The following is a 72,089-nucleotide window of genomic DNA, read 5'->3' on the forward strand; positions in this document are numbered from 1 at the left end:
GAGGCTGGTGCCCTCCAGAAGCGCAGTGCCCTGCTGAAGGCTCCTCGTCTCCAGCCTTCCCGTCCTTTGCTCCAGGGCAGGTATTTTAGTTGTTGGCCTTTTAGCAGCAGGGTCAGTGCATCTGACCAAAATTTCAGTGGTCCGTTGCCAGTGCTGGCAGTTGAGCATCCAGAATCTATCGTGTTCCTGCCATAGGTTGTTTTTTTTTTTTTAATTGCTTTGCACAAATAGCTAGATCTTTTTGTGCTTTTAGAGGTACCAATCCCACCCTACATCAGAGAGGGATTATGAGAATAGATGCAAGAAAGGCTACGAATACATTAAGGGTGAACATCATAAATGCCAACATTTTGTGGGACAAAATAAGAAAGAAGAAACAGCAGAATTAAACAGAAGGATGGGACGGGCTGGGACAGGACATGAATGGAATGGAATTGGGACATGAATGGAATAGAATAGACTAGAAAAGGAATAACTAGAAAAGGAATAGAATAATGAAAATGGTTTTTAAAGCTAGAAAAGGAATAGACTAGAAAAGGAATAGACTAGAAAAGGAATAGACTAGAAAAGGAATAGAATAATGAAAATGTTTTTTAAAGCGATAAAATCCTGTGTTTGGGAGAGGTTACTTTTTAATTTGGTCATCATTGCTTTTCTGGAATTTTGATTCCAAGATAAGAACCGAATTTCAGCTTTTTGCTTGGATTCTGATTATTCAGCAGCAAACTGGGGCTGGCCACAGCCTCTGCAGTTGCCCAAGAGCGGTTAGAGACACGCAGAAGTTACTCCCCCAGGACAACCCAAGCTATAAACTTTATTGCCCTATAAAGAGTAACCTGCAACAGCAGAGGCTTTTCGGGGATCAATAAAATCAGCGTTAACTAAATTGTCAGCAGTCACTATCCCCTTCCCCCAACCCACTCTGCCATTCAGTTCCAATTACGCTAAATTGGGACTCTGAATTTTGGGAGAAAGCCAAACTGTCAATCCCGTAATCAGTTATGAACAATGTAAGCAACGTCTATCTAATCTGTAAATGACCAGCTAGTCTGAGAGGCTCCTATAATGATGCTAAGATAACCATTGGGTTGGTAATTATTCACATCTGGAAAGAGGGGGTGGGAAAAAAAAAAAATCCCATTTGGGAACTGTTGGCCCCAGTGCTTTGGAGGGCTTCAAAACCCAGGGCAACACGGTCCCTGGAGGGTTAGGAAAAAGTGTAAAAAAACCCGGGAAAATAGGGAAAAATTTCAAGGGGGGGGGGGGGGATTCAGATCTTTTTAGGGACACACTTAGGTACCTGGCGCTCTGCAAATGGCCATGTAGGGTGGGGGCAACGCTGGGGCACCCAGGGGCTTCTTGGCATCAGGTGAGCTGATGCGAGCGGTTTGAGCTCGGCAGAGAAGTATTGCCCGAGCTAAATCATTTTTCATGAGGGCATCTTCCTGTCAGCCAGTCCAAACACCTGAATGTTCAAGTGTAGGCAGCGAACAACCCCCTGCAGCGAAGCAACTGCCAGCACGATCACAGATTTCGGTTTAACCAGGGCATCGCTTAATAGGTGTGAAAAAGAGGCTGCATGCAAAATGCAAACATCTATCGAGGAGCGCCGAGCTTCGTTTAGCGGAGAGGCAATGGCAAATTGTGCAGAAAAAACACGTAAATAACATTTACTCGGAGATGGTCGCGATGGCAAGGCGGTGTTGTTTGTAAACTGAGCAGCGAGACAAGCCTGGGTGGGAAACGCTGCAGAGGATGCTCACCGTCACGGGAGCTGCCTGGCATGGTTTTTGGGCCAGGAGCACAACTTTTTGGGTTAACTTAGAGGAAACCCCACAGGGTGAGCCCAGGGGTGAGTGCTGGGGTTTTTCCTGGGGAGAGCGCAGGGTCTGAGCGTCCTCCGCAGACCTTGCACAGCTCAGCAGACTCAGTAGGAAGGGGAGGGCAAGGTTCTGGGAGGAAACACCCCACTTTTTCCCCGCTATCAGAGCAGGCTCTGCCACAGCGTACACCCTGGGTAAGCATTCAGGAAGAATTTCCTAAATTCATCATTTACCCTTGAATACATATCAAAGCCTCTGTCTGCTGTAATGCCTTTTCTCATCTCCAGCCAGCCGTCATCAGCACAGGTAAGAATACCAACGATAAAAAATTAAAAGCTACAATAAACATTATTGATGCCATTCTTAACAAGACAGAGAAAGAGAAGGAGAGGATGCTGTGGTGATAAATATCGTCTGTCAGCAATAAATTACAGCCATCATTAGGTTTCTACAGTGGGGCCTGACAAATTATTTTGTGGAAGTACATGCTTAGCTGCGCCTTACACAGTCTCAGCTATTCCGAGACTGCACCTTAAAAAAAGATCAATGAAATTGATTCTGTATCAATCAGAGATGCACCACGTAGTGCTGGAATAGTGCTCAGCACGAGGTACCGCTCCCACCCCGGCTGGATTTCTTGGGCAGGATAAGGAGCATCAATGGGACTTTTTGCAATGGCAACGGATTGGATTTAATGGGGTAAGGAAAGGGAAAGGCTGGGCTCCGCACAGCAGTGTAGGGCTTGCCTACAGGTCCGCAGCCGGGTTTGCAGGCTGCCGTGACCCTTCTAGCTTCATAATTTGAGAAATTGTGCTCTTTTTTCTTAAAGGATGGGCTCTTCCTTGGTCACAGGGAGACGATACCCAGCAAGCACATGCCGTGCTCTCCCAGGAGACTTGCAGCGCTGCTGCAGCATCACACAGGCCCCAATCTGTGGGTGCAGGAGCTGTCTCGGGCTGTACCATGGCGATGAAATGGGCAGCACCCTGGCCCTAGCAGACGGGAGGTCCCAACTGCCGAAGGCTGTCTGTCCGTCTGTGACCCTCTGGTCCCCTGGCCATGGTGGCACGGGGCGTGTACCTACTTCTTCCACGGCTTTTTTTTTTTCTTCCAGGGGATGCCAGCCCGTTCGCCACAACCTGACCCTTCTCCCTGATCTTTAGGTGATCTTGCGGTTCAAAAAGGTGGGTTTGATGCGTTCAGAGGGAGCACGCTGCAGGAAGAGTCCACCTCTCCCTCGTCCCTGTGCACACACGTACCGCTGCAGCTTTAGCTTAGCTTCCAACTCTTCCCCTTGCTCTTGTATCCCATGCTCTGAGTTTCATCCAGCCTCAATCCAAAACACCTCGTCCCACGCCCGCAGGTGCCAGGTCTCTTGCACGGAGCAGCGACTCCCGCGCTCACCACCAAAAACGGCCCCGGGATTGCCTCCGCCGCACACCTTACAAACCTCAATTTGCAGGACAGCAGAGAAAAGGGGAAAAAAAACCCCATGTTGCGGTGCGGTCTTTACAAAAACCATTCATCCCGGTGCTCTTACTAACAGGCATCAAATGAGATTCCTGCAGTAGATGATTTGTTTTGTCCTTCTCCTGCCGGCTCAGATTAATCTCTGCTCCTGAAGTAGTGGTGTCATTTCTCGGAGACATACGGCGGCAGGAATCACGGAGCCCCATAAATTAGAAACAATCCAGGATCCATCCGTCTTCTGTCCCGCTCTCTGTCCCCGCACCTTTCTGCAGGGCAAGGGCAGGCCCCGCAGGTACTGGCACAGCCACCTCTTTGTAGACTAATAAATTTAAAAAAACCCCAAACCTCAGGATGGGAGAGGCTCAAACAAAAGAGGGATGCTTGTGGCCGAAAGCGATTTGCCTTCTGCTCTTTTCCTTCCTTTCGATTCATCGGAGGAGCGGATCGTGGCCATCGGCGGTGAAACGCCACGTCCCCGAGAGCGTGCCTGCTCTCCTGGCTCAGCCTGCACTCAGCGGCGACGCCAGCCTCAAGAAATAACACCAATATTTTAAAGGTTTGCAGAACCCCATACAAAAATCATTCCCCCCCCCCGCCCCAGTATGCTCATCACTACATTTCTCTGCATTTTATCCAAATAAGAGCTGGGTTTGATTTTTTTTTTCCCCCACTGGTGACCTTTTTTGTGAAAAACAGTTTGAGCAAGAAGAATGTTTTTGCATGTTTCAAAACTCCATTGCAACAGCGGGACTAAAAGGGCCGGGGCTTCAAAGGAGGGAGCAAGCGCAGGGCAACGGGATGTGTGCATGGGTGTAGGAATGGTATGGAAGCGGAGGAGCTCGGTGGGCACCTGATACATCACCATCCCACAGGCAGTGGTCTCAGACCTGTCCCATGGGTGCATATAATGGTAATATATACACTAAATATATAGATATGTGTCTGGTTTTATACACAACATACATATATATACACACATATATAGAGATCGATATATTATACCTGGGTAACAAAATGAAAGCTTGGAAAAGACAGAAACACCACTATTTATTATTTATGGAGCCCACACTGTGACAAGCAGCGTACAGGCGTAAAAGCAAGCGCAGTCTCTCCCCTAAGGAGTTTACAAGCTTGCTCAGACATAGACAAACTGGTTCAAGAGCCTGGAGGGCTGGAGGGAGCCCGCCAAGGCTGGAGGAAGGTGATGAGGCTCCAACCCTCCCGAAAATCCAGCCCCCTTGGCGGTCCTCAGCGTAACGCAGCATCAACCGTCGTGTTGCTCCGTCGTTCCCGGAGCTGCCAGATGCTGCAAGGACGGAGGTGGTGTGGGACACCATGTTGGTGGCAGGGACCTGGAGGAGGACACGTCCCTACCTGGGGTCACGCTCCCATGGAGAGCCATCACATGTCCATCCCCTTGCCCAAACCAGGCAAGGAAACAGCAACCCTGGAAACGGAGCGAAAGGCTAGCTGTTTATTTTGTATTAATTTTTAAAGATGACTTGTTTCGGATGAGTGCCTGTCTGTCTCTGTCTATTTGCCACTGCTGAGAAGATTCATTACTTTGATGGATTTGTGTAATTTTTTCAAGTGCTTCAGGTGACAAACAATAAAGCACACTTCACGCTCGGCTCCAGAGCCGCAGCGAGGCGAGGGGCTGGGGGGAGAGCAGGGGACGCTACGGAGGGGATTTCTCCCAGGGAAAAATTATTCATCCCACAGTTTGGGCTGAGCCCCTCTCTGGGTGTCAGCACCAGGCAAAGCCCTGCAGGGCAGGGGGGATTCGGGGTACGTAGCGATGGAGCTGCTGGGAAGGGCAAGGCCATGGGTGTGAGCAGGCTGCGAGGCTCCAAAATTCAATCCTCCCTGGGGCTGGTCCATCCCTCTACTGGGACCCAGCCAGGGTCCCAGTAGAAAGGGTCAGGAGGGGGATGAGGGCATCGCAGAGAAGGGGCCAGGAGAGGATATAGCATATATACCGATGCTGGTGTTTTACAGACGCTACTTTTTTTCCATAGGAGCTCTTGAGAGGGAGAGATTTCATCCCAAGCATTGCTCCTTGAGCGGGTGATCATCTCTGCTGTAACTGCATGGGCTCCCAAGGAATAAATTATGCCAGACAGGCTCAATCACTGATCGTGACAGAGGCACAGGATTTACGGCTGTGAGGATCACAGACGCAGGAGCTCAGCATGGCTTCAGAAACCCCTTGTCTGCAATGACACTGGACCCAGACAGCAGAAATGGCCCAGCCCCATGGCACCCATGCCAGGTGAGTGGAGCGGGGACAGGGATGGCAGCCAAGGCTGTCCATGATGGTGAAACCAGGACAGGGTTGATACACAGGGTCAAATCCATGGGGCTCTGGCTGAGGTGACTTGAATGGCATTTTCTATATCTTAAATGTTTTGTGGTGCTATGGAGAGGTGGAGGGGAAGGGGCTGGGAAGTAGCTTCCCTATAGCAGAGCCAAGAGCAAGCACATTCCTCGTGCTCAGGTCATGCCTTCAGCTTTAGCTGAGATCTTTGGCTGCACTTTCGAGGTAATGGGATTCATATGATGAAAACAGGCTGCTCCAACAGGCAGAATACTCATCCAGCTTTGGCTTATACCTTCCCAGTTCCCCACCCCTGTAACAAGACTTTCTGTGCAAAGTTGGAAAGTCCCTAAGGGCAGGAGGACTTGCAGTGGGATGGCTGCCAAGGCAATCTCCTCACAGTGCTGAGCCTGAACAACGGAGATTTACCCAGGTCTCTTTGGTACCCAAACACAACCCAAGAGCTCTGCCTGGCTGCCCACAAGCGCTTGGCCATTTGGATGGCCACTGGGGAGCTGGGGTCTTAGCTTTCCATGCGGCCAAGACAAGACGAAGATTGAGAGGTCACTATCTCCCCAAAACCAGCCCACAGGGAGCAGAAGACAAGTGATTTGTGGCGGGAGGATGCACTGGCTGGAGGACAAGACACCTCTAAAGGCTCTGAAGAAGCAAAACGCACCCCACCTGATGGGCAAGGTACTGGGCCACCACCTTCATGATAGAGAAGTCTGCATTTCTACCCTGGCTGTGTTTTCTGCTCTGAAAATAGCCTTTCCTGGGCCATCTGCCAGGGTTAAGCAGACCTGAGCATCTGCATCCAGATCATGGCATGCAAAGAGGAACATCACAGGCACCAAAGCTGCCTGGGTCCAGAGCATCAGCAGGAAGATGTTTGGCCAATTCATACAAACAGGCAAGGGCAAAGTCGGGAAGCAGAGGTATTTGCTTTTTACTCACCCTTCATGTAATAAAAAGCAATAACTAAGGAGAGTGGGAAGGAGAGGCAATAACAGCCTGGATTTATCCAGCTTTTGGAGAAAAATCTCTACTGCTGACCTCTAGATGAAAGTGTAGATAACTGTTTTAGTTTTCACAGAGGATAGCCTCAATTCTTGCATGAAAAAGCTGTTTCCAGTCTTTGGGGGAATGAGTAGGGCCTTGATCTATAGCTCCAGCTTCCAAAGAGCAAATGAAAAGCATTCTCTTTTCATCCACATCCCAAAAGGACTGGCCGTCATGAAAAATGGGAGTGCCGCCCTCACAGGGAGATTACCGGTGCAATTTCCCATCTGAAACCCTGGCTTCTTGTCGATGCTGCTGGCACAGATGCATGGTGCCCTAAACCTTCTCTTGCCTTTGAGAGCCTTCTCCATCAAGTATGCAATGGGTGATGGGGAGAAGGAAAGGGAGGAAAGACCAAGGGGAGACAGAGATTGAGGGGGATGCGGGGAAGGAGAAGGAGAAAAGAAGGAGGAGGACAAGGAGGAGAAAGGAGAAGGAGAAGGAGGAGAGGAGAAGGAGAAGGAGAAGAAGGAGAAGGAGAAAGAGAAGGAGAAGGAGAAGGAGAAGCGAAGGAGAAGGAGGTCTCCTCTGAGAGCAAGAAGCAGAGCAAGAGCTTTCTCTGCTTCTTACTCTGTTACACGTAACGAAGGTAACATGTTTAGCTACTTGCAAAACTATCCTTGCTGCTCCCCAGAGGACTCCTGGCTCTTCCAGCAGTAACTGAGAAACTGAGAAAAATGTGTTTCACCAAGTAGCTTCAGGGTTTTGTTTTTTCGGAGCTGCGGATGAAGAGTTTCACTTTCCTCTACGGCAAAAGGAGCCATGGTCTAGGCTGGCCAAAACAAGTAATTTTTTGAGTTTTCTTCTTTGGAAGTGGAAGTGAAGCTAACAGTTTGAAAGAAATCTCAAAATTAGCAACACCAAGCAGTTCAGTCGTTTTTCTCTTATCCCACTCTCTTTTGACCCCAGAATCCTTAAGCAGCATTGGTACAAAGACCCGATTTTTTTTCCTCTGCCCTGCATACACACTTGCTGGGCTGAAACCCACCAGTGGAAGGTTGATTCACACCACTTTATTCCCAGGAGTCAAGAAAAGTAATGGCTGCGTCATGCACAGCCCCCTTGTTTTAAGTGGGCTGGTGAAGACTCAACTCCTAAAATTCCTGGTTTATCAGTGCAGTTACAGGGTACCGACTTTGCAGGACTTGAGCACACGCATGTGGGGGTTGGTCAGGAAAGGGATGTTTTCCTGAGTTGGGGCCAGCACGTTTTGCACTTGAAGAGTTCTGGGAAAGGAATAATGGATTTGCTAAGTATTGTTATTATTTAAGCGACAAGAGTGAAAATTGAAAAGAAAATCTGTTTACCAAAAATAACAATAGCAGATATTTGTCATCTCTGTCAGATATTCAGACCCATGCAATTTCATAGGTTTTATAAGCTCTCGTTAATTTTCTTGTTTGGGAGGATTTGCTATTTTAATGAAACCTATTTACACTAGCAACTGCTGGAAAATCATTCATTAGTGGACAAGAACTATTGATTATTTTCATCCAACTACAGGGCCGTGTTCTAGCCAATTACCGTAACCAATAAATAAAGAAATATCAACCTTGCATTCCTGCCACTATCCACAGTAGAACTTTATTCCCCTGGATAACACGTGTTGTGCCAGCCTCGGGGAAACACTGTGCCGGAGAAACCTCCTTTAACATTTATGACACATTGCCATCATCTGCAAGCTTCTGGAGAGCAGACTAGCCCCGAGAAAGCAAAGACTGCTAGTTAGTGCTTTAATGTATTTACTAAAGAAAGTATTTACTGGGCACACGGCAAGAATTGTCGAAGAAATAGTGTGAGGTTTACAGAAATGCTTGGCTAATGGCCGGATCTTAAACTCTTATTTTATTATGCAGTTATTTGGCCTGATTTGCAGAAGTCCTAAACTCCAGAGGAGGAATTCATCTCACCTGACTCCCCTAAGCTAAGAAAGACATTTGGGTTGTTCATGGAGATTGTGGTCCCCAAAAAGAGACTGGCACCACAGGCAACCACAGCCAGGGAAGGCTCAAGTTTAGGCTCAGCACTTCACTTTAAAAGAGCAAACCTTAAGCAACTTGAATTTGTCCATGCATTTCGACTTGTGGCTTAGCTGGTACTCAGTCTGCTTAATAGGGAAATGTTTTATTTAAATATTATATTATGATAGGAGCCATGGCTTTAAAACCTTGGTCATTCACATGCATTTTAATGGGCTTGGGGGAAAAAAAGAAAAATCTGTCTCCAGTTTTTTTGACAGAGTTGTAATTAAAGAAGATTTTTCATAGAGAACATCTGTTTCTCTTGACAGATATATTCTTGTTGGGAGAAAAAGAAGTGCCTAAAAAAAATAGTTTGTCAGTCTGAGCTTTTTATAGGTTTTCATCCAAGAATATGTAACTTGAGGCTTTTTTTGACAATAAAAAAAAAAAAAAGAAGTTGATATTTCCTGAAAGGAGAGTTATTCTGATCAAGGCTGAGTTTCAGCAAATGTTGCCAGGGCGGCAGCCCCGGGCTTTTGCTGAGCTGCCTCTGCCTCCTCCGCAGCCCCTAAAGTGGGAGAAAGGCAGTTCTCACCTTTCCCAGCTGCCGTGCCAACAAATCAAATAATTAATACATCATTACAAAAAATCAGAAAGACAATGACGAATGGCTGGCTGAAGGTGTCATACTCTCACATACAAGTGCATGCAAGTGTGTGTGTGTGTGTGCGCGCGCACATGTGTGTATATATATCTATATAAAAAGGGTTTTTTCTATTTCTTTCGAAGCTGAGAGCACTGAAGTTCCTCCTGAGTAATTTCCCAGTAGTCCTCGTTAATTCCTTAAGATTTTCCCCACCTCTTTTCAAAGCCTAAAGTTCAAAGACACAGAAAGGAGCTGCCTCAGCACTTTCTTTTCCCTTTTTTTTTTTTTAGTTTTTCAGCAAAGTCCAATCAAGCCTATTAACTCCTTTCTTTCATTTTTTTCCCCCATCCTTGAAGGGAAAAGAGCTGTGGGACTCGGCCAAGGCTGCCAGATACAACCGTCTGGAGAATTTCCCTCTGCCTGCTGTTGCGGGAGATGCCTGGTTTCTTGGCAGCCGTGTCCACATGGATCTGCTGAACACCCATAAACCCTGTCCCTGCTCCTGGAGACCTCCAAGATGTGGCCGGCCACCCTGCCCTGTCTAGGAGGAGCAGGGCAAGCCGGGGCACAGGTCCCTCTGCAGCGGGGTGTGCTCCCCGTGCCCCCCAGCATCTCTCAGTACACGCTCCTGGTTCCTGGGTCAGGCAAGACAAGGAGACTTTGGGAGAAGTCCTGCAAGTAAACAAGAATCATGTTTTAAGATGCCTCAACCAGTTATACACATGTTCTCCTCCTTACGCCTGCTGTTAGCCTCGATTTTTTCCTTTTGGTATTACAAGAATAAAATTGAAGACCCTTGCTTGATTATAAAGCAGTGCCCTTCTTGCAGGCTATGCACAGCAGCATCGTTCCCATGTAGGCATTTCAATCAACTGTGGGTGCAAAGTGCTTTGGAAAGTCTCAGCCTCTCCACGCAAGGCACAATAATTAATCGCAAGATCGTAAGCAATGATTTTCCGTTGCCCCTCAGGATGCAGATCTCTTGGTGTCTGAACGGCTTGCTTCACTATATCACCCTGAGCATTAATGCAAACTGCAGACAGTAATTATACCGGGCATTAAAGTTCTGTAATTGTATGTACTGTGCGCGTATTTATAATGGAACAGCAATCTTGGAGCCGTTGCAGTACTTCTTGCTCCGCAGCACCGTGTGCCTGTGAAAAGGCAAAGGCAAGCCACATAAAACATAAAATAAAATCCCAATATATAAAGGTCAGGGTAGTAAATATAAAGATAAGCATTGCATCCCTTTAAATATTTATCATTAGTGACATTTTCATCATAGGAGGGCTGGGACTTACCGACTGCATAGCAAACATGGGCACGGTGGGCCCCAAGTCTCAGCTCAAGGCCACGAGGGCAGCAAAAAAAGGCTTTGAAATGGGATGAAAATATGTTGAAAATGGGTATGGACTCTAGGCATTGTTATGCCCCCTTTCAAGCAGCTTTAGCTTAGTGGGTAGTTCACTGAAGGTGCACCCCGCTCCCCAGGGTAACTCCTGGGGTGGCCCAGGGCACGCCACTATCCCGAAGGAAATAGGGATTTGGTTTTGGGGATTGGGAACAACCCGTCCCCTGCCCCCTCGCCTGCTCACCACTCCCTTCACGCAGTGGGGACCTGACCTAAAAAATGGAATAAAAACCTGAAGGGCTTTTCTAATTGACAGAACAAAGCCACAGCGCTAACGAAGACGTGCTGAAAGGAGAGAAATGGAATTGAAAAGCAAGAATAAAAGCGGATGATGTCCAATTCCATGTAAAATACCCTACGCACACCAAAAAAACCCCCACCTTAGATGTGAAGGGAAAAGATTCACCATGGAGAAAGCCCTGTCCCGGGAGTGTATGACCACCCCATTAGAGCACCAGCAGATGTGCCTGAGCAAACCCCGCTCCTATGGCAAACACCGCTGTGCGATATACCCTTAGCACCAGTGATGGAGAACCACCGGTCCACCCTCCAATAAGAAACGTTTCCTTTTGGGATGGCCTTTGAGAAGGGTTTAATATTTTTAAACCCCTTGACTAAGTGCCGATTCATCAATGCATTAGAAACAGAACATTAATCTGTTCCTCCCGTCCGTGCCTTAATTGTAACATTTTCCTTTTAATGAGGTGAAGCAGGAAAATGGGAAGGTAATTGTGGCAGTGCTGATGGAGGGTTTCCTTTATAATTTTAAAACTAACGATGACATGAGGCGTGTATTATTTCTCTTCAGCAAAGGGCTTCCCCCCCCAGAGGAGGTAGATTAGCGGGAGAGGAAGCACTAACCCCATAGACGGGGTGGGTCTCCATAACATCTGCCCTGTTGGGGTGGAGGGGGTCATCACTGCCGTGCTGGAGAGAGCGGGGTACGGGGCAGACAGCTTCCACTGCTGCAGTGCCAAAGCAGGTGAGTGTATATAAATGTATACATAGATATATATTCACCAGGCTTTCCTCTGACACCACTCGTGGCTTCCCTAGAATAAAACCAGGCTCCACAGGCAAGGGACATGTATTTTGTGGCTCTGTTTCTGGACAAACCCCAAGTATTGATCGTCATAAACGGCGATGCATGCTCCTGGGTCTCTCTCTGGTCTCCTGTAAGCAGGAGGAGTGATGGAGACAGTAAAGCGCTCACACAGGGCTTGTTTCCAAACCAGCTTTGACGCTGCCAGGTTATTCTCTTCTGCAGTGACTCTTCTCAGCACTTTCTTCACCCACAGGTTCATGCTGTCCTGCAGCATTGCCTTGACCTCTCCTACTCATGTCCCATGCATCAAGTGGCTTCTCTCCTTGCTTTGGGGTCCAGGAACCAGTGGTCCACCAAACCCTGCAAGACTCTTCAGGGGAAAATCGTGGGGACAGGTTTGGGCAACGTTGCTCTACACAGTGGTGCTGGAAGCTGTCAGCATTGCTTTGGTCTCCCGCCTGCATGGCCTGAGCACCAGGACAGCTGGCTGGCAGCTTTCCCTCGGTGCTGCCTTCTCAAATGTCATCTTCTTAATTTCTACCTGTGCCATGGTGTCCTGGCCATAGATCCAGCCTTTCCTACAGTCCATTACAAGGCAGGAACCACAGTGAACTGCTTCCAGGGCCAATTTTTTTTCTTCCTCCGAAGCTCTGCCAGCAGCAAGCAAGCCAGCAAGGGGCTCGCTCGGCTGCATTTTCATTCCCTTCTCTTCCTCTGTGCCTTTCTGCCCCACTCTGACACCTCCAACTTTTTGTCCTACCTGGGAGGTCTCTGTGGAGGAGTCACAGACTAATTGGTCTGCTGAGCGTTCAGACCCGTCCCTTTGAGCAGAAGCTATGAATGTTAGTTACTGCCATTGTCCATGGCCCAGGAGGGAGTCCTGACCTTGTACAGCCTATTCTGCACCTACAGAGACATTCATGAGCACAACCATTTCATCACTAGGATGCACAAATTGCATTAAGATTGTCTCCCCAAACCGTCATCCCACAGGGAAAAGGGGACTTTGCTGTGTTGGCAAAGTTGAGGACATCTCAAGCACACATCTGTGTGACAGGAGAGGTTGGAATTGCTGGGAAGGGGGACCTGATGGGCCACCCCCTGCCCACAACAGGCAGAGCTGGATGGTGCCGAGGCTGAGAGGAAGGAGGATGAGTCCGAGATGTGCCCTACGACATACGTGTTGCAGCCACATCCTTGATCCTTTGGCTAAAGGTGTAGAGGGAAGGAACGAACAAGGGGACATCTGAACAGGAGAGACCCACAGGCCTGGATGTCATCAGAGTTCCCTCACTTCATCTTCTGCAGGAGTTTCTCTCTGACATGACTGTGGCAGGGATTAACTCAGGCCAGAGTGGGGTACAGCAGGCAGCAGACCTGACCTCATCACATGCTGGCCAGCCCACGCTTGCAGAATACCACTGGTAAAAGGGTTTTGTGCCGTCTCCTGGCTCCGAGGGTCACAGTGCATTTGGGACTGATTGGTAGCAGGAACTGTTCGTGATCCAAAGACCTGAGAAATGACTGGAGCCTTCAGGGATGTTGCTGAGATGTTCTCATGTTCCTGGGACTCTGTGTTGGCAGTGATAAGGGAACAGTTAACCCTGCCTTGCAGTGGGGTGGCATACATAACTCTTGGGTCCCTTTCACCCCGTCTAATCACTGCTACACCATCACTATGGGATGGTCTAGCCTTCACCTACTGCAAGGCTGCCTCCTTCTCTACCCATTTCCAGGTAAGCCAAGGTAATCAGGCCTGGAAATTTGCCTCACACTTTTTGGGAACTTTATTCCGCAAAAATAAAAGTAAAAAATTTTGGCCTAAAAACTTCAAATGTGATTTAGTACCTTGCCCGTAGCGAAGAGTGTTGCTCCCGGAGAGACTGGGGCATCTTCCGTTATTAACAACAGGATCTGCGCATGCAATGAAGTCTGTGTGGCAGATGTGTGCGTCAGAAAGCACAGCTCAGGGCCTGACTCTCTAATTCTTATAATTATGCTGGGGCCCTGAGAACTGTTTCAAGCACTGTTGGTCTCCCTGTGTTGACTGCGCTGGTGTGACATCTGTAGCGGTGACCTTGGGGAGTCAATGCAAGCGGAATTGCTGAAGGCACGGGGGAAGTGTGCTGGGAAACCTGCTACGGGCACATCTGGGGAAGTTTTGTCTTGAAAAGGGATGAGAAGTCAAAATAGCAGAACGCTGTGACAAATTACGAGGTCAGAAACTCATGGATTCAGAAAATTTCTTCCCGGTCTCTGCATATTTACAGGTCTGCTGGAGCAGTGGCCAGAGGACAAACCGAAGCCTTCAGCCCTCAGGCATTCCCTGGGAGAGGAGGTGTCCCAGATTCAGCTGGGCTCTCGGGCAAGCACTGAGTTAATCACAAAGCCATAGAAAAGGCTGCAGGAAGGCAGGCCACCAGGATGTTTCTGCAAGGCATGCATGGCCCTTCCTTCATCACACTTCATCCAACCTCCCTGTAAAGCCGGCTGGTGGTAGAGACACCATGTCCTCCTCAGGCAGTCTTAGAGCATGAGGGGTAGGGACATTTCCCAAAGGCCCAGCCTACAGGATGACCCCCTCATCTCCTTCCTGTGGTGTCTTTCCTGGTGAAATGCTCTTCCTCGGCGGTGTTTTCATGCCCCCAACAGCCCCAAGCATTGGAGACTGGTGGGCCAGCCCACCTGCTCTCTCCTGATTCATCCCTGCTTTCATGTCTTCCTCCTCGTGCACCCCCTGTTCCCATTGTCTCCTCCAGTTGCTTTTCCTTCCCCTCCTGGGGAAATGTCGAGACTTGGCGTACATCAGTGGCTCTGCCTTCCCCATCTCCCCACCTCGTTCCGTGGTCGTGGTCCCTCTACCCTCTTCTCTCCACAGCTTCATTCCTGGCTTTGTTTTCAGCTCCACCTTCTCCTTCCTCCCCCTCAGTAAAATGTCTTAACAAGCTCAAACCTTATTTTGTATTAAATCAAAGTCTGAACAGTATGCAAGGGCTCAGGAAAACATGATTTAAATGGTGCCGTGCCCATTCACATCAGATTAAGTCTATAGAGGTAATTTACTGCATATAGAAACTGGAAAGCAGAGGGCAGCTCATTAATGTCTAGGATTATTATTATTATTGTACTAAACCAGAAGATCTTTTTCATTTTATTTCTATTCCCAGTGAATGCAAATTTGTGATACAAATAAGAAAGCCCGCCCCTACCAGTCCTTATGGGTCACTATTGATTTCAGGAAAGGAAAAAAAAAAAAAGAAGAAAAACAGCAGAACAGGAATACGCCAGGAGTCTAAAAACCTCACAGAGGCAACAATTTAAAGGATTTCAAAGGCTGTTTTCATAAGCCTTTTGGGACTCAAATGTAGCATATTGATTAAACTTCGGAAGCAGCTAAAAGCAGCTTCAACATGGCTAATTAATACAGTGATGCCCTGATGCCCCTTCTACTTGTTTTACCAAGCTTCAGCCTGTCAAATCAATTAATATTCACAACCCTGATGAAAGCAGAAACTCTGTTTATCATTTGATAAATTGATCAATGTATTGACTCACTCAACATAATTAACTGACCTGTTCTGTGGGGTTGAATTTGGTGTCCTGTAGATGCTTTTGGGGTGACACAAGACAAGAAACTCATAAAGACACTTGTTTTGACTCTATAATCAGAACAACAGGGTTTCTGATTTCAGGCAGCGTGTGATGTTCAGCCTGTGTAGCTGCTTCTCTGTAGACCCTTGGACAATGACATTTCAAGGAGAAATTATTCCCTGTTTGAATGGAGCTGCCTGTGCTTGTAGGACACCCTGAGAGCATTGAGAATGTGGTCTGCTGGGATTCAAGGACAGCACCCCCTTCTCTGGGGAAAATCCCTTTACTTCTGACATAAAAGGCAAAATTTCACATGGGGATGCGATACCGTCTGTTGCATTTGTCGGCTTCCACCCACCCTTTGTTGTAGACCACTACGCATATTCTCCATACCTGCCTCATTTCCTCCTCTACACAAGGAGAATCATTTTTCCGCTTTTCTACCCGTTCAGCGGAGCTTGTAGCAGGTTCTGTCTCTCACTGCACGTCTGTTCAGAACTAGCTTAGTGCTGCCACAGCCGACACAGCTGGGACTGCAATATAATATTGCACAATGAGGCAAAATATTCTAAAATGGGGCTTTTGGTCTCCCAAGTCTCCTTGAACTGAAGATCACACCGGCCTTCAGGTTCCTGTCTTGCAAAGTTCCTCACCTGAACCTACTCTGAAGAAGTCAGATGCCTCCACGAGACCGTCTGGAAGGTCTTTAAGGCAGTCCTGTATTTATGGATCCTTTCTTTTGGGACTAAGGAACCAGATTTGCAGCCTTCTGGCTCATCGGAGAAGGTGAATTACTGGGCAAAGGAGTGATACAAGGCAGGACCATGCAGAGTGCATGTCATCTGGATGCTGTGCTGACCAGGGTGACACCAGACGCGATATGTTTTGGGGAGTCCAGGGTCAGCGGGAGGTTCTGGATAACTTGCGGCTTTCAAAAAGTAACGGCAGAGGGATGTTGGTGCATGTGCCTGTATTTTGCTTCAGATGAGGCATCAGCTTTGATTTAAAGCAAGTTTTTGGCACTCCCCAATAAACCGCCATGAGCTGTTTATCGAATTTTAATTCAACATGCCTCATAAAAAAAACAAGGGAAGAAAAATGGGGAAAACAGTTGAATGAAATAATTTCAGCAACATCTGCTGCCTTTCTAAGATATTTCACCAAAAGCCTATGGAGATCAAATATTTTCCTCTAATTAGAGCACTTTCCTCGCGAGCAGCTCCCCTGTATGCAAAAATATATCGACACCTCCCTCGCTACCCAGAGAGTCTCCTGGGACCTGCAGCATTGCCAACACAGATAGAGAAACACACATCTCTCTTCTAAGTTATCCTTGGTGCAAATACATAGCTTTCCTGGGAAGGAAAAAGTTGCCTCTCTTCCTCCCTTCATCAGCCCACGCTCTCCGATCCTCCGCTTGGTTTTGCTCAGCTGGAACAGTTGCTCTCTTGGCCAAAGAAGCCAGCACTCCCCAAATGCCCAGTGAGCGCTCAAATTAGTTGGTTTATTATAAAGGCTTTATGGAATAAAAAGAGGAAGGTGAGAGCTTCAGGCCAAAGGTTACATCGTTATGCTAAGGCATGCTCCTAGGTAGAGCAAGCAGGGGGTAATGTCTCATGGACTATTTGAGTTGCTGGAAAATCAGTGTGAAAAGTTATTTGGGTATCTATCTGCTGGTTCTCCTAGCATCGTCCCCGCTGACCCTGCAAGCATCCTTCAGAGAGCTGGAGTGCTTCAAAACCCAGCCCTTGGCTGCTGCTGAAGAGGATTTCTACCCAATGCTGTGTTTCCAGGGGTTGGTGATATGGCAATGTCACCTTTGAGTGGCTAAATCCTGCCTCAAAACCCTGAGGAGCTCCTCGGTCTGCCGGCAAGATCCGTAGGGCGGGCAGATTGCTCCTAGAGCAATTGCAAGGAAATCACCCCAGTCTCTGTACCCCAGTACGTGGATGCTTTTGGGGGCAGCAAGCTTTACCCAGGAAGGGACTGGCTTCTCCCTTTCTGCTTCCCTCCCTTGTTTTTCTCCTAATGAACCTTATGGCAAAAAAAACCCCCAAAAAGTATATTGTGCTGTATCAGAGAAGAAAAAAAACCGCACAGTTTTTAGCCTTTGTGAAATAAATGTGCTGTAGGAGAGAGGAGGATCACTGTTTCGTTAGCCTCTGGGTTAAGACAACCAGTTCAGATCTGATCCACATGGAAATTTGCAGCCCATTCCCATGGACAGGGATGGCAGGGAAGAGCTCTGAAATGATCCCAGTAGTCTGCAGATGATTTATGAGGCAGGCTGTAAAGAGCAAAGGAAACCTGGGTTGTTAACTCTGATATTTAGAGATGATAAACAACATGAAAGGGAGTTTTTTTTTTTTTAATGCCTCTACACAGATGCAAAACAAGTAGCATGGGCTTAAATTAAGAATAGGAAAATACTGGCTAATAGGGGAAAAATTCCTGGCAGAGATGCCTGTTATGAACAGATCTATGCTACAAGCTGACTTCCCAAAGGAAGACCTGCAGACCCCATTCCCTCATCCACTGAAAGCCGGACCAGTGCACATCGTGCAGCGGAGGACTGCTCTGCTCCCCCAGCAGCAGGTGGGTCAGCTGAGCAAAATGCCTATCGATTCCCCACATTTTCCAAGCTCTCCCATGTAGTAGCAGCTACCAGGGACCTACCTGCTGCCTTGCAAGAGCTGGGAGGGTATAAATCCATCATCCTCCCTTTTCCATAGGGAAAGAGAACACTTTCCTCTCTGATTTTTCTTGCCTGTCCTCACATGGACAGTGTTTTACCAATACCTTTGTGGGCTGCAGCAGCAACGGGCTTGCACGAATCATTACCATTTTGCTTGTGTTTTGTCCTTCGCCTGCAATCACTACAATTAATTCCTAAAACACGGCAATTATTTAAAAAGCACGGCATAGACAGCACAAGCAGCAGCTTGGCACAGCAGGATCCCAAACCCCAGGCGTGCAAGGGGACCCTGAATCCAAGCAGCATGCAAACAGGAGTGACAGCCCCAAACCCGGGCAAACACAAAGCTGCCTTAATTACTGCTCCCACTGCAGCCTGCTAATTTGCTGATACCAATGTCTTCCAACATAGCCTCTGTGATCTGCTTCGTAATTGGGATACTTCCAACAAGCTGGGAGGATGAAGCCAAAAGGAGATTTTTTTTTCTTCCCCCACATTCTCCAGTAATCTTTAATCACAGCATCTGCAAAAGTCGAGTATATTCCTCATTAGCCTCCAGACCAGTGTCTTCATGAGAGTTTGGAGTCCTTGAGATCAAAGGGAAGAGGGGAGATATAGCTTGAAGGGGGTGGAAGACACATTAACAACCCAAAAGCCATAGGATCTTCCCCCAGGAGGTTGCTGGACAGATTTATTGGCAGCACGGGTCCTTCACAGGGTGCAGGGACCAACTTGCTGGGAAATGTCAGGCAAAACATGCCAATGGCCAGCAGGACAACCGGGGAGGTTTACCGGGGGCCCAGATAGTGCTTGGGGAAGCCAGTGGGTATCCTGACATTGAGGTGACATTTCAGATGAAAAACTGTTTTTGGCGGTGAGAAATAGCCTTTCCCAGAAGATTTGGTAAAAAAATGTTGCTTCTCCTTGTGCACTTTAAAAATGACCATCAACATCAGCATTGCTTAGAGAAAAACTAGCTGGTTAAAAAAAAGTGTGTGTCGGTAAGTGAGATATTTCAAAATGCATTTGAGAATTATTCATAACAAAGATGGATTAATACTTTTGCAGAAAAATTTAACAAAACCCAGAAAATAGTTTCTCATTTGCATTTGAAACTGTGTTTTCATGGAAGCAGTTTCCCTTTGCAATATCCTTTCTGAACAGAGAAGTCTACAGCAATTCCTTGAAACTGCCATTTGCTGAACCTCTCCTGGTGCTATCACCGCTGCAGTTTCTCTCCATCCTTTGAGGAAAGCAATGTTTGAAGGGAGAAGGACACACTTTCCAGCAGCTCAGCACAGCAGAGGGTAGGGGCAGGATGCTACACGGTCTGGATAACCCCACACTGAGGCTGTGGGATGCAGAAGATGAAGTTTAAGGTCCTTTCTACCCTATTTTTTTCCCACGATCCTCTAAATATTCAAGTATCCAGCCCCCTTTCCAGGAGGCCACAGATGTCTCAACTTACCGATGCCCTATTTGATGAGCAGAAGTAGGAATACCGCTCCTCGTCCACCCCAAAATGTTGCAAAGGCAGTAGGGCCATGCCGTAGGGTTGTGCAGTAGACACAGTCAGGTCTCCTTTGAGTGTCCGGGAGGCTGCACTGGCTACATTTGAAAGACCAGCAGTAAAACCACACGTATAACCTGTGAATATACAACCTTATCCTCATCGACACCAAGCAAAGAAAGATGCCCGGGCTGCAGCGGCGTTATTCGGGTCTGCCCACCCGGAGGAAGGGCCGCCACGCTGGTACCCCACGCCGGGTGGGCAGGGTTTCTCCCTGCAGCAGGGTGGTATTTGGGGCCCCGTTTCTAATTAACATGGACAGGTTTTGATTCTTCACTTGCCTGCTGTGACTTGCAAATCCCATCCAGAAAAAATTCCCCAAATTTTCAAATAAATCCAGGGCCCACTTTTGAGCTTGAAGGCTTGCATTAGTCAGACTCATTTGCCTAGGAACATGTAAGTCCCTTCCTATTTATCTCCTCATTTGAACTACATAAATAGCCCACAGCAAAAACTCCTCATCTTTCCACTATTCCAACAAATAGCAGCCTTTGAAAAAGAAAAATTAGTGGTGGGTAATTATTTTTGAGGCAGATACCAAAATGATAATTTCTTAAACAATTACTTTGAAATATTAACAATTGTTCTCTAAATTCCAATTTAATTCCTGATATGAATTATAGTTTGTCAGATCTGTGCTTCTGAAACATTTGTTCCTTGAAAAGAACATAAAAAATGCCAGCGTAACCTTTTGCCTCCTCGCCCTCCAAGCGGAGTAAAATGCCTTCGCTCTTGTTTTATCAACACAAATAATTAAAACACAAGAGAATGTTTGGGATTTATACAGTTGTTTTTGGCATCTTATTCATATTTATTTGATCTGTAAGATATCATTTTAATTAAAAGCTCACTCTCTCTTCCTTCTCCCTCCCCTGCCCGGAGAATAAATTATTTATAATACCCGTGCTGCTGCATGGTAGTGGAGAGAGACCGCTTGGGATGCTGGATGCTGGCAGCGAGCAACCCACCAGGAGGGGACCCGGGGTGCCAGGCACTGCCGTGGGCAGAGGTCCGCCTGCCCCAGCCGCTCGCTGCCCTTGGGACGGGTAGAAGCCCCGGGGAGATGGCTGGGTCCGTCGGGCTGCCTTTTGCAGGGGAACCCCTTGGCAGGGTTTTGCCCTTGAAAGAAAAAGGTAGTTTCTTCTGTGTCAGGGTTTTCTTTGTTTAAAAACGTCTCTCCATTGCCGCAGTTTGGGGCAGGGGTTGGGATTATTCACACGCACTCCCATAAGCAGAAGGCAGCCCGGGAGGACTCGGCTTTGCCCCGGCGCGGTGTTTCATGCGATGCACACAGGACCCCAGCCAGCAGCCGGGAAGTCTCTCGCTGAAGCACAGTTACTACAAAGACCTTTTCATTTCATTTTCTCTTCTCTCTCCCTTTGCTCCCCATTGTACAACCTTTACTCGCTCCTCTTCTCTTCAGTGGGCTTCAAATGCAGCTCAGTGCAGTGGGTTAAAAAAAATAATCGGATTTTCTTTATTCCCTTTGAAGTTCGAGGGCTAAATCTAGAGAAGGAGCCTTCCCACCGAATTCATTGCTTATCAGAGCCAGCCTGAAACCCCTTAGTTTATCCAGAGTTTTCCCATGCACAGCTAGCTTGCATTTGCACTGCATAAAGGCTAGTGCGCTCTTTGCAAGCACATCATTTACAGGTAATAGGGTCCTCCAGTTTTCAGAACAGAGTCTTCAGCACATACCAGGTGCCAGGTACCTCAACATTACTGGGACATATTGCCCTACTCCTCTGGGACTCCTGATGGTTAAAATGCGGCTCCCAATAGTAGGCATAAATGTTGTATTTAAGTTAAATTATCCTTGCTTAGTGCTGGCAGTGATAGGAAGCTGCAGGTAAGCATTTGGGCTGGGTCCCTACCCCTTTATTCTCTATGGCTGCTCTGACAGCAACTCAATGGCCACTTAATACCCTGGTCTCCATTCGGAAGGACTCTGATCTCCATAAATGAGGTAAAAATTCCTCCACAATATAGGTCATGTAATTAAATACTAGTACCTAGAATTATTTATGAGACTTTATAGCTATGCAAATTGAGCACTTGAAGCATTTTCATAAGTATTTATGAGTAACCACGAGAAGATCAACCCGAGCCGCCAGTTGAAAGCAAGGGTTGGGTTTTATCTAAAATTAGCCACCCTGCCTGTTGGTGAGAGGGCTTTTTTCCAGGTTAACAGCTGTCCTTGCACCTTTGGGAGACCTGCTTTTTAGGTTTTATTTTTTAACATGAGGCGTTAGAGGTTCAATGCCACTGATTTAATGCAAAAGAAGAGGCTGTTAACATGACTACAGGGACAGCGTGGAAGAACGTGCCATTGTGTCTTTGCAGTTCAAGGGCAAAGCCCATCTGCAGACCTGGTGGCAAAGGTGGCCATGCCACATGCACCTTCCTGGCCCGGGGGCTATGGAGGTTTTGGGGACCACGGAGGGTTATCAGGGTCATGGGGCACCTGTCAGGGGTTTGGGGAGCTCTTCTCAGCCTGCAAAGGCAGTATTAGTTGGGGCAGAGCTGGCCCTTGGGTTTGGGTCACTCACAAGATCTACTGGTGGTCCCCTGCACCATGCCTTGCGGCTCCAGGATGGTCACCTCCATGATGCGGCTACCTTTTTCCAGAGTCCATGTCCTCCCAGTACAGAGGCTAATTGGAGAACAGGGTGCTTAAGGAAAAAAAAATAGAAAAAAACCCCACCAGGGTTAAATTAATGGGGTGCTGCAAGGCAAACTTCAAATCCTGAGCAACGTGAATCCCCAGTGGCAACCTCCCCCTTTCAAGCTGCCCACGTAGTCTGAGAAGGGAAGCGTACGTGTGTTAGTGAGCTTTCATTGCTTCCCGGTCTGAATCAAAGCCCACAGAATTAAAAAGGGTGGAAAAACAAAAGAAATCTCCCTCATAATGCCTCTGAAGCAATTCCTTTAGGAGATGCACGGATGCGATTAGGGTGAGGACCAAGGTGGGGGGTCACACAGAAGATGCCTCTGCTCCCCACATGGTCTGGTTTTACATATAATAAATACAGCCAGGCTGAGAAACGCCCTGTAAGGCACCGTGGGCATCCACTTCCCTCTGCATAGCAGCTCGCTCATGTGCAGCAACAGCCGCGGGATCAGCAACACTGCCTCACATGCGCTCAGACCCATGTGCGCACATGCACATGCGTGTGCGCAATCTGGAGCTCTCAATGCAGGCAGAAGGCAGCCCCAGAGCAGCCATCCTCCCAATGGGCGTCAGCCCATCTCCCCCAGGTACGGTACATCATCGCAGTGCCAAGCCCGGGTGGGTGTTTCTCCTTGGAGAGACATCAGCGAGCAGAAGGAGAACTTTTTCCAGCTCGGTTTACATTTATTCTGTTTATTTTCCATGTTCCTTCTCTTCACCCAGGTCCTTTTTTTCCTTTTTTTTCCCTTTCTCACTGGCCTCAGTCTCCAGATATTTCCAAACATTCACAAGGAAAGAAACTGCTTTCAAGTAGAAATAAAACAAACAAGGTCACTGGAAAAGATAAAAAGTAATGAGTTCCTTTCTGTAGGACTCCTTGCTCATCTCCTCCCCCCCCCCCCCCCTTTCATCTAACTCCAGAAAAAGAAAAATAAATCTTTACTAATCCCTTTGGAGCCCTGCCTCCAGATCCGCCTGCGATGCATGTTGTAGCCATGCTGAAAATGGCAGTGTGGCCTCAGACTCCATGAAAATCAGTTTATTGCCCATTCCCTAAAATCTCCCTCTCCCTCCTGTCCCAGACCCAGCTCCCCGTGCAGGAGCATCGCAGCCCACCTCTCTGGGTCAGGCTCAGACCAGCCAATGGCCACCAGTGTGGTGTCTTCTCCTGGTTTATTTCATTTTTTTTGAAAGTCCTAGGGATTTGGGAAGCGATGAAAGTCTCTGAGCTGGGTTTTAAATAGTTGATTAAAGAGCAGTCAGCAGAAAAGCAGGAGGAAGCTCCTGGGGAATGAAGATGATTTTGGCCAACCTGTGCTGCACCGCTCCAGCGAGGTCAGCCCCCCCCGGGGCTCGGTCGCACCCCTTTCTCCCAGGGCTTACACTGCCATGGGGCACTCACCAAAAAAGATTCACAAAAAACATATTTTTTCCGTGAGAAAATGTTGTTCTTACATCCATGCATGGAGAAAAAAAGTTTTAAAAGTTGAACGTATTTGCTCTGCCACTTTTTAAAAAGGAATATTATTCCAGTTAATGTTCTGAAATGACATGTCAGTCTGAAATTGAATAAAACATTTCATTTGATCTAAAATTAATTGGGGTGGGGAGGAGAAGGGTTTATGTAGGTAGGGAAAAAAAAATAAATCAAAGGGTCTGTACTTTGCATTGATCCAAACCATTTCTTATTTGAATATTTTGTGGAGGATTGGGCAGCGAGCTGATAAGTCTTTCATTTGTCCAGCTCTAATTGGAAGCCCTGAACCGGCGAGTACTTTACATTTGCAAAATGCAAAGCATGAACAGTCCCAGTGGGAAGAGTTTGGCCCTGCTCTTGCATTCACTGTATTGGCTTGCCTGCTGATTTTAAGCCTGAGATGCTGGACACGCAGGGTGGGGAGGAGGCGATCAGATAAAAGAAAGGCCACAGCATCATCTTACCCTCTTCAAGGTGCTGTAGGGGCTCCTCCTTCTCATCGGATTTCCTAAAAAAATCAGTATGTCCACTTTAATTGCTAATGCCACATCATGTTTTACCTCAAATTGTGTGTTAGTATTAGCAACGGAGTTTGGAAACACCTTTGGCTGAAACGCCCGGTCCAGTCTAGCTCAGTGGTCCTGGGGGTATCTTCAGGGGTGCTGATACCCTGGAAAGACGAGATGGTTGGACATCCCCAGCTCTGGATTGACGCTGTGAGTGCTGGTCTCATGAAATACTTTTTAAGTAAAGTAGTGTAAAAAAAGTCACTCACTGCAGATTTCAGCCTTCAGCAGCTCAGCCTTGATGATGGCGCGGTCATGGTGTCACCTGTGCCAACGCAGTGCATTTCTGTACCAAGGCAGGCAGATCTACGGCAGCTTCTGTGGTTCAGTCGCTGTTTTGCCAACACTGCCAGGCAAGTGGACTGCCAGGTCGGGGAGCCGTCCAGCTAACAGCAAAACCAGGCTTAGATACACCAGAAACTGGCCCAAGGTTGGATGGAGCAGCCAAGCTAGGACCATCTTGGGTTCAGTTTTGATGGCTGGCCATCTCCAAAGGAGACCCCCTGCCCTGCGGGACCAGCAGCACATCACATCTCCAGCTGGACACCAAGACACCCCTCTATGACACCAACTGCCCAAGTCCTTGCACTGGTCTGGGCTGTAGCCCCAAACTCATCTGAGCCAGTCCAGACAGCAAAGGACCTTCAGACCCTCCTCTTCCTCTTCCAACCTCAACATGCAGCATCAGCCTGCTCTGGGGCTGGGGAAGACAGGTTGTCACCTTGTGCATCCAGCCCCTGGCAGGCTTGCCTGCACCCCTGCCCGCACCCCTGCCTGCACCCCTGCCCACAGCCCTGCCCGCACCCCTGCCCAGTGGAGACCTTGCTCAGCCCAGGGTCCGCCTATCCCCCCCGAGCTGCCAGGCTGGCACCGAGGGCTGTTTGCTGCTCCGAGCCAAACAACGTCCCTGCCAGGCTGCCGACATGGCCTGCGCTGAAAACCGCTGGTGGAGTCCAGAGCTGATGAAATCAAAAAAGCTTTAAATGAAAATTGCTCTGAAGAGCACTGCAGAGAGGGGGGAGGCAAGGGGGTGTGTGCAGAGAGGAGCTCCACAGCTGTTTTCTTTCATGTCCTTTAAAGCTCCCGTTATGTCGTTTTTTTAATTAAAATGTTTTTAGGAGGCTGCTGGGATTTACTGCTCCTTGTCCTTGATGGAGGTGAGGTGCGCGGAGAGCATCTGAAGGCTGGACGGGGGAGGCAGCACTGCCGTGCCGAGCCCCCCCAGCCACGTGCGGACGGCGCGGGGTGAGAGCGGCGGCATGGCAGGATCCAACCTGCCCCAGCCCTACAGGCACAGGTGAAGGGGAGATGCAGGAAGAAGCATCCGATCAAGACCCTTAGATAGGGCAGAAATTGCTCCCAGCCCCCCTGCTCGTGCCTTGCTTATCTAAATGTGCTGCTATCTACCAGCCCCATGGCTTAAGGTTGTGGCTGGTGGGTGAGCAGCCCAGCCGCATCTGCTTGTGGAAGCACAGATCTGCGTAAAACTAATTCTTTCTCATGGTAAAACGTGCCCTGAAACCCTTACCTACAAAGAAACCCTGTGCTTTAATCCCAGCCAGCCTGAATTTTCTGCGTATTTGTAAAATAAATGATCTTTCTGTGCTTAGCCAAAGCAGTTATTAATGTTTTCACACCAGAAGAGACACGCATTGCAATTTTAGTACCTGCTAGTCATGAATAATGAACACTTAAAAAAAAATAAGTATCAGCATTTGTTTATAGGACATCGGTAACAAGAAGGCAGGGTTACGATCAACGGTTAAAACCACTCTTTGGCCCGTGCTTGGATTCAAATCCCAAAAAAAAGATTCTCAGTGAGATGGAAACGTTATCACAGCCCCGCACCGGCCCCCTTCCTTCCTCCAGCCGTAGCGCCCAACGGAGGCGAGGGGATCTGATGGTGATAAGTGGGTAAATGATAGCGAGATAAGCAGCGCTCCGCTCCACGCCGGGGCTTTGCACAGTATCATGGTTCATTATAAAGGAACGCAAATACCCTGGCAGAATCCTAACCTAATGAAAGTCTTATTTTCCAGAGTAACAGTTCATTACTGGACTTGCTGTGCAGTCTAAACCCCTAAGGTGGAAAAAAAAAAAACCTATGCACGGCTGCTGAATGCGTAGTGTAATCCTAGTGGGCTTGGACATTTGCAATTCTGCTACATCTCTCTTTGCGGGAGGGAGGATGCTGCTTGCTCTGAATCAAAGGGTTTTTTTAGGTCCAAAGGGGTTTTTTAGGACTCTGTGGGTGTTTTAAGATACAGATGCTCTCCCTGTGCAGTGAAGCTGAAACACAAGCACCACTGCCCAGGCTGGTACTCACCTGGGGATAGGTAACCTCTCCCTGATGGTGCAAACAAGAGTGTCCTTGTGCAGATATCTGTGTGTCCTGGCACCAGAGATCTGACTGGCAGCTTGGATGCCAAACTAAAACACATTTAAGAACACGGCAAGCTGAGCTGGGACAGCTACGGAGCCCCAGGCACCTGAGTTCACTACACCTTCAGCTCCTCGCAGGAATCTCGGCTTTGCAGGCTGCCCTCGAGGCAATGCCTGGGAGCAGGATGAGGGCTATGATTACAGGGAAGACTTCCCAAAGACGTATATGAAATAAAAGGGGAGGACGAGCCTTCCTCCCGCAGCACGTAGAGTCACAGCCCCCCTGCTTCCCAGGACAGCCATCACAGACTGCAGTCTGTGGACGACCTGCCAGGAGCCTGCAGAGACATGTCTGGTAAAACAAAGCTGCTCATCCTTGCTTCCAGTAGTAAAAGAAGGCAAAATATTGTCATCTGTGCCTTTTTTTCCCCCTCATCTGTTCACAAATAGAGAGAAAAAAATAGCAAGAGAGCCAACGGAGCGCCTCTCCTCTGCAAGGGCATGCTGGGATCCCCAACCTGGAAGAAGATGTACCTCCCAACGAAGCGATGCTTTCATCCTAGTCCAGCTGAGCATGAGCAATGCGGTGAGAGCAGAGCATGAGTCCAGCCTGAAACAACGGCTGCTTCTGCTTCCCGCCCACCTCCAGGCTCTTCAAGCTGGTGTTAATCCAGGTGCCTCAAGAGCAGATGTAAAACACATTCACACTCTCCTCCAGAAAAGAAGAAAGAAAAAAAAAAACAACCAGGCAGTGGCGCAAAGCAGCAGTAACTGATCAGGCAAAGGGACAGAGAAAATACTTTCCTATTTGCTACTCCAACCTTATGCAGGAGAATCTGCCCCCCGCTTCGGTGGTGCGATAGCTATGTTTTTCAGCCCACCCATACATGGCCCATGAATCTATTTGCCTACATTATTTGGGGATGTAGGAGACAAAGTCCCTGTGGCTTTCGGTAAGACTACAGCTCTTCCTTAAAAAATGTAAGGAAGGCTTCTCACTCGCCCAGGTCTGCAGCACCGGGCAGGGCAAGTCCAAGGTCTGGACGTTGACTCTGAAGCCAAGGAGGGACATCAGAAAATGCAATCACTCTGTCAGCCAGAAAGCAGCAGTTACAAGCTGCTTCTTCACTCCACTTTACATCCACCACCCATCTTCTTCAAATGCATCAGCTATTCTTGACAGCTAGGGCTGTTTAAAAAATGAAGACTCACTATCAGAAATTCTGTGAAATTACAGTTATTTGTGCTTTCTCCAGGAGGGAAGAGGGCTTGTCTCTGCTAACAGCACCAACTAAAAGTCACGTATTTAGTCTAAAAGTTGTCTATACTCTCTCTATTGTCAACAGGATGAAAAAGCCTTGTGAGAACTACTGAACCCCCTGCGTCATGGATACCCCTTTGGGACAAGACAAATCGCCTTCTGGAAGAAACTTGCTTCTGCACGGACTACAGAGAGAACTAAAATGAGCATGCACCTAATTTTTACATGATTGGTGACGTGAGAGGAATCCCAGCCCATATGGTTAAACAGGTTAGTTCTTCCTTCTTGACATCCTTTGCAATTATTAGTAGCACCTCCACCCAGCTTTTTTATCCAGAATATTATTGAACATGTCCATCACTGCAACGGGAAGCTCTGCTGTAAATAATAACAAGGAAGGAGTGCTCCTGTGTGAACCGGCGTAGCCTCCGAGCCCTGCTCGCCCTTCCCCAGCACTCTGACATTTTGTCTCTTTTACACCTTCCTCCCCAAAGTCAGTCTCTGTAGGCTAAGCCCAAATGAAATGCAGTAATCCCCTTCTCCACAGCAACAGTCTGAGGTGACAAAGACATCCATGAACACATATTTACTGATATTACCATTAAACCAGCCCATCTTTCCTAGTCCTATCCAGCTATAAGTGGGATCCTTCTCAATCATGGATGTCAGCACCAGCTCCCAGCAGAGCTCAAAAGAGCAGGAAAACAAAAATTAAATCACTCCTGGCTTTCACTGAACAGGCTGAGGATGACACAGTGATGGAGGAGGGAGATGGTTTACTATCTCTTAAAAGAGGGATCAAGAAACCATAGGCACCGCAGGAAACATGGCTCTGGTCTCCTATCCGAGGGTGCCCGGCTGGTGGGACCGCTTGCTGGCATGCATCCATCAGCCGCGCAGAGAGACATGCTCTTTTGTGGGCAACGCCTTGGCACTTGCCGCCTGCCAAGAGCCCCGAGGACACATCCCCATCACCCATGTGGGATATTTCCTGCAGCAGACCCAGGTGGCAAGGTCCAGAGAGGAACAAAACACTCGGGATCCAGGTCGGGAGGTACTTGCTGGAGCTGTGAGCTTCTCAACGCTATCTCTAGGCAGATGGAAGAGCTGCTCCACACACAGAGGTTAGGATGGTGCCTGGTGGTTTTTGAATGCCCAAAGGCCAAAGCATACCATATAAAATTAAAACCCCAATGTTCTCATCTCCACTGTAGGCTTGAGGGGTGAATGCAAGTGATGCACTTCTGCTTCAGTTTCCCCTTGCCCAAAATAGGACTAACCGCATCAAGCCAACTTCAGAAATCACGTAAGGTTCTTTGGAGAAAAGGGCACTTAAAACTGGTTGGTCTATTTATAATATTTGCAGGTAATGGCATGCTAATATGATTCATTAACACTCAGACACTGCTCATTAGTGTCTTTTCACTCTTCCTTCGCAAGGCCCATATTTCTATTTTACACATAATCTGTTTTATTAAGCAGTTTCTTAATAGAAAAAAAGTATTATCTTCCATGCAGGTTTTTAATAAATCCCCTCGAATTTAATTAGGCGCCAAAAGGTTCACGGAAGTTTGGGTATGTATCTAAACTTCAGAAAACTCACTTGTAACTCCACCCCCAAAACATTTAAGTTTTACTGATCACCACTACGTGCTCCACATTCTTCCTCCACGTGACATCAGACAGTATAATTATGCTGGTTCTCAGGATCACAGCTATCCTAGGAAAGTAAAGAGCTTTTGTAATATCTCCCAATGGGTAAAACCCTGGCCCCAGCCCCTGCCAGGGGCTCTGCCCATCCTTGGAATATGAGAACATCTGAGCAGGACTTTTACAGTTCTTCCCAGCTGACTTTCCGCACTGAAACATGAAACAACCTGGGCGATGGATTCTCCTCCCAGACTCAGTTCTCCTTGCCATTGGGATGCTGAGGCTGAACCCCAGGACTGCAGTAGCTGTTGAGGTCAACTTCAGCCAGGCTTGATTCAGCCCTGGAGAAGGGAATGAACTAAAGCTCAATATTTAGCGCGTCTTGCCTGGTACTCCCGGCAGGAGCCAGGGCATCTCAAAGGCATCAGCGGAAAACTCAGCCTGGGACCTGCCTCATACCAGACCCCACATCCTCATCCCATCCCAGCTCACATCTAAGTCTGAGACTTTGTGTGGCAACACAACCACTGGATCACATTTCTGCTAGCAGGGTTTGCCAGAAAAAACATCCCAACCATGAGCAGTGTGTGAACCTGCAAGGCCTCCAGATGTGTCCCTGCAAGGCCTCCAGATGTGTCCCCACCAGCCGGGATACACACCCAGCCCAGGACCTGGACCTTCACCAGTGGTCCCAGCAGTTATCCTTCCCAGGGGCAAACAGCCTCAAGCTCTCCGATGCTACAGAGATACAACCCTACGCAAGAGGAGCAACACACATGTTGAAGCCAAACGGTTGCCACATGTAGAGCACTCACTGTCCCTGGGCTTTGCACTATTGCCTTGCAGCCCGCAGCCTCTTTTCCAGCTGTCAAGCTTTCCTCCAGCGAGCAGGATCTGCATTCCTCCACAGCCCTTGCCATCCGCTCCCTTTCCCGCTGCTAAAACATCCCGTCCCTGCCAGGTAGAGGATTTTTGAGCTGCCATTCCTCCTCATTACCATAAAACAGTTAGCTATGTATTGTTCTACTTTATGCAGAAATTACAATTTCGTCTGTAGCTTTAAACAAATGGGAAAATGTTCTAAAACATGGTCTTTTATTGAATTAAATATTAACATAAATACAGAGCTGAATGCGGCACTGGATTATTAATTTTAATATTTAATCCAACAAGAAACCTTATGGTTGTTTTAGGGTGGTTTATTTTCTTTAATTCAATTCATTTCCCGTCAGCACTAAAATTAAGTTTTCTTAATGAAGGAAGGTGATCAGGAAAGTGTACTCTTGTGGTACAGAATATTAGGGGCTGGTGACTGAGAGCATACAAATAATAAAAAGAGAAAGCAATAGCAGTAACGATACCCCTGTGTTGGCATGGACAAGAATAAAAGGAACATAATTAATACAATGCACAGCTCAGATGAATACAAGCCAGAGGAGATTAAAGCAAGCAGGTGACCCTTAAGTGTTTATCATTGTGAAACCAGCACAGATGACTAACTTGGAGGAAGATGTCTTTAACCACAAGCTCACCTACAGGGCAGTAACAGAAATGTTGAAGGAGACCCCCCCTTCAGCCCAAGTCCATGCCCTCCAGCTGGTGTGGCCGTCCCCACATCAGCGCTGCACCATGACACCGACGGCATCGGGCTTACCGGGGACGTCAGCAGAGCTGCGTGCACCAGCTGTAGAGCCGTCCTTTGAGGTGATGCTCCTCCTTCCAGCTCGGTCTGGCACATCCGCCAGCTGTCGGGTCCAAGAGCCCCGTGCCTTTGAGGGATGCTTGTTACATGCTCTTGAAGAGGGGTACTGGGAGTGCTGGCAAAGAGAAGGGGTTGGCCTTATTCATGGGATGGCTAGCACATTTCTGCCTCTGAATTCACCCCGGGTCTGACGTTCCTCAGCCATCCTGATGGCGGCTGCTCCCTGATCGGTCTGCAAGGGACAAGGTGGGGCAGGCTACATGTCTGGATTTTAGCGATGACAGAGGTTGGCATCGGGAGAGAGGGAGAAGCCATGCAAAGGGCTGCTGGGCAGATTGGGTCAGCGGGTGTAAGATGACATGACCTCATTAGGATTAACCCTGGTTGATTAGCTGAAGGTCTGCCCCTGTGTCTCACCTGCCCAGCAACCCAGCGAACAGCCCAGAAAAGCTGATCAGCTTGTGATGGTGAGGCACAGGTATTTTTCTCCCTGGGTTGATGCCAAGCAGAGCTGCACACAGGCTCAGCACGCAGGGAGAGAAAAGATGGCCCATCCATGCCAACACATCCTTATGTTTCATTGTCTAAGCTCTTAAGCTCCTATTTGAATTTGAGCTGTAAAACATTGAACTGATGTTAATAAAAAAAAAAAAAAAAAAAGCCCTTCTTAATCCAGAGAGGAGGGCTGGACGAATGTTTCAGCCAGCTGTGTCTTTGCTGCAGGGAGGCGGCTTTCTCTATCAATGCTGCTGTTTCCCAGGATGATGGGAAGGGGACCTGCCCCTTTTCCACATCAGGAAAGCCAAAGCTGGGTTCTGCCAGGTCCCATGAGTCCCCTGCCCAGTGCTGGTGGCTAAAGGGGCAGAAAAGGCTGCAAGAAATGTGTCTGTGCTACCAGCTTCTTGCTAGAGAGGGGCCTGGAGTGCAATCCTTCAGTGATATTGTAGCATTCAGATTATTACCTGTCAGTACAGAGCCAGGAAAACACACCGACCTCCAGCATCTGCCTGTTGGGGGGGCTGGAGATGAAAGAGTGCCAATACAAAGACAGCAAAGCCTGCCTTGGAAACAGTGACATGATGATTATTGCTATTGCTTATAATCACACATAATGATGGCGCAGGAGATCACTGTGGCCATAGGGAATCGATTTCTCGCCACCCCCTCCTGGTCCGACAGAAAGCAACAAAGACAAAAGTCCCTAAACACCGAGGCAAGTCAACAATGAGCGTGTTCACGCCTTGGTCACAAACTGGACGCCTACATTAATGACGGTGTCTCTTGGCCCACTATTGGATCTCGCATTGCGGAGCAAAATAACATAGTTATGGGCTGTTGTGGCTGTCCTTATTTATAAAGTTTCAGTTTTTCATTTTCATGCATACACTGTTGCTTACTATGGTGCACAACTAAGACCTGGGGTGATGAGTGTGTGAGCAGCTTGTGCCCATGCTCATCCACCTGGCCCAACCAGCCTTGCGGTTCTGCGCTCTCCTGGCATAGAAAGGTGTGAAAAATATGGCAATCATAGGTGGAAAAACAGGTCTGTGGAAGGGTGCGACTGCTTGGAGGACAGCTGGAGCGAACAGTGGCTGGTACTGCAGCCGCTTAAAGCTGGAGCAAGCTTGGGAAGCAAAGGGGATCCAGTTTTACATGGCAGAGTGGGCTGGCCCTGGACTGAGCATCATTAACTGCTTAGCACTATGGAAGGAGCTCTCGAATAAAGGTAGGAGCATCTTCCCCACAAAGCCAGGAAGAGCCAGGGCTCTTGAGCTTGGGTCTGGTATGGGACCAGGGTCAATGACTGGGAAAGAGTAGAGCTGGGACAATAAAACCTCCTGAGTTTTTAACCAGGTTAGCCCAGATGTGAGCTCCATCCAAATACAGCTGCACTGCTCCTGTGCTGGCACAGCCGCACGGGGCTGAGCTGAATCCCAGCGACCTACCTGAAGGCGTCTGCTAGCTCTCTGCCACTCCACCTTGTTCAGCACAGGCAAGCCAGAAGGATGAATTTGTGACTAACTGTGCCTGGCACCTTGGCAGACCCCAGGCAACCTTGTGGAGCAGAGGGAATCTGCAATACAACAAGAAGTATGAGCAGATGAGGGACGGTCAAAGGTTTTTTTGTTTTACAATGATGATTTATTTGTTTTGCACCTGGTTACAAATGCTAATAAAACATGACTTTCAGCAGCATTTTTCAGTCTCGTATTTTTTCCCAGGCAGAAGAAAAAATATTGTGACAAAAATTCTCCACTTCAGGAGAGATTTTCCTATCCCTGTCATTGCAAAAAGCCACTTATGAGACCTTTTTTGTTGAGACCTAGAAGTGACTTCACATAGTGGAGCAGGACTGCTAGTTGGGAGGGGAAGGTAACATCGCCACGATCACTCTTCCTACAGTAACAGGGAGAGTAAAGAGGTAACAGGGGACAGAAAATATTGGTAACCCGATGATGCAACAGAGATTTCTCGCAGGGCGATGTGTACAAGCAATCATTAACTGTGCTCACAGGAGCAAGCGAGCTCTGGCACAGATTTACCGCAGAGCATCCCTCGAGAGGGGCTTGCATCGGCTGCTGGGACACGGCAGAGGAATGAATCCCACTGAACACGCCATCTCCCAATAAAAGCTGTAGCTGCTTTAGCACCCACTGCCCCCCCCTCACCCTGTGCTATGCACACACGCCACCGCTGAGGCCACGTCACACGCGATTTGCAGGAGTCGTGGTGTGGCAGAGGGCTAACACTGCAGAGGTGTGGGAGGGAATGGGGAATGGATGCTCAGGCCAGGATGGATGGACAAGAGCTAAATGCTACCCTCCTCATATATATATTTACATCCTATTTACCCTCCTCATATATATTTTATTTACACTCAGACAATCCTTAAGGCAGGAAATTCCTGCTGGGTATGTCTTTACCCTTCTCTTATTTTCTTATGGACTCTCTACTTGTCATCCCTGTCTGTAGCTATTTCTTGTCCTCCTTTCAGCTTTTACCTTTCCCAGTTTGCAGAGACAGAGAGGAACTCTACCGATGAGGCACTGGGAAATGCGTACCTGGGTGGGAGTGATCCCACAGGCCACGCATGCTTGGAAAACGGTGTGTGGGTATGAGAGGGTTAAGCCCTGTGTATGCTGCAGTATGGCTGGCTTAAGCCTTGAAAGTCTCTCCGGAGCGATCAGACATGCCTAAGCTGCAGGTCTCCTTCTTTAGCAGGGCTGGGAAGAATTTGCGGAGGCAGCTGAGCTCCGGCAGGGATGGACGCTGCCTGCCTCAGGGCACTGCCAAGGCCAAGCCTCAGATTGCAAATGCACAGCGCTAGGGAACCCTCAGGAACCCCGTCTTCCTCGCACCCCTTCGCTGATAATAAACGGGAGTTGCTGTTGTGCAGGGGCAGAGCAGCAGGCGTGGGGGGCGCGGGGAGGGGGTGAAGTGGTGCCTCCCTCCACGCCGCTCGAGGAGCGGGATGCTGCTTCTGCGCGGTCCCGGGGCGACAGGTTAGGTGTTTCTGAAGGCCACCTTAAACCCGCTCTTCTGCATCCTCACCCCTTCCCTCCCCTCCAGCTGGTGGAAGTCAGCGTTGTTGCCCACCCTTACAGGCGCTGCTCTCTAGCAAAACAGCCCTCTCTCTGCATGCACTTTCCTAGGACGAGCTTCCTCTGCTCTAGAAAGCTGGTACCAATCATTTCCTTCCCCACGCCTCATTTTCTTCCTCCTTCAACTTACTTAAATCAGCGATGGGCTTGGAAAACTGAGTGCGACCAGTGGCCTCCAGCCTGCTGCGTCGGACGGCGTGCAAAGCAAGCGTAGGGCTGTATTTCTCTCTTCGCACGTATCAGGGGGATGGGGGCTGCCGAGCTGGCTTTGCAGGCGGTCGCAGAGGTAGGAAGCTCCAGCCAAAGAGGCTTGCCCCTAAAATACCCATGCAGTCCTAGGACACCCCTTTTTCCCTTCCCTTTTCACGGGTGCTATTAGCACGGCTGCTCTGAGGCTGCAAAGATGCCATTTACCACGAGAGGACACCATCCTACCTCCGACTTTCTCGGCGCTCAACGGCTGGGTAAAAATATCCGTAATAATATTACAGGGACCAACTGGAACACACACGTCGGAGAGGAGGGCAAGAAAGAAACAATATGTTTATCATCCTGCTATATCCAGCGAGAACGCTGCCCTGCCATTTATTTATGCAGCAAGTACCCCTTTAAATACACAAATCGCAGGAACATTAGGCTGTAATAGGCAGACCAGGGATTAGTCTGAATATACTTCATTTGGTGATTTGCGAGTGCCTGCGTGTGAGAGGGTACGCCTGTGTGTGCGCGCGTGTGTGTGTTGGTTGACTTTAAAATGGAATAAACCACATTTAGCAGCTAGGTAGCTATGGAAACATAACCAAAATTGTTCTACCACCTTTCTGCCGCACTGCTTTCTGCAGCCCTGCAAATACTGTCAAGGGAGGACTGAATATTGTGTCTTATAAATAATAGAAAGTAAAGAGCTACAGGAAGAATCACTAAATCAGGATCTTGAAGTGGGGATAGTTCAGGAAAAAAATGCCCAGTAGCTGTAATATTAGTTTCTGATGACTTAGCAATGATAAGGGACTTAATTTTATTCTTTTGTCTGTATTTTTGCAATTTACAGAAAGATGCAGGCTGAGGAAATATATGTATTTTGGTGCATGTACTTGTGGGGAGGTAAGTATGTGTGTATAGGCATATAAATATATATGCACAAACACACCCCAAACGGCATATGCACCAACACAAATATATCAACAGCATTTTGGTGTTTGAGAAGCAAAGGACTTCACCTGCTACCCACAGCCACAACCAGAAGCAACTCCAGCTCTGCAGCTCTGCTCTGCCCCGGCCGGGCTCCCCAGTTCCTCTCCCGGCCTACGGATTTGCCAGTAATCCTGCCCATGGTCCTCCCAAAGCGCTGCCAATCCTGCTGAAATATTTAGAAGCTGAGAAGACTGGTTATATATCACAGCTGATTTTAAACAGCCCTTAAAACTGGGAATTAAATTCTGTCCCACTGGACTCAACCAGAAAACGCTCAGCTGTTTTCACTGGGGCCAGGATTTAATCCTCGGATGTGTGGAGGTTTTCCAGGGCTGAGTGGTCAGGGTGAGTCCATTTAAGTCTTTTAGGGCTGAAGGTTGTCACCCGCTGCAGCCCAGGTGACAGCATGGAGCACAGATGGCACCTTCCTGCTACTTGGCTTGCAACCCTCCCGAGCAGGAGGGGCTGGCTGGGAACAGCCGGGACAAGGACAGGGGACAACGTGGGGCTTGCTGTCCTAGAGGCGAACAGCAGCAGGGGTCTAGTCAGGTGTGCCACTTCTTACTGATGTCTCCCCCATTGATCTATTTTTTGGGTGCTGGCCCAGTTCAGCGTTCCCAGCTGCCAAATACAGAGAGCCAAGGCTGGGGTCTCCATACAGCACCAGCTCCGGCCAGAACAGAGGTCCCTCCAGCTCCACGTCCACCTCCTCCAAGCCACCCATAACTTTCTCCCTCTTGGTTGCCCCTTCGATTCTGTTCTTTTCAGATCAAGGTCTCCTGGTCGCTCGAGGTCCTGCTGCTATCACAGGTACTCTATAGCTTCCTTTCACATCTTTCCTTGCGCCTGACCCCCCTGAGACACAGACACCAGAACTACACGCAACATCCGAGCACCACGGGGTGCACCGTGGATGTATCCAGTCGCATAATGACAGGCCCTGTTTTATCCTCCATGTCTTCCTCTGTAACTCCTCACATTGCCCTTGCCTTTGTGATCACTGCTGACATTTCCAGAAATGGCCTGCAATGCCTCCACAATCTCCTTCCAGAGAGGTAATAGATCATTCAGACCATGCCGCTGTATAGGTGTAGCTACTGTTGACTTTTCTCCAAGTGCAGTTGCCGACAACGAATCTCCTCTGTCATATCATCATGTAGCCATCAGAACACTGCAATCCTTCTGCACTTCTTCGCTTTCAGCTTTGGTTGGCGTTGTCCTGAATAACGCTGTATCCTTGCAAATTTTGTGTTCTGTCTGCTCCCCTTTCCAGATCGTTTGTGGACAGGACAGCACAAGCCCTACCGCACATCCCTGGAGGACTCCACATGCAATCCCTGCTCACAGTGCAAAGGGATTGCTTTTTCTCAGACACCACTGGAGAAGGCTGTTGGTTCACAACAGCACCTCCACTCCTATCCCACGGCAACTATGTTTTTGAAAGCCTTTTTTGGAGGACTTGGAAAAGCAGCTCGGTGCCCAAAACGTACAGAGCTTATACAAATACTGCTTTATGCCAGGACCATGAGCAATCAAACCTCTCCTTTGCATCTTGGTGCACATGCACACTTGCTTTCTGTTCCTCTTCCCCCTTCAAGCCTAGCAAAGGAATATCTTACCCTGCTCTCACATTTGGGGTCTGGTCCGTTGCATAAAGATCCCTAACAATCCAGCTCCTCACCCACCAGGCTGGCCTCCAGCAGCACTTGGATATCACACCCCACTGTAGCAAGAGAGGAGGGCAGAAGCTTCTCCTACATCTGAACCCACCTATGTGATCCACCAGACACCCGCTGGATGGTAACCTTTATCAGGACTGAGACTTGAGCTAGAAGGTAACTTGCTTTGGGCTTGCTCAGGACTTAAAGAGCTTAGTAAGGTCCAGGGAGCCCACCACCCATCAGCAGGGCTGCGGTGCTTGTAGTCAGGGTTCTCCCAGGGAGCCCAAGGAGGTGGATACCGAAGGACACATTTACTGTGTTTTAGGGTCTGAAGCAAGCTTTGCCTCTGCAGGCATTAGCCTGTCTACATGTCAGATGTCAAAAAATTCATCCAGAGTCCCACTAAAATCTGTGGAGAGAGGTCAGCCCCTCTGGAGGTTCACCTTAGACAGGATGAGTGATCCCAGGAAGTCACAGAATCACAGAATCATTAAGGTTGGAAAAGACCTGTAAGATCATCAAGTCCATCCAACAACCCAACCCCACCATGCCCACTAAACCATGTCCCGCAGTGCCACGTCCACACATTCCTTGAGCACCTCCAGTGATGGTGACCCCACCACCTCCCTGGGCAGCCTCTTCCAGTGCTTCACCACTCTCTCAGTAAAGAAATTTTTCCTAATATCCAGCCTGAACCTCCCCTGGCGCAACTTGAGGCCATTTCCTCTTGTCCTGTCACTCGTCACTCGGGAGAAGAGACCAACACCCACCTCTCTGCAACCCCCTTTCAGGTAATTGTGGAGAGCGATGAGGTCTCCCCTCAGCCTCCTCTTCCTGTCTTTCTCCACTTACCCCAGGAGAAGCCAGGCCAACCAGCTCAGCACAGGAACCAGGCTGAAGAGGAGAGAACCCCATGGCCCATAGAAATTACGAAAATCCCCCAACCCTAAGGAGCCACTTTCACAGTTCAGAACTAGGTGTCAACCTGCACTGGTGGACGCCTCAACATATTTTTGCACCCAGCTATCACATGAGCTCTGGGCCTGAAGCATCTTAGGCTGCTACGAGGACAGAAAAGCTGGCAGAGACTGCCCATCCTTCAGACCCATGCAACACGCTGGAGAATTGGGCTCCCACCAGGGCCTCTTAGCAGAGATGCCTTCTGCCAGGGAGGAAGGAGAACGGGTGATGAAGTAAATACCTTTGGCAAGCTTCGCAGAGTTATTGCTGCTGATTAGCAACAACAGAGGGCTTCAGAGACAGCTGTGCTGCTCCATCCCCTCTGCCATCAGCAAGCCAGCCTTGTGAGACAGCCCAATTAGGGAGGAGGCCTTGCCCTTCTTCAGATATCGGATTTGCCACGCACGGAAGCGGCAATGCCAACTTCTTCATCATGCCTGATGGAGGGAGCACTGCCCAGCCACATCACAACCCCACACCATCATTCTGGATTCGGAAGTTGGGAGCAGGTCCCTCTCCAGCTCAACGTGTTGTTGCTTTGACAATCAGAAGGATGGAAAAACAAAGCCCTTTATTGTCTATTGTTAAAGTTTACTGTCTAATGTTTTAATAAACAGTCAAGTTCTTCCTCCGATCATTAAATCAGCAGTAAAGCAGAATGGAGACCGGTTTATGAGATTCTATCTGCATCGCTAACATACAAATGTGAGGTCTTGGCAGCTGCAGATAGCTACTCCCAGTCGCATGGCTACCTGCCCACATCGAGAGCTTGATCTGCTGCTGGTTTGGAAGAGGTACAGCTCATCCCACCTCATGGGAGATGGGCAGAGAGTGAGACCTCTGAAGGGCCCTCCTCACCTAATCCTCCACTGAACTCCACGTCAGTGGAAAGAAGATGGTGCAGATATGATATTCTGCCCCCAAGACGGATTAGGAAATCCTCCTGGAGATGGCGAATGGGCCACATCTTCTCAGAATGGTTTAGGACAGGCAAGCTGAGCAGTGCTGTTACCTCCTAAGCCTTTAGCAATTGAACAGAAGCATTCACACAGCAGCAGTTGACCACGTTGGGTGGTCGGAGGCACACTTTACAGTTGGCCTATAGCTCCTGTTGTACCCCCAGCACCACAGAGGCCAGGGGTTCATCAGGAGTCTGAAAGGAGTGGGATGATTTACTGGATGGGAACTAAACCAGCTACAGATATGGGTTTAAAAATAGTAATATTTAAACCCACAAGTTTTGGGGTGAGCGGGATGGGACATGTTATCACACAGCTGGGTGCAACCCCACGGTCACCCTGCAGCAGCAGAGTCTGTCTCCATGCTCTGCAGCACCGAAGCTGGGACACTGCTTGGTGGGCTTGAGTGCCACACAATTAGACGACATCTAAAGAAACTTAAACCCTTTGTTATATCTGGGATGATTCATGTTTGCTTGAAAGCATTAACACCCTTTAATCTTTGTTTTTCCAGGAATCCCCAGCCTCCAGCCCAGCAGCTGTGGGCTGTGTGGACCCGAGCGTGAGCAGACATGGTGGTCTGTTGCATTCGCTCCGTGTAGGACTAACTTCTAAACACCTTCCAGAAAGCTTATCTGCTACTTTTGCTCCAAAAGTAATAATGAGCATCCTACCACCCATCCCCAAAGTAATTTTTAATAGCTCACAGTTGTTGCATCAACTTTGATTACTAGCAGTGAGGTTTTATCTCCTCAGGGGTGGCTCTGTCGGCAATAGATACCAGGTTTCCTGCTTACCACCATTTGTGGGCTGTTCCAACCGTTTGTCCAGTCATCAAATTATTAGCACATTATCCCTGGGCAATGGCTCGTAATTTTCTCTTTTTATTACTCAATAAACAGTTTGGAAGCCAACCCCCCAGAGTGAGAATTGAAACTAACTTACTACTTACACATACATAACCAGTGCCGCAAAGAGAGATGGTGTAAGAACACTGAAAAGCTACCAAGAAAAGAAAGGAGAGAAAAGTATTTTTTAAGATTTTTTTTTTTTTGTAGTGAAAGGAAAATGTGGTATAGGACATTTGCAAGGGAATGAGGGGAAAGAGACAAAGCCTTGAGAAGTCCTGCAGGAGAGGGTTGCTGGTTTAAATTTCCTTGATAACAGTTCCAGCAGCACACGCCCTGGTTTTCCATACCTCAGTCCCAAATGCTGATACTCCCAAGTAACACGCCTAGATGTCTGGAGAGCCTTGGGAAAGAAAAATACAGCAGTTAGCTGACACAGTATAGCTATAGTCATTCCAACTATATTATAGCTATATACTTCCAGCTATAGCTAGGAAAAGGGGCTTTGATGAAGGAAGGAAATAGTTCTAAATGAAAAAGAAATGCAGTTTACAGAGAGTGAAAACTAGTCCTAAATCTAAGCCTAATTGAATTATTAATAGCCTGGATGCTTTCCTTCCATTCACAAGCTTGTTAAACTTCCAAATATATGTATATATAATCTTACATTTTCTAAACATTTCTATTCAACTTTCTGTTTCAACGTGACATTTTCTATTTCAGAGTTGACCTATTTTGAGGAGTAAGAAAATTAGCTGAATTCCCCCAAATCAAAATGCTTCACTCCGGGTTAAATAAAATATTGGGAGGGTGGTTTGTGTTTTTTTTTTCTTTCTCCAAAGAAGTATAGTCCTCACTGGGAGGTACCAGAATGAATTTTATTTATTCTTTTGAAGTCCAGTTCAGCCATGGAACAGAAAAAAACCCAACCCTCTACACAATTTGCACAGCAATGATTTCCAGCCTACTTTCACATTTCAAATTAATCTATCTAATCTATCCCATGGATTTGGGATATAGGAATTTGAAGTGTAACTAGGGATTGATAAATTGAGTAAGGGGTTTTGTCTATAACAAAGGCTTCTTGGGGCAATATCTCCTGCAAAAGAACTGACTATAGCCTACTCTGTCCTATTGGACACAGATTTCTCTTGATACCCATCACTGCAGTTTGCTGGCAGCTTTGGAAATAAAGGTGAGCGGAGATTTTGTATTGCACGCCAATCTGGCAGACAAGTCTCTGGATGAATTCACTCACAGTCAAGTGGCAGCTTTTAGGAGTCATTCTTCAAATGTTTTGAATGCTTCCCCTGCCAGTATTTGATTAAAGAGGTTTTTAATCGACACAAAGATACCTTACAATACAGCTGCCATTGGTGTATGAGGAAATAAAAATCTCACAATGGTCCTGAAAGCCAAAGATATATATTGGAGCATCCGTGCAAGACTGCATGTCTCAGTTTGTTGTTCCTGGAGAGGCTTGTTAATAAGGATGACTTACTCTTTGTAAACAGCCGCAATGCTTTTGGTGCACAAGGGATGGTCCTCGATGGAGTTGGGAAAGGCTGTCTCACTGGAAGGTCTGGGCAAGATGACACGGCAGGAGGTTTTCTTTCTGATGCGGTTCTTTTTCTTTTTTGGAGCTATTCCAGTGCCATTCTCCTACTCCGCAAAAATGTTGAGCTGGAGAAAAAAAGAAATAAAATCCATTTGGATTACTATTTGCACATCTCAGAGGCTTTGCTCCAGGCTGCCTGGAGGCTATTGGACAACTCTGCGCCATCACCATGTTTCCTTGACAATGCTTACAAGATTTTCTTTCTAAAGCTGGACTCTGAAGCACAGATCTCCTCTGCACACCAGCCCCTGCAAACCAGTCCTCATTTGAAGACTCAGTCACCAGAATATGTGATGGAGTGAGATCTGTGTAGCTTTCTGATAGCATAGCATGGAGCTCAACTTTCCAAAACTTTTCACAAAAGGTTGTGTTGGGACTGCTCAGTGCAATCAGTGCATGAGCTGTTAATGTGGAACTCATGATTGCTTGCAGCAATCACGGGGTCTGAAAACACAGCAGGATTCAAAGGAAGATCAGCCACTCACACAAGGTAACAAGGACATCTTAAAATGAGCAGCTATTGAATTGGGATTGGGAGCTAATTTATCCCAAGGGAAGGTTATTTGTTAACTGCCTCTTGAAGAGTTTCTGATAGAGCTGAAGGAAAGGTGACAACTCCTCTTCACAACAACCCCCAAGGATTATTCATCCTCCTCTGGAATGAAAACTAAAGCTTCTTGAAGGAGGTGGACAGGGACTACAGACAGCAGCACGGATGCTTCAGGTTCAAATGCCTGTTGCCTGAGCGAGACAGAAGTTCTCGAGCCCCAGAGACCATGGCTGACACCTCCCTGTTTGGAATGTCCAGGGTATTCCCCCCTAGCTTGCTCCCAGTACAGATGGGCACCAGCCCCTCAGGGATACTACGTCATATCTGCAACTACTGTACAGATGCTCAGTACCTGTCACTGGCATCAACCACCACGGTTAGGTGCCTGCATTCCTACTCCAAAATGTCTTCAGCCAAATAGCAGGCATTTGAGAGCTAGAAAAGCCTCTTATTCAGGCAAAGATGCTTCTTCTGACTCCACTACTATTCATACCCCCTTGTTTTGATAGGCAGCTGGATCACTGATGGCTTGTTAGACCCTTGGTTCGCCAATTCCCAAAGCCAGAAACATAACAAATACGTGAGTCCTTATTTCTTTCCCTTAAATTTCTTGCACTATTTCCCAGTCCTTCTCTCAGTATCTCTGTGAGACCACCTGCCTGAGACACAGCTGGGCGCCACTCATCTTCAGGCCTCCAACAGACTCAGTGTGTTTCTGCATGGACACCCTAGAATCATAGAATAGTCTGGGTTGGAAGGACCTTTAAAGGTCATCTAACCCAACCCCCCTGCAATGAGCAGGGACATCTTCAACTCAATCAGGTTGCTCAGAGCCCCGTCCAACCTGACCTTGAATGTTTCCAGGGATGAGGCAACCTGTGCCAGGGTTTCACCACCCTCCTTGTAAAAAATTTCTTCTTTATAGCTAGTCTAAATCTACCCTCTCTTAGTTTAAAACCATTACCCCTTGTCTTATCGCAACAGGCCCCGCTAAAAAGTTTGTCCCCATCTTTCCTATAAGCCCCCTTTAAGTACTGAAAGGCTGCAATAAGGTCTCCCCAGAGCCTTCTCTCCTCCAGGCTGAACAACGCCAATTCTATCAGCCCGTCCTCGTAGGAGAAGTGTTTCATCCCTCTGATCATTTTTGTGGCCTCCTCTGGACCTGCTCCAACAGGTCCACATCTTCCCTGTGCTGAGGACCCTGGAGCTGGATGCAGTACTGCAGGTGGGGTCTCACCAGGGAGGAGTAGAGGAGCAGAATCGCCTCCCTCGACCTGCTGGCCACCATTTCACTCTCTTGTGGAGAAGAGTCTCCTTTAAGCCATTGGGAGGCCCAAGGACATGGTGGAGTTGGTCATAGGGAGTAAGTCCCCTAAAAGATCAAGGACATGAGGTTGAGATGGAGAGGTTCCATTTGAACAGCCAGTTCTGGGTGGCTGCAAAAAGTCTGTGATTGAGAAGTAGAGTTATTTCCTCCTAGGAAGTCCGTCGGGTCACGCTCCTCACCCAAACTACCAGCCCATTCAGACCCAGGCAGAGCTGAGCATCCATTTTAATCAGTCCCCAAACGCCCTAGAGGATGGAGACAGTTTAACCCCTCAAAACCTCAGGTGAGTGGACCACAGCGCTGCAGAAGGGAGGATGCCCTACATGGGCAGCGCATCCTGGCATCGCTGCAGGAGGCATCCGGCCCTGGGGCTCTGCTCCAGAGACAGCGACCGACTCTGAACATGAGCAAAGACAAAAATGAGGCTCAGACAGAGCAGTAAAATAAATCAGTGACAGAGTCTCAAAAAGAGACAAATGAAGTTGAAATTCGCCCTTGTTTATTTTAATGTTTGGAATGTTTTCTAGGTGATTTATGCCCCCGCTTCAATGTGTTTCTCTCTCTTTGTCTCTCTCTCTCCCCTCCCCCTTTTTAAAAAAAAAACAGAAAAAAAAATATTTGGGAGTTAATTGGATTTCCAGGCTTCGCAGCCAGACACTGTAATTGATCTCTGAAGAGATGGATTTGTCGGTTAGCTGGGCATGAATTTGACAACAGGAGAGGGAAGGGAAGAAAAATTTCCCCCTGCACACAGAGCAGAAGTGGGTCACAAGGGTGTCATGCTGACAGAGCCAGCGACCCAGGGCACAGTTCCCCCTTTTTCCTGACCTTGTCCCAGATTTCCAAGTTAAATAGCGCTTGTTACTTTGGGCGCCTTCAAGTAAGATGGCCAGGAGATCTGAGCTGACCAAGACAATCCCCTTCTTTAGAGCTACCTCTCAGAGGAAATTTTTTGGCGTCTATTTTGCCCCGGCTTTTTGATGCTACACATGGAAAAATGCCTGTTTGCCTGCCACCCATGACATGGGATACTCCCTACCTTCCCATTCCCTCCCCTCCTTTGTCCTGCCTTGAAAGTCTGTTATCTCCAAAGCATGGATGCCTCAAGAAAGACGCCCTGTAACTGCAGCTCCTGCCACCCCACACAGCCCCCCCGTCAGCATTGCTCCTCACCCTAGCCCAACCTTCACCCCCAAACCCACGTCACTCACCCCTACTCTCCCCAAAAGTCAGGTGCCATCTTAAATCTCCTTGAGTTTCTTGTCGCAGCAGACCGGTTCACACTGCGAGGTGAAGAACAGGCAGTGATTTGGGGGGTACAAGGATGCACCCAACTGCCCATACCCACATTTCCCATTTTGCCAAACCAGTTTTCAAGAGTCCCCATCATGCTATCGAACAGGGGGCTGGTCAGCAGCACGATAAACCTGGGCCATGCAACAGAGGTTTCTCTTCTGTTGTATATAGCAAAGAAATTTATATTCTTTTCTCAGCTTAGCTGCCGTAAGAGGCCTGATCCTGCTGCTCTGGACAGAGCTATACTGGAGGATGCTGTGCCTGAAGGTACCTCACTAAAACCTGTCACGGTCCCCTGTTCTCTGCTGCCCATCTCCGCAGCAGATGGCAAGCAGCCGTTCCCGACAGACTGCAGCGCGCTCCGGCAGTGCCCGTGGGGAATCCAGGCTCCTGCAGATCTCTGCAGGTAAGCCCACATGGGAATTTGGTGCCAAATGAGCACAGGAGCAAATTTCCAAGAGTCATCCCTGTGGCTTAGCATTATCCAGAGTGGATGAGAAAGGTATTTCTGGGAGTATGCTGACACTGTTACAGCAGCCCAGTGCAGTAGGGTGAGCACTGGTTTCCCAGCCAGAGCATCCTTCTCCCATTGCAGAGGTGCGCCCACCCCTCCATCCCTGCGCACTAAAGCCCCGAGCTACCGAAAGACCTCGGTTATCCGGGAGAGTGCCGCATACCAGGGAAAAAGTTCTCTGCAAAATGCGTCTCTTCAGCACAAGACTCTCCTTGGCTCATTTCAAGTTTTGCAGCACATTTATCTGAAATACCAGTCTGGCAGTCCAGTGGTAGAGCTCGCAAGGAGCCAGGAAGAATCAACAGCCTTTCTGAGACAGACCCCCCTTTCCCCTTGCGAGTAACCCAAAGGAAAGTATCACATTCCCATGCACCTGCCAACCTGCCCAGGACATGAAGAATTGCAGTCCTTTTATCTGTTAGAGGCCTGTCTGAAAAGCCAAGCACAACCTGAGCCTGCGCTAGTTATGCCATGCTGATGTTTTGCTGTTCAGAAGGAACCCTGTAATAATTGACCCAGCGTTTCTGTGCTGCTGACACCACCCTGGCACAGCCCTGCAGAAGGAAACACGGGGTTTGCACAATGCATAATTAAACTCTGGAGCGAACTTCCACGGGAAGTTCTCGTGGCCAAGAATTTGTGACATTTCAGAGAGGAAGCAGGCATGTACGCGGATAACAAGAATAGCCGGAGTTACAACAACTAAATACCAACAACTCTGCTGAAAGTGATATTAATATTGCAGGCAACCTCCAGCTATTGGAGATGATGAGCAGATCTAACACGGGGCAGATATGCCTTCTGTTGCACCTCCCTTTGCAACACCCGCTCCTGGCCACCCCTTGGAGAGTTATGTGGATCCCATCCAAGTCCTGCAATTCCCCTCTTCTATTTTTTTTTTTCTAAAGCCTGTATCAAAAATACTATGCAGTCTTATTTTGCCATTGTTTGCACAGGATATAAAACTCTGTGTAATGGAAGATTTCTGGAATTGCCAAGCAAGTTTATAGGCAGGAACACTGCTCTGTGCAGGTGTAAGATATCACTCACTCCCGAGCGTTACAGCTACTACAGACTGTGACAAGGAAGCAGCTCGCAAATGGTCATGCGAAGGAAAACATCTGTTATGAACTAGCAGGTACACAGATCATCTGCAAATTGCACAGCTTGTGCCTGATTTTCCCTTGCTTTGTTTAGCAACTTGCAGTGCCGCGACGCAGGAGGCAGCTGCTCGCAGAAGGGACCTCCGCGGCGCAGAGCTGGAGACGATGGAGGCAAGGCAGAACAAGGCACAGCATCCCTCTGACTCTGCAGAAGATGTAGGTCTTGCCACAGGCATTATTTCACTCGGGACCACTCCAGAAAGGCAGGTTATACTTTACAGCAGGGATAGTGCCCCTTCCCTGGCAGAGCCGGCTCTCTCCTGCCCCAGAGGTACCTGATTTTCCCCTTGCACGGGCTCCTCAGGCTGGCAGCGCGCAGAGTCGCCGTTCACCTCCACCGCGCACACAAAAGATTTCCTGATCTCGGCTAGACCTTTACATCTGCTTTGTGTTACGGGGCTTAGATCAGGAAACAGAAGGATTCTGTTTCCATCAGACAGGATCTCTGGTTGAGCTCCGGCCAGCCTCGGGACTCAACCGCAGTTCCCAACACTGCGTGCCATGGTTGGAAAGGAGGAGCCTCCTGTGCCTCTCCTGATCACCCACTCTCTGCGTTCCCACCTGTGTAAAAGGACTCAAACATCTCAGACGCAGACCACAGCGCTGGCTGTGTCCAAAATCTCTCTGCCCGCTCAGGGTCCAGGACTCCGGAGCCTTGCACTAGCTCTGCTCCCATCCATCAGGGAGCCAAGGGTACAATTTTGCCTCATTTCTTTCTATTCCTTTTTAAAAATGATTTAACAATATTTAAATGCTCTTTACTCCTTGAGCAAAGCAACGGGGGCAGGAGGAGGGGACCCATCCCTGGCCCCACACTGCCATCGCCTGCTTTGAGCTCCTGCTCCCCTCGGCTCTCCGTCAGACACATCAACACCTTTGGCATGTGATTTATCACGTCAAGAGGAGTTCACCACTTCTGGCATTGAGCAACAAGACTTATTAAGTCCTGGACACACACCTTAGCAATCGATGGAAATTTCAACTGTGACTTCATCGAGAAAGGGATCAAACCTTCTAAAATCTCATTCCTCAAACACCGTGGTCTTGCTTGCCACAGAAGCCCCACGTAAACATTGGGGCTTCATAAGCATCTGCATGTGGTTCGTGTGGGCAAAGGGTCACTGTACAGAGCCTGGAGGAACTGCATGGGAAGCTCTCTGCAATCCTTGTCACCCAAAATTGGGGTCAAGGATGGTGAGCTCAGGCTGGAACTGGCTCAGAGGAAGGCTATCTGGAGCATCAGAGCAAAGGTGGCCTTTTTACAAGAGTCAGCTGCTAGGAAAGCCTGACTTGTTAGTCTAAGAAAATGAAGGTGCAGAGGTGATAAAACCGTTCTCTCTCCATGTATCAGGAGGTTTAACATGAAGGAAGAGAAAGTGCTATTTAAGGGGAAAGGACAACATCAGCAAAAGGTCATAAACCACCCATGAATAAATTTCAGTGAGAAACTAGAATAAGGCTTCTTGCTGTCCAAACAATTAGGGGAAAAGCCAATGCAATATGAAGGGTTTTTTTTTTCAGCCTAGTAGAGGGATGAGTTGCTTCATCGGCTGCAGTAGCAGAGAACGGGACTTGGTGGCTCAGAGTTCCTGCCCCAACCCTGTTTCTGTTGTTAAAGCAGCGTTGCTGCAGCCGTGCAGACTGCGGATGCCAGAGAGGCAAGGTGCGCTGGGAGAGGCAACGCAGTTGTGCACGGTCAACTGATTTAATTGGAAAAAAAGGCGACAAGTTTGAGGTTTGGATCTGGCATAGAGCAGTAAAAACCAAGGGAAATATAAATGAAAAGACTAGGGTAAGACACAGAAGCCAGCTGACCGAGCGCCGGGGGAGGAGAAGGCGAAGCGCGAGCAGAAGCTCTCTGCTGACGAACCAGCTCTGGCTGTCCCGTAGCAGCCCACAGGAAAATCCATACAGAAAATCATTAAACAATTACAACCTCCATCGGAAGAAGATCATCCTTTGAAGACATTTCCCCAGAAACCTCTGTTCGCAGCTTTCAAATAACTCCCTGCCTCATCAGAATAATTGCCAGGAGTAAATGCTTTGTAGATCAGCAAACACTAAGCAGAAGGAGAGCAAAGCAAAACGAGCCAATGCAACCCCACGAGCTCTGCCGCCTCCGTGCAAACCCGGTCGTGCCGAAATACCACTGCACCAAGTGCCCCGTCGAGATGTCACTGGCCGAGCATCAACCCTCGCAAGCCCCGGTGACCTCCAGGGAAATGGACTGTTTCCAGCAGAGAAAGGGATTTTTCTCATAAAATAATCACTCCGTGCCAGCTCAGCGGTTTGCCAGAGGAAACGATCCACCCGAAAAAATTACCCAGCCAAAAAAGTAAGGTCCAATACACTGGCAGATTAACACACAGTATTATCACTCCCTACAGACAGAAGCTTCTCTTATTCTGAAGGTGCTTAAGCACCTGATTTTGGTTAGGCCTAAATACTTCTCAAAAATCTGGTCCTTCATGCAGAACCAAGATAATCTTCAAAGACACAGCAACTCAACCGGCTTTGCTAAATCAATCTCACTGTTATTTTATTCAGTGTAAAAAAAGTTCCCAGGGATCACATTTCCACCAGAACTTGTTAACAATTTATAACTATCACCTTAATCATTAAAAACAAACAATGGGAAAGGGAAAAAAAATCATTAATCTGGAATCCCAGAAGAGAAAATGAATTATCTTTCAAGACTGCAAGAATTAGGGGCCAGCCTTCCAGATCGTGTAAAAACACGAAGAGAAAGGGTATGCATACGCTGCCAGACAGTATCTGAGGCTGCTGGAGGATGGGGTGGGGGTTTTTGCGTTGCTTTGAAGCTCTTTGCTGTCATTCTCTACAGAGCCTGGCAACCACATTGTGATTGAGTGAGGCGACGTTCAAGGCAGGATGAGCCTTTTAAGCTTTCAGAGTTATTTCTAAAGGAGCACGGGCTGCGTCGAGCGTTGCAGTTACTGTGCTGGAGCTGTGCTGCGGTCAGTTCAACCTGAGCAAGGAGAGCCAAGCCCTGCAGAAACACTGTGAGGACCTGGACCACAACCTGCCGCCCCGGGCTTCTGGGGAAAGCACATCCCTATTTCCTAGGGAGCTCTGGCTGCTCTGCCTCACTGTGTTCCCATTAAAATTAGCATCCCTCCCACCCATTCATGTTTCTGACAGCTGAGTGGGCTCCTGGTCCCTGACCAAACTCATGAATTAAGGCAGCAAGGCCTGTAGGAAACATTAGGAGCTTTTATTAGATCAGCTGATAGAGACAGAAACAAGGACACGTCTTGGATGCAAAGTCTGCTCTTGTCTCACGAGACTCCAAGCCCACACGCTTGTCAGGTTTGGGTTGATTTTTTTTTTTCCCTTTTCCCATTTGGACTAATAAAGGTATTAACTAGCCTGCAAAAGCCATAGTTCACCACAATTACAACCCCACCACCACTAAAAATAAATTACTATGTTAAACAGAGAAAAACCAGCGCCGGGGCAGGAGGGGGAAGCATTTTTCAGTGTTGTTCAGGGGAAGGCAGCGGCAGGCTTGGCAATGAGATCCTGACCTCAATCCCAGCCCAAGGGCTTGCCAACATCCAGCTCATGCCCTGCCTACGAGCAATCGAAGGTGATAATGGGAACGGATCAACTAAGGTATGACGGCTGGAGGGAGACTATGTGCTCCTGCTTGTATGCACGATGCTGGACCTAGATCGTGTATGGTAAGGCTTGGAAAAGTCAGGATTTTTTTTTTCCCACTTGGCTGAAGGAAGCATCCTTCTTCAACGGAGCAACGTGCACATGCTGAGCAGGCTGGTCCACCCAACAGAGGGCACTGATACACTGACCACGGCACCAACCTCCTCTGGTCCTCCCCACCAGCACCGCCTTCTCCTCCCCTCCGCACCAGTGATGACCTTCCCACTATCGAGTTCTCCATCACAGTCCTGGCAGGGGTTGCCACCTCCCCACCCAACACAAATCAATGGGGCTTCACCTCTGTGGGGCGAGGACGGGAAGGGAACGTCCCAGCGCCGTGCCAGACCGACTTCCTCGCCGGTGCTGTCGCGATGCGAAGGGGCAGTCGCAAGGAACGCTGGTGGAAAAACCTGGGCGGCGGGGGGGGAAATGGGGGCCTTCACTTTTTCAGGCTGTTAACTGTAATTAGCCTGGTTTCTGAGATGTAATTATCTCGCAATCTCAAAGCAAACACCCCAGAGGAAATTGCACAGTTAAAGGCAGCATGGCATTAAAAATAAATTATGAGAGTCCTGCCTGCTATTGCTGCAGATCTGTCAGCATTTTCACTCTAAAAGCCCCGGCTTGGGGGAGCTGGAATCACCCAGCTGTGACTTTCCCTGCCAAACTGTCTGCCTAGACAGAGGATCGCGCCGTGTCTCTCTTATGATGCAGAATTACAAACAACCAGCCCCCTCTCCGATCAGGAGGCATTCAGCTTTGTCACAGCCCAATTACAACATTGCTGCACTTTGGGGGTGGGGAGGTTGTTTTGGTTTGGGTTTTTTCCCAGTGGAATTAAATTCTGCAGGCTATTTAATACAGCGCACGAAGAAAGTGTGCTAGGTGTTTGGAAACAAGTCAGCTGCTAACAGATCACAATATTCCTTCCTCTTGCAGAAGGAGCTCCTGAGCCTCCCCTCCACTGCCCTTTTTGTTGCTGCTTGCGTCGTTCCTGTAATTAGGACTGTGCTTTATCCCAAACTGCCATGCCAGAGACTCATCCCAGGAGGGGGATGAGCCCGGCCCGTTCAAGAGCGGGAGTCAATGGGGAGCTGGATCTCTGCAGGAGCTCGTGGCTCATCCTTTGCTTGGGGAACGCCTTTGCTTGGCTCCCACCCGCAGAGCTTTGCTCGGCCTCCAGCTCCATGGCCAGGCCACTGCTCTCGAAGCTTGCTGTTGGCTTACTTCTAATTTTGGAGTCTCTTTTCCATCCACTGCTGTTTAAGACACCAGCTCAGACTCAGACTTACCCCTAAAGCCAGCAGAGCTATGCTGGCTTAGCTCAGAAGAAGACCCCAGCAGAAGACCCCACCAACGTCATCCCAAAGTGCCTTCCCTCATGGCACTCCTCTCTCATGGCAAGTCCCTTCATGTGGGCAAAGTTTCAGGTCTCAAGAAAGTGTGGGTGACCTTAACAGAGCACGTGCCCCAAACAAGACATGCTGCATCACACAGAGAGGAAGAGCCCCAGAGGGAACCAGGACCTTAATGGCTATAAAAGCTGTAAGTGACACTCAAACACCTCCTCAACATCTGCAGAGAGTGGAGACATGCCACCATCTCCAAACAATCACGGTCATTACACAAAACACCACTTCATTCATTCTGCCGTAGCTGAGGTGGATGAGGGACTCCCAGAAACATGCTGAGCCCCTGGTAAGAGGTTCTTTCTACAAGAGATGTTCCAAAAAAGACCAGTGCTGTGCCTTTTCTCAGAAATAGAGCTTCTCTCAGGAGCTCTGTAAACGGGCTTCTCCAGAGCAGAGCCCTGCCCTGTGTTGTGGGTAATTAGCAGATGCTTCTGGAGAACGAGATACAACCTCCAGCAACACCAAGCCCCACTTAGTTAAAACCCTAATACTTCTTACGGTATGAATCAATCCCACTGTCTCTCCTCTCCACATATCTAGTCACTCACAGGATGCAAAGAACAAGTCTGGAGAGCCCATTAAAAGCCACTCGACTGGAAAATAGTTTCTGGCCTAATTCTAGCACTGGGGCCTTAGTCAGGGAGAGAAATATGACAGCAACAGCGTGTCTGCAGGGAGGAGGAGGCAGAGCTGTTAACTACTTCACCAATCTAATGTATAGCACTCTCCAAGAGTAATTAATAATTAATATTCGTAGCCTGCTTAAATCTGTTGACTCTGTAAACCGCAGCCTCTCACATAAAGGACTCTCAGCATGCTGAGACAAACTGAAGAACATCCCCCACGGAGAGACTCAGCATAAGCAAGAGCAATGGCAACTCCCAGCTACTCAGCCCTGGTTTTAATCCCTTTGCTTCTCTTGCCCTCTTTATCTTCTTTAATTAAGCATAATTCCCTTGCAGCACCTCTGACCAGAGGTGGACGGAGAGTCCAGTATGATGGGACCTGGGTCTCTGGTCACTGCAACACTACTACCAGTGCTTTAATGGGAGCAGTAAGGTCCTGGGTTGGCACAGGACACTGAAGTCATCAAATTCAACCTCCTTCAGAGGGTCTGCTCAGGTGCGCACAGGCCACGTACTGCATGCCAGAGGACACGCAGGACAGCAGTGGAGGCTCTCTAATACAGACAAATGCTGCCAACAAAAGGTAGTCTTGTCTCCTTTCAAGCACTTGGGATTATCAACCAAGATAGATTGTCAGATTTATACATAGCTTCATCCAATTCAGGAGTTGGGCTTACTGTATCAAAGATCAATGAGAGCTTTCTGAAGACTGAAATGCGTCATTAGAGCATTGCAACTGATCTTGTAGAAGCCCCAAACCTACCACAGCTCAAACGGTTGCCCTCTTTTGCAACGGCCAAGCAGTGAAGGACTTTTTGAGAAGGCTGAAACTCTGCACGCTTCCCTCGGCAACAGCTGACCATATTAAGATGATGATAACCTGGCCACCAGCTCTCCCTTATTCTTCCCAAGTAAATGTTCAAGCACAGCTCCCTGCCTGCTCTTCACTAGCACCTAGACTTGCTGTAAACCCTGCACTGCAGTGGGAGATCACAGATACGCAAGGTAAATGCACAGAACTGGGAAGTTTAAAGTCAACAGAAGCATCTAGTTCATCTCATGGAGATACAGCATTGCAAGGCGTCAATGTGAACCTGCCCTCCGTGAGCACGCTGCTCAAAGTCCGCTTCTTGAGCAACCTCCAGGTACCAGTGAACTGAAATGGCCCAAAGACCATGTAATAAAGCCACGGCAATAGCAAGGTCTCTCTCATAAGACAAGGCTGCTCAGGCCCACATGAAAAGGCACATTTTTGGTCACAAAACTCCAGTTTGCTGCCTTCACTCCAACCAATCCTCCTTTCTGTGGTGCAGCCCATAATTCATTTAGCCCTCATTCAAAGCTGCAGATGTAATTTGAAGTTTCCCTCTTTTCCCCACCTCCCAACATTGTCACCATCTTAATCTGAGTTTCAGCCACCAAAAGATGCCTGATGTCTAGGCACTGTGCTCATGGTATCCGTGGGATTGGAGTCATATTAGTTAATAACATAGGGCTGTGTATCAACAGCATGCTGAAACCAAGCTATGATGCTTGGTAACCCACTTTAGGTTACACACATTGAAAGGTGGAACAGGGCAGGACAGATTTTCTTGACAGGAACCACAACAATCTCCTCTAAATGTCCCAAACTAGAAAAACTTGAAGGTCTGGACCAAGAATTAGGCACCTTTGTGAATCTGGCCTATGGGATCACCCAAACTGTCCTAATTCTGTCTCTGTAGCATCATCTCCAGGGACAACCTGACTTCCACAGAAATCACAGATCACCTCTCCTTTTGACTTTACTCAAGACTTGAAGGAGACCCTTAACTTTTAAATATCACAGGTTGGGGTAATTCAATATACACACAGATGACTTGTTCTGTAGCAGATTCGGGTCATTCATTATATGTGTATATTACTTCTGCTGCTGTATTCCAAATTTGGTAGAATACGAAAAATTCCTTTTTCATTATGAGGAACGTTATTCTATCATCTGCTTTACGAGTTGTATTTTATCATAGTTACGCTTCAATCTGGTGGTAGTCTTCTAAGATACAGGAAATAGTTTAACTCAGTAAGCCACATTTTGTACCTTATTTCCCATGTTTAGTTACTTTAATCAGTATTCAACAAATACAATCCCATTGAAATTTGTTTTTCTTTCCAAAGCATAATGGAAAAAGGCCTGCTTGCTAGCATTCAGATGTGAGCACACCTAAAAATACCTAATATCAGGAAACAATTATACATCTTCCCTTGAATTAATAATTTGCATTTAGAAAGGAGGAAAATATGCCCATAAATAATTTTTCCCTAGCTTCCTATAAAAACCAAGGACAACCAATGTGATTCTGTAGTTAAAAAGCACGCAGGACGTGGTTGTCCTGCAAAGATATAAGTAAGTTTTAAACACTGAGAAACCAAGCCTTGTGAGAAAGAACCATGGGAGAATGTGGCAGTTTTTATACTGTGGTTCAAAAGAGTGATATTTTTGGGAAAAAAACCCCAAAGAAACCTTGCCTGTTATTTGCCGCTGTATTTGTGCATATTGTCTTTACACTCCAAGCCAGTAAGACCTTCCCTCTGGAGTCTCGTAGTGAGGTAGATACTTAACAGTTCTGGTTCCCCCAAGATTTCAAGAAGTGAAGGAAAATTAAGAAATACTTTTTTAATTTCCTTTTTACTCAAATGAGAAAAACAACCATTTGGGTTTGAATGAAACCTATTACTCAACTTAAACAAAACATGCCATTTGGTCACCTAGAGTCTGTAAACAGCTTGGTGAGATTTCAAGAAATATGTATGCGAGAGTGGAAATATGAAGTTCAGCATTTTCATTAGGGCATGAAACAGAATGCATCAAGGTAAAACAGGAATTTTTTTGGGGGGGTACAATTTCCCTCCCATATCCCTCACCCTGAAATGAAGGAAACCTAAATTAATTTCCAAAAGTTTCAGGGTTGCCAAATTTTGGGAGGGAGGCCACAGAAAAAAATACTCTTATTGAAAAACATTACCTACCCAACCGGGCTTTTTTTCTTTGTTTCTCAAGGGAGAGCCAGTGGGTCCAGAATCTCTGCTGGGGCTTCCAGCTGCTGATGAGATGGGTGCCACCGTGCAGGCAATGGGACTGCACATCGCTGGACTCACCGTACGGCAGCTGAGTGCTGTCAGCTTAATTCCAGCCTTTTCCCCTTCATCCACCTATGTCTGTCATCAGAGCAAAAGCATCTCTTCAGGTCCAAGCAACACGGACTTAAAGGGAGAGGTATCAGACTGTACTGCCAGGAACAGACCTAAGACACACCGAACACAGAAGGAGCATGGCAAAATGGCTGCTTTTTCTGTAATTTCTACTGATGTTGCCATTAGCAGCTTCACTGAGCTCCCTGCTGCTAATCTTGACGCCCACCAGCACTCCCTCAAACCAATTCTTCTCCACGTAATTTCCGTTCCCCCTTCAACCCCTTAGGTTCAACCCTACTGAGAACAACAATATCCCCCTGTAAGGAAGATGGAGCAAGCAAGGTTGGAGAGCACATGCCTCCTCCTGAAAGCAGTTCCACAGCCCGCAACTCCGGACAACAACATCCATTTTGCTAATGACTGGAATAATGATGGCATTCTTGTTAGCAACTGTGGAGATAACAAGGCAAACACTAGTCGTAATTATTGTAAAATGTGCAGAAGGCAATTTGGAATAATAAATGTTTCAAATGCAGAGAGCACATGCGCACACAAAAGAGCCCATCGTTAGCTGGATCTCTCCGCCTGTGTCGTGTACAAGGGCCCTCCTGATTGCATTGACTGGAGCAACATGTCATGTGGTGGCGCTCGAATTTAGCAATGCCAGGTCTCCCCCACACTGCTGGGATAAGCGGCATGTGCTGGGTCCTCTGCTTGCAAGAGATCCTGCTGGCTTTCCAGTCAAAACAAAAAAATAAAGGCGAACTCAAGGCCCTGGGGGGGAGGAGGAAGAAGCTAATGCTCACGGGAAGGACAACCGCAGAGCTGGGGTGCTATGGGGTTGTGTTGGCAGTGGTCTTCCGTGCCTGCAGCCACCCTGTGCAGGTACCATCCCAATACCCCAGCAGAACGGCCATGCAGCAAGCTCCGACGTTCAACAAGACTGCTATTGAACGGGGACACCTCTTTGGGGTGGAAGAAGGCTGGTTCCCATGCGCAGGTCAACCTTCACTCTTATGTAAGGCAGCATTTGAGGTGCAATGTGAATCATGAGCAGCAGAAGGAGATGAGAGACCAGGAAACAGACCAAAGGGAGAAGAAGAAGGGTGGAGTAAGAAGAGGGGTCCAGAGGATGAGCGAAAGGGATGAGGAAAGCCAAGGAGAAGAAGAGGGCGCCTGGGAGACTCTCATTTAAAAAGCTGAAGGATCCCTGCCAAAGCAAACAGTTGGACATGTAGGGCTCTACATGTCTCTGGTTAATTTTGACCATCTGGCATTTATTGAAATTGCCTCCCTTTGTGTTTTCTACGATGAAGTGGTTTTGTATTCCTGCTTTCTCTCCCTCCTTTCTCCTCTCTTTCAGTCTGACATGTAGCTTCTCTCTTGCCTTTCATCTTGCACATCCCTACGATAACTGTTGAGCAAAGAACACGACTGTGGGGAATGAATCCCACGAGGGTACCAGGGATGCGGAGCAAACGCCGGCATACAGACAGCCACGGCCCATGGGCTCTGCCCGCCCTGCTACCCCTCATCTTATGTACTTCGCTTCCCTTGGCTCTCAATCTGGGAAAGTAACAGACTGAGAGGAAAGATGGGAAGAGAAATCAGAGCAGAAGTTAAACGGGAGAACAGAAAAGCAGGGAGAAAAAACCCTTAAAAAGGTGCAATTGCAAAGTGATGACAGGCTGGCGGAAGGGAATTAGCAGAAAGGAGGGCTCTGTTCACGTCCTCCTCTCCCTGAACTGCCGTGTGATTAGAAATAAGCCAAAAGAGCCATTTTGTAGGGAACTTTGGCATCAGCCGCTCTCCTGCAACAAGGGCGAGAGACTGAAATAATCAACATTTTCGGCGGAACAGAAATGCAAACACTCAAATCCACATCTTAACTGACAGTTTCAGTCAAAATACATCACCCTGACGTTCTTCAATTAGAAAAGATTCACAGACTCATTTCACGGCATAGCCTGCAGTCCCAGGCCAGATTATACAGCCACGCTGCCATAGCTTATATTTCCTATAAGTCAGCAAGAAACCTCTGAGGCTGACGATGCGCTCCCACGCCTATGGCAAGGAGGACCTTTTGCGGCAGTTTTTCAGGAAGCCTGTCAGTGTGGAAAAAAAAAAAAGAAGAAAGCAACACAACTGCGAGGGTGGGGAGATGTTTCCTTTGCCCCGTTCAGCGTCTGAACTTTTCACAGCCAGAACATTATTCATTGCAAGACCTTACCCAGCAAATGCATCGCCCGTCGCTCTGTATGCCGCTACGACGCTCCTCAGAGCCACAATGCTCAGAGGTTCCTGTGCGCTCTGAGGACTGCAGGCAGAAGCTCAGCGGCTCTGCTGGCACAAATTCGTGGAGCTGAAACTTTAGATCAGTGACAGAGAGAGTCTGCCTCCTGGGAGCAGTAAATTGTGATGCTGGTCCCTAAAGACCCTCCTTGCCATTAAGTGATTAATGAATTCATTAACACCTCTAAGAACACAGGAAATATGACACAGACAGCCTGCCTAGGCTTTGCAAAGTTGTTTGTTTTTTTTTTTTTCCCCTTTTAGGAACAGCAGAGAATAGTGACTAATTAAGCTATATGGCCCACGGCAGCACTACTACATTTATCCAGTGCGGATGAACAGAGTGGTGAGATTCTCTGTCTCATGCTCTGACCAGCTTTTATTTGACCCATAATGAGATGCTAAAATAAGGGGTTTATTGCTATTATAAACCTTTCATTTGAAAGGGGGAAAAAAAAGACTTTTTACTGTAATGGCTTTAAATGACTTTCCCAGCGCTCCCAGTCCAGGGGTCGAATGGTCCCAAAGGTAACTGGAGGTAACAGTCAGGGCAAGGAGAGGGGGAGGAATTGCACAATGTTCTCTTCAAGCCCTACAGAGAGTCTTAATTCTTGCCCTAAAGCCACGGTCACATACTCAAGACTACTTCACTGACAGTTTTATTTACGTAATGTAACATAACCAACAGGCTAAACACTTGGGATAAAGTGTGAGCTGGCCTCGGTATCTGACACCTGCACTAAATCAAGGCACGAGGTTACCTCCCACTGTACATCAGCAGGACACTCCTGGTGCTCCCCGTGGCTCCAGCCAAGCAGCTGACAAGAGGCAATCCTTCCCGGCTGCAGCGATGACAAGTGCCTCTCACCCCACATGCGCCTTGGACGGGTGTCCCAGGTCCGGCTTCCTGCTGAGCCCACGGTCTGACCCCACCGACCGTGGCTGAAGATGCCCCAGCAGCAGCCAGGCAGGGTTAGCTGCCTCACTCAGGAAGGGATGCCCACATTAACTGCTCTGAAGGGGCAAATAGCTGCTCCTTGCATCTCGTTTCCCTTTGCTCATCTTAGGTTGGCTTGCACCTATGTCACATATTTGCTGTACCGTTGCAGAGAAGATGGGATTCATCTCTACAGCCGTCAAGTACTGCAGAAATTTCGCTCCATAACCCAAGTGGGACAACTGTCCTTCACCCCTAAATGGCACAGCAGCGTTGAAGCTGTCTTGTACCTTGGCTTTCAATGTCCTGTAAGACCTGCCTTGGGAGCATCAGCTTGGGCTGCATCACGGTTCGCTTCCAGCACAGGCTGAGGCTGCTTGTGAAGAGCTACACCAGTCCAAAGGGACAAGAGGTGCTCCGCGTGTAACGCTTTGTACCACTTGAAGATAAACGGAGGCGGCAAGGAGCCACCACGCATCCCTGCTGTGGGCAGGTACTGGGGCTTCAGGAAATTAGAAATTGTGGAGAATAAGGCCCAAAAGACAACTCATTTTCAAAGACAGATAGTAAATTGGAGAGAGCTCAGAGAAGGCCACTACAAAGATTAAAGGGCAGGAGGTATTGATTTACGTAGGAAGATCAAAAGAGCTATATTTGTGTACAGTAGTGTAGCTAAGTGATGACTAAGTGTTTAAAGGGAAGAGTTTGAAGGACATAAACCAAGAGAGGGACCATTAGGATGAGTGCAGTGAAGAGAGCTTAACGGGAGCAGTAGAGTGAAAGAAAAGGAAGCGAAAAGAGGGAGATCTCAGCTGCTTGCTCACGGATGCTTTTTGGCAGGGAGATGTCAACAGCCCCATCGACACTGAGCCTCAAGCCACATTTGGCAAAGGAGCCTCCCAAGGCATTTCAAGCCCGGTCCTGCACCTTGCTCACTGCAGCTCCATTGCCAGTGCAGCCCGCACTGTGCCACAGCATCCAGGAGAATGTGGGAAGGTCCTCGAGAGGACTCAGGGTACCATTACAGACCACGCAGCACCCTTCAGTTTGGTGATACCGAGGTACCTCAAACCCTGAACTGTGGGAGCCCTGTGACTGGTCTAACTCACATGATACCCCAGACAGAACCAGACACGAGGCAGACATGTATCTGAAATCCACTTCTGAGGACATCACTGTCCTGCTCCATCCACTCCAAGGCCTAAGGATCTCTTCCCCAGTCTTTAAACTTATTTAAACATTATTGGAGCTCTAGCTTCTTGTCTGGAAATAGTGTTTGCAAAGCATTAAGCTGAGTATGGCACAAAACCTGACCCATCTGCATGGTCCGGTGACATCCCAGCTTGCAGGGGACCTTGTGCTTGATTCTGCTCTCTCACACTGCCCTACCTTAACGGAGCTACACAGGATTTGCAGGGCTAGGGCTGGGACCACAGCCAGAATACCCAAAGCTATTCTGTTCCTCGAGATAATTCAGACCCAGGTGAGAAAAAGTTAGTTAAAGAGACTTTTTAATAAGTGACCTACCCTTAGCCTCCCTCTGTGGGCTCAGGTTCCCAGATGTCTTCCCTGATCCTTCCAAGAAAAGCAGCAGCAGGAGCATTTCAGAGACTGGTACCTTGGAAAACCTCCATGGAGAAGCAGCCTGAGTGCATAGGACAGGCAAGAAACACATCTTTCCCATCCTGGGGAGCCTGACGGTGAGCTCCAAGGCACGAGGGTGTTCAGGACTGGAGCTGAGGAGGACCTGGGGGCCAGATGTTTCATTAAGCAGCTGAATTTTGAGTTACCTCATAGTCTCATACCTGCTTACTCTGCTTAAGGCTGCAGCTGCCCATCATAGCAATGTGTAACCAACGCTTTAGAGAAGGCATTTCCTACCCTGATGGAGAAGAGAAGGGAAAGATAAGCGAAACAAAGAGAATCTGATAAGAGAGCCTGATTGAATTGCTCTGCCATTGCCTGGGATATCCTGAAAACGTTATGGCCTCACTTCTTAGTTGGAAAACATCATCGACAAAAAGCTTTTGCTCTGGGATTGGCAGGGACTTCCAGGCAGTTTAGATCAATGCCAATTCTCTGCTCTCTGTCCGCATCATTCAGCATTTTATCCACCATTTGCTGGAGTATACTCTTTGCAGGGAACATTTATAGACAGCAGAAAGAGAGGTCACATAATAAGTGATGATGAGAACAGGGCAGGTTACAGAGTAGGCTAAATGAGATCAGATACAAGGGGCAGAATTCATGGCCTGTTATAGAGCCCCTAAATACATTTTTGTCACCCTGTCTTATCAGGTGTCAACGGAGTCTACCCCTGATCGAGGGCCCCTTGATCCGTGTGACCAAGCTTGGATTCAAGAAGATAAACTTTTGTATGTGGATGAAGTGGATGACCGAACACGCAGGCTGTTTTGTTCAGCCATACGTGGTCCCTCGACCACAAGCTGCTCATCCCCAATCTACACTGCCTAGGTACATTACTGTGGAAAAATGCATTCTGATGCAACCAAATGCAAGGTAACACCTCTGGGAACAAGGAATGCAAATTACAGCTACCCGCAAGGTGAGAGATTACCTCAGAAAGCACCAACTGCAGCAAGGACTAAAGATGTTTTCCATGGAGTAAGTGAATATTCATCCGAACAGGGACAGGAACAGGGCTTTCCCTGGCCATTTGGCATTTGGTCCCTCTTTTACCCCTCATTTCGCCCCTCTTTTACCCACATTTACATGACTCCATATGAAAAAATCCACACCCCCCCCCCAACATTTTAACTAGAGGCTCAGAGAGCCCTTGTGCACAGCATACCATAGCTCTGTATTTACAGAGCTTTTGCAGGAGATGCAGGGATGTCTTAGGCAGAAAAAACAACCGGCCCTTCTTCAGCAACCTCATGAGCCACTCAGAGGCAGGGGCTGTCAACACATCCCCTTCCAGGAGAGCTGTGGGGCTGCGGGCAAGCGTGCCTGTTGGACCACGTGAGGTTAATGTAGGATGCTGTAGGTTTGGGCTCAGCACCAATTGCTCGACCCTGCGAAGACTCTGCCTCAGGGACTGGCCAAGGAGGGCTCGGGAGTGACAACAAAGCTGCTGAAGGTTCAACCATGTGCAACCAGCTTGTGCAACCAGCCTTCTCTCACTGCCTGCTCCGCCACAGACTCTGCCCCAGACCTTGGTGTCCACGCAGGGAGGGAAGAGACCAGAGAGCATTCAAATGGAGGCTACACACATGGCTGAGAGCTGGAAAAACTCATAACTCAGCTCAGTTTGTTCATTTTCTTGAAGAGTTGCTTAAGAGATCACAAGATGTCTAGACATCTTAAACATGGAAATATCCGGGGTTGCAGGGGACTTCCCAGGCTTTGACAAAGACATGGTAAGATTCAATGCCTGGAAGTTCAGGTCAGATAAATCCCAAAATACAGCACAATTTCCCATCAGGGAGGGAAACCGAACACTGGAGGACCCCGCAAGGGTGTGGATCCTCCTCGTTTGACATCGTTAGCCTAGCGGTAGATAACTTTTGAACAGCTAGGCTTTAATCCAGCTCCTGGGAGAAGGTCCAAACCCCAGGCTCAGAGGCAGCGGGGCGGCATGGCGCAGGGCATACCTCCGTGCCCCTGCTCCCTTCCTTCTCCCCTCAGCCATGACAAGAACAGGAAATTCTGCGTTATCTTCTGCTCAGCTTTGGAGCTCCTCATTAAGCCTGTAGCTGTGGTCCAATCTCATTCCCCAAGACCTCAGCTGGTTGCCTGCAGACATAAGGAAGGAATTCATTTATTTATTTCCCTCCTACAGGCTCATTTGGCCAGACAGATGTTGCTTACTATTTTTTTTTTTTTTTTCCTCACCTCCCTCTGAATCATCAGAGATTAGCTGCGGCTGGAGACACCACACTGGAGGCTCAGCCCAGGCTTTGCAGCTGTACCAAAAGTGGGGAGTGGGGGGGGTCACCTTTTTCTGCAGCGTGAGGCCATGGCTTACCTTTTGGGATGGGTTAGTGCCACCTCGCCCGGACAGTTACCTGGACAGCATGTGCTGTAACGTGGATGTTCAACAGACACGGAGGTTCAGTGAAGTTTTTTTATGATGGTCGGCATCATGCGCAGAGTTCGTAACCCGTACATCAGACGCTCTAGTCTCCCAAGTGATATCGCTATTCACAGCCTTGCAGGACTGCCTAAATAAACACATGTAAGAGTTTAAATTCAACCTCTCCCCTGCCCTGTCCCCTGTAAAACTCTTTGATGACTAAGCCCATTAGGGGAGGAGCAAATCTTTTCGAAATGCCACAGCTGATCTCTGCTGACCTTATCAAAGTGCAGGATCAATACACTGACCCATTCGGAGTAGGGAACCTTAAGCAAAAGCCAAAGAGAAGCAATTAAAGCAGAATTTCAAGAATGGGAGTGGGGAGGATAGAAATAGCCCCTGTTACGTTTCTAGAGAGTGAAAAACAAATGAGCCAAAAGTAACCGTGATGCTTAGAATTATCATATACATAATTAGTATTTGGTAAAGCAGGAAATAAAACATAACATCCATTCATCATGCTGACAGCTGCAAAACCATATTGCAAGGCTCTCAAGTGTTAGCGGTGCGTGTGTGCGCCGTCAGCATTGCAGGTACTAATCCACGTCGCCAGCTCAGGGAGCCGAGTGCGCCGTGGGCTCTGCGGGATGCTGGCGGCACATCCCAGGGACTGCTTCTGAGCATGCAAGGCATGGCCATGTGCTCTTGACTGCCTGGATTCGGAGGATGGAGAGGCATCAGTAAAAGTCTTGGTAGGAGCTAACAAGCTTCCAGCGAGTCTGTGACTTCAGACACACAGGGACCTTCGGGCATCCTAGAAAACTAAACCGGCTTTCCTGACATCTGGAACTTGACCAACTCCACCATCTCATGACTACAGCAGCCCCTGTCGTGGTTTTGAACCGGGCCAATTATCACCATTTTGAACAAAGCCTCATCCCATCCTGGGAGATGGCAAAGGCCATTTCAAATAGGCAGCCTGCAGACAGACAGCCCGCTTTGGAGGAGGAGTATGGGCAGGGGACAAGGAAGAGTGCTGGGTACCCAAACAGATGCAGCCAAAGGGTTTATGGTCAGATACAACCCAACTCCTCAGCCCCTACAAACCGTAAAGCAGCACCTCCACCACCTAATGCCTAGGCCTCACAATTCCCCGTAAGATGGAAAAGTATTTTCAGATAAACTCATTATTAACCCTCCCATTAAGAGGGCAATCAGCAGGGAAGAGGGCCTAGGGTGCAAAGAGGAGCTATGGTTCCCATAGAGGAGAGTTTAAAGGAGCAGGTGACAGAGAAAGTGCTAAACGAAGTCAAAGAGAGAGGATTAAAAGGTAAGTAACTTGTAGGACTGGGGGCTCTGTCTAGAGCAGCTCTCTCTACAGGGCTTTGCCAAACGAGAGAGATTTTTTCTTCTCTTTGTAGATATTTTTTAAGATTTACCTTTCCTTACAAGGGTGAACACAAGCCACTTGCAAGCAACTCGGTGACAAAACAGGAAGAAATCAACTTCTGCCTCGCCTGACAAAAATAGCCAAGTGCCTGATGGCGAAGCCACACAGCCATCCTTGCTCTGCCTGGCTGGAACGGAGCTGTGCCGCAGCCTCCCGCTGCGCACACTGGTCGCCAGATTGCCGACTTGGGATAGGTCCCTGTCCATCTGTCGAGGCAGAATTATTCCACTTGAAAAACACTAAAAAAATTCCCTGGAGTACTGCAACTATCCCAATTCCTACGTGAACCATCTCACCGTCAACCGCAAGCTGCTCGGAGGAACGGGAAGGGCTCCGGTCCCAGCCCTTCCTCCTTCCCTCCCTTTTTATTTGCAGATAAAGCCACCACCTCTAATTTCATCAACTTTTTTTTTCTGGCCAGCTCTTCATAAACTCACCTCGTTAACCCAACATACAGCAGGATCCTCAGCTCTCCGGCTGACCACCTTTTTCCGGCAGAGAAAGAACACTGTGAACAATCTCTTTCGGAGGGAATCAAAAAAGCAATCAAAGGAAGTCTCTGCTGTCCTGGGAAATTTTCTATGCACTGGAAGTCTCATCAAACCAGGGGAAAGAAAGCAATAGCAAATTTAACAGTGCCATCCATAGTAGACACAGATGGCTGCAGTTCCTAAATAAGCATTACATTAGTGCAAAGGAGAGGGGAAAAAAAAAAATTCAAGGAAGAAAGAAAAATATAACAGCTGTATCTTAAGCCTAGAGGCTGGTGCTAAATCTACATTTGTAGATGCTTTCAGCACTGGCAATAAAAGTCAAGTTGCTTCCACGTTAAAGGGGCACTGCTGAGTGCTTTATGCACCGTCCTCGACCCGCTAATCATTTGGTGGGAATATCCTCCAGCTGTCCGGCAGTCTGGGGGACCTGCAGGAGGAGACGGGAGCAGGGAGGGAAAGCAGCGGGGAAAAGCATTAATATTTAAAGCAGTGTTTTGCACTGCTTTGAATGAAGTGTTCTGCTTAAAAAAAAATAAAAGAAAAAAAAAATCAATAGCACGTGATGGCCTTCACTGCATTGACAGAAAGATCATTCGCCCTCTCGTCACTGCTGTCAAGCTAAGACCACAGCTCAAACAATTTCCCCAGCACATGTCCTGTAATTCTGCTGGGTGGATAAAAAGAAGGTAAAAGAACTCGGGGGGCCTTGACTTGAAATCTGGACCCCTCCGAAGTGGAGGAGGCCACCAACACCTCACTCTGGAGGGATGCCGGAGCTCAGGCAGGTTTCAGGGAAAGCTCTGCTCTCAGCCCAGGGATGCTGGAGATTCTTCTCCACACTCTGGAAGGGAAAACATGAGCTTGCTGCCAGCAAAGATCACAGTTGACACAAATATTGGAGGAGCAGTAAATGATGACATGAAAGGGTTGGTTACAGTACGCAAGCTGTGTTGGCAGATAGGCAGGCTAAAAGTGGCCTTTGAAATATCCACATGCCAGGCTGGGCCTGAGAAACAAAAGGAAAAATTATGGGTGCACTTAAAAGTGCAGGCAGTTTGAGGAGAGCTTCCTGGGGCCGGGGGATAACCCCACTCCTGTAGGTGCAAACAAGTATGCGATGAGGAAGGAGGTCCTCCGATACCACAGAAGACCGGCACTGTGATCCTGGATCAGCCTGGTTTCCACACTTGTGACCATGTCCAACCTGCAGCGAATTCAGCCAAGCGCTCGAGAGGAGCGTTTTCCTGAGAGAGCATTTCTCCTGCGAAGGGATGGGGATGGCCAAGGAGCAGCCGTCAGAGCGGCACACAGGCAGCTCCCCAACAATGCACCTGGTCTTCATAAACAGAGACGGCTTAAATCACTTAAGATCCCGAAACACTGAGCTCAAATGACACACGTGTGTTGGCCTTTGCGGGATGAGGTTTCTTGCAATCTCACACATCCGTTTTTCCTCTCCTCTGCTTTTTAAAAGCAACCAGTGAGCTTTCATTCCTGCTAATGTTTCCATTAGTCTACGACAAAGTGCAAAATTTCCCATCTCCGCCGTGTCAGAGCTGTGGTATCTTCTGCCTCTTGTTGACCTGGTCAACATTTTTTATCACATCAATTTCTTTTTTTTTTACACTTCATTATAACTTTCACATCCTCTAAGATACTTGGGTGCTTTAGCAAGCCCCCGTTGCCCTCTGTGGCTACCTCATCGCTCACAAACGTTGAAGCATTATTTTTTTTTTCCTACCGTAGTCGCTCTCTGTCCACAAAGTAGCTATGCTGATTAATTATCAGCCTTTGGGATTGCTTATAGAGCATGAGCCTTTAGGCTGAGGAGTGAAAAGGATGGCAATACACAAGTGGGCAAGGCTTGGCTGCTCTTCCCAGAGCTGCCTGGGGATTTTCCACCAGGAGAACGTTGATTTCTTGCAAAAGAAACAACTCACCTGGGCATGTCAATACCAATATATTCTTGTTTCCAAACAAAAAAAATGACCTGAGTGTTTTGATAACATCAGAACATCATGTTTCATTATTTTGATGGCAAAGAATACTTTGATTTCCATTCTAAAACAACTTTTCACTTAGAAGTTTCTCTTATATTCCAATTGCTTTTAAATGCCAAAATTGACTCAAAATATGTAAACAATTTTTTAATGGTTTCACAGGGACACTTCGGAACAAACAATACATTCAAATTAAACTCCAGAATTTTGCCATCAAACGGAAAATAGACTTCTTGCTAAGCTCTAGACATCGGCATAACACCTTGATGGGCTTTAATATAACTGAGAGAACCCTCCCGGGCGCGATGGAGCACCAGGCTAACAGGGGCTGCTGGAGGGCATGTAAAAATGCAGGCTGAGCTGGGAGAGCAAAGAGGCAGAAGGATGAGTTGAGAGCAAAGTTGTAGGTCAGGAAAATGTGAATTTGTGATGCCAGGCAGGGTATCTGCACATGGGCTAGCTTTCAAAAAGTTTGGGGATATGAATGGAGAAGCTGCCAAACAAGGACATTTCAGAGCACTCATTTCAAGGGCAACTCACTGAATCATTTTAAATCCCATCAGTTAGTGAAAAAACCCCGAATTTCCTTGCCTTCCCTCCAAAGCAGACCGCCTAACTGTGCCAATGCAGAGTTGCACAGGGGTGCTCTTGGTAGCATCAAGGAGGAGATCGGGAAGCATCATCGCCATCAGCCCAAGCCACTCTGAACCCCGGTCACCAGAGAAAGTGGATCAGTGCTGAGTGGATGGCTGGGATAAAAGCTATAGCCATGCTCTAAAGCACATTAATTGCTTATTAATTACCCCATTAATCACTGTGACACCTTTGTCTGCATTCCCAGTAGCACACTTGCAGTTAGCTGGGACTGTCACACTGCTGTGTGTAAACTGAGATAGTTTTGCTGCCTCACTCCAGACCCTCCTGGGTCCTGAAGGGTGAAAAACAAACCCCAAAACCCCCACATCTTAGCGAGCATCCCAAAGGCAGCACGGCAGGCCGTGACCCAGTGCAGGCAGGTCGGAAACATGCCCCCTCAACAGCAACGGGCAGGACAAGAAAATGCAGATGACAGAGGACTTGCTCTGAAGTCCTCCAAGTTTGAGATTCAGGCTACAATTTGCAAAGCGTTGGCTTACGGAGCCCAGCCAGGGCTTTGCTGCAGCTTCCCACAGGCAACTGCAAGTTCCCATTAAATCACAGAAAGCTGTAAACCAATCACCAGGGAAAATTTCTGTTCCATCACCGGTGCTTTTTCTTTATTTTATTATTTATAGCACTCTCTGATTTCCAGCAACTTTTTTATTATAAAAAAATTATTTTCTTTGTCTGAAAATTGATATAAAAAGAAATCCATCTCTCAGCCGTCATTTCTCTTAATGATGTTTACATCAGCAGATGGGGAAAAAATCACTTTTTAAACAGAATTTATTACCCGCTGACCCAAAGCTTTACCATACATCACTGTGGTTTCAGAAAGTTAGTTTCCACAGCAACATGATGTAACTCTCCAGCATGTCTGCGAGCTGCTGATGTTAACTCTTCCATTCCTAGCTGTGTTTTTTGTGAGGGGGTATCTTGGCCACATGGCAGTCACCAGGAGACCTCAAAGTTGGTTAGATGGGAAAGCTCAGGCTCGGGAGCCCTGTGCAAATAGGGCCATCTTTAAATTCCCTCATTTAATGAGGTACCAAGTAACAGCTTCAAGGAAGAGTGAAAGGCTGCAGGTGCCCCAGGCAAAGGGAGCAGCTCTGTGCCCACCAGCCAGCACCAGCTGGGCAGAGGTAGCACGGAAGGAAGAAGACAACGGACGTCTGGAGATGCGTACCAGTACAGCATGCTGAAAGCAAGTTCATCAACACCCATAGCAGGAACACCCAAGCCTTGTAAGAGGTGGTCCTCCTCCATGCGGGTCTTCTCCAGCACCAAGCCCAGGACGCCAAGAGAATCAGGGAGGGAGATATAATACAGGCATTGGGGTACTTCAGAAAAAGGGAGGAGAGTCTAGGGGCTTAGCGGAGATGGACGAGTGGACACTACTTCACTTAAGACTTCAAAATAGGTGAATTCCTCTGGGGTGAGTCTCTTGCCCATGGTTCACCTCTTCACTGTGAAATGGTGGCTTGGTGTAGAAATACCCAGAGACCAGGTACCTTCCTGGCTGCTAACTCTCTTTCTGCGCACAAGCATCTCCTGAGCTCCCTCAATTAGGCAGCAGAAGCCAGCAGATCAGAGAGAATAAGCACAGAGCGATAAGCATCACCGTCCCGTGGAAGGGAAGGGCTCAGGACAGCACAAAGCAACTCTCTGCTCCTCCAAGAACCTGTGCTCTGAGGCCAACTCCATGCTTTGGCCCCACAGAAACAGCCAAGCTTCAGCCACAGGTGGCTATAGCAAAAAAGCTGGCTACTTAGCAATCAGGGTTGAGCTCCAATAGAGACAGTTGCACCTATGACTGCATTTATTGATTGCCGGGATGTTGATAAACAATTGATTTTTTTCTGCAAATGTCACCTGGAAGGAGTTTTATACTTCTCTCTACAGGGAGCAAGCAATAGCAAGAGCCTAACAAACACAAAGAAAGCAAACTACCTTCTGCAAGCGCAGATAATTCCTGGTAGCAAGCGGCGGAGTAATAGAAATAAGTTGCTTCTACTGGGATTTGGGAGTCTACTATGGTGGGAGATGGGAAAAGCATTTACTCAGTGCTTTGGCTCAGATATCAGAATGTCACTTTGGCACCTTATCAAAGAAATCCAACTTCTACAGGCCCTTGGCTTGAGCCAGATACAGAGCAATAACTGATGCACCTGATGAGAGATGTTAATCAGCTTTCAGTGCATGCCTGCGATAGATCATAGGCTGAGAGAATAAAGCCTGTTGGGACCGTGGGAGGCATATAACAACCCAGAGACATGAATTGTGCAGGGAAGAAAGCAGACCCACATGAGCCGTGTTCCAAGAATGCCATACATGGAGCTCCTGAGAAAAAAACCCCAGGCATTTAAAGAGAGGACACGCAAACTGCAAATTACCTGGCTCTAAGACTACCTGAAAATTGACGCTATATATCACGTTAGAAACCAGAGGACCATTTAAAGGACCATGTATCAGCTTAACTTGAGAAAATTTTAAGTAGCATTCATAAGAGACAACAAAGCACGCAGGCCACAAATACACTGGAAACCAGACCTCACTCGCTCTGATATCCCTGGAAATCCTCAGCTGCTTCAGAGCTCTGCTGGGAGAGTTCTCAAAGGAATTACAAGCCTACTGCGTGAGCTGGACGTTCCCCTCTGGACATCAGCCCTGCGTGTGCCGTGCAACCACGCACTGACATAGCTACTGTTGGGGTCTACAGAGGTAGACCTTCTTCCTACACCAGGCTCAGGAAGCTCTCAAAAGGTTACCGCAGGAATTGCCATGCGGTCACCAGTTCAGTACTATGGACCACAGTCTTCCATCTGTTATACTGCTGTAAACCCAAAAAGACACCCTTGCTTTGTACCCTGCAACGTGACTCTGAGATGGGGACAGCGGGGACCACTCTCACCTCCACAGAAACACAACCACGGCCAGACGGGAGTGAGCAGCTCTCGGGAGGAAAGCTAACCGCTTTTGTTCACTGCCATGCCACAGCCTTGCTTTTAACGGTGAGCATCCAGCCTTGGAGACCAAGGTCCTAGTGCCATTGAGCCTGAGAAGGTCCCAAACCCACATCCCTGGCACTGTAACCATTGGGACTGAAGGATAGATAAACCTCCCCGGTCCTAACATATTTCTTTCTGCTCTCCCTTAAGCATTTCCAAAAAAACCTCACAGCAGCCAGAAACCTTCTCCAACATACAACATGAAAGGTGCTTCAAAATCTGTTACCCACAGCCTAGGAGGATGCGGTGCAGCCCTGTGCTGAACCCCTTCTCATGTTTCCCAAAGCACAGAGCTTCCCAAAGCTTGTGGTTTCCTCAGTACCACCAATAAAGGGCAGTCCCTGTCCTTCTCTGCCTGAATAAAAAATTTTCTAGCATTTAGAGATGTTCTCCAAAACAAGAGTCCCCACCCATAAATGCATTTTGGCTGGTATGTCAAATGTGTACTCATGACTACAATAATTAATTAGCAAACACGTAACAGGTGTGGGAAAGCTGACTCAGGAGGTTGCAACCATATTCGGCCAAAAACATTTTTCTCTGATTGATTTCTTCCTAAAAGCAATTCAAGCTTCCTTTTTTGCATTCTGTAGGGCAGCTGATACACAAGTTAAAGTCTCCAATAAAGCTACTCTGTGCTAATAGGCATGGGTTCTGCCAAAAAAGATACCAGCCACATTTTCAGAGGTATGAGCAGTACCCTTATGGGGTTAGTATCATTATCAAAGATCAGAGACAAGATTAGTGTCATTATCAAAATCAGCCTACCAATGCCATTTCCACCACTTATCTTAAAATCCTTGAGTCTATCAGAGGATGTTGACCTTTATATCAAAAAATGTCGAGCAGCCTATTTATTAGAAAGCTTCAAATTAGATGGCCTAGAAGGAGAAAGCTTTTCCAGCAGCAGCTCCCACCCATTTCAGCAGGGAGGTGGTCCACACACTGCAAAATGCACAGGCAGGTTGGAGCCCACATCTCAGGAAGCCAGCTTCAGGCTCCCACAAAATAGTCTGCTTGATTGAAGGAGATGTACTAATCGATCGGGCAGCGCAGTCATGAGGTGTTGTACAATTCCTGCCGAGGACTGAGAGATACATCCATCATCACAGCTGGCTACGCCAGGCAGGATCAACGCGTGCAGCAGAGCTTTAAAACCTCGGCCTTTTTAACAGTGCTGTCCCACGATATGAGATGAGGCTTGTGATGGAGCTTGCAATGGAGGAAGCCTCAGCAGCATCACACCGTGTTGAGGACAGGATTGTGGGGCTGGGAAATGTGCTTTCCTGCCACGCACCCTGTGCGAGAGCCACGGTTCTTCTCCTGCTCAGGGACCCTGTCAGAGAAACCG

This window comes from Gavia stellata, chromosome 11, assembly GCF_030936135.1.
Source record: "Gavia stellata isolate bGavSte3 chromosome 11, bGavSte3.hap2, whole genome shotgun sequence".
NCBI lineage: Eukaryota > Metazoa > Chordata > Aves > Gaviiformes > Gaviidae > Gavia > Gavia stellata.